Consider the following 72,089-nt stretch of genomic DNA (forward strand, 5'->3'; position numbering starts at 1 on the left):
AGAGGTATGGTATTATCTCAAGACTGAGTATGAAGGAGATGAAAGAATTCGAGGGATGCAAGTGTTAAATTTAGTACGTGAGTTTAAGCTGCAACCAAGCTGCAATTTCTATTGCTAATAATACAGTTTTTCATGCAAAAACAAAGCATTTCAATATTTAGTTGTTTTTCTTAAGAGGCGTGTAGAAACATGGAGATGTGAAACTTCTTTACTACAAGAGTGATGAGCAGGTTGCCCCCTTTCCCACTTCCAGACTTCTCAGATCCAGATAAAACAACACAATTATTAATGGGGTGGGGTTGATGGAGCATTGAGTCAATACCTTGCTTATTGTTGGCATCCTTGCTTTGCTTGTTATGAAATACTTTATGAGCAACACTGTGAATGAGGACAGCAACACTACCATGGGGTTGAGGGGTGGGAAGCATTGAGTCAATTGCTCTGATTGTCCTGACAAACTTTAGGGTCAACACTGGGGGTGGGGACTGCAACACTACCATGGGGTTGAGGCGTGGGGATCATTGAGTCAATACCTTTTTGTTGTTCCTTACTGGTCTGATTCTGATGTGGTACTGGTTTATAAACCTGATTTTGTTGGTTGTTTTGGTGATTCCTCTGATTGTCTTGAGGATAGCCTATAAAGTTCTTTTTCTTTTGTGTCTGCCATTGGTCTTCTTGCATTTTTTGTTGATCCTGGTGAGTTCTTGATGGCTGTTCTTTGGTACCTGAAAACTAGCAGAAATATTATTTTTAACAGGTTGAGAATTAATTGGTAGAGTAGTTACCTGAGTGTCATTTCATTGTGTTGTTTTGGTTTTGTTCTTGTTTGCTGCTTCAGCCTCCTTTCTTCTTCTATATTCATCATCTCTCCTCTTGACTTTACATGTATGAACTTTACGGCCTTGATGTTTGCAGTAATCACTATCTTGACTTGTTGGAGCCTGTGGAAAAATAGATGTGCATGCAAATATGGTGGAAACAAATCTAATATGCCTAGAGTGATATACTTGGTGCATAAAGACATCAACAACCTCCTCCTACTCATCAACTTTCCTTACATCAGATGGCCATCCAAGTGGCCTGAGTTGATACAGTTTGCAGGAAATTACTTCCACGATATCAAAATTACAAAGGTAAGTTGATTTAAACCAGGAAAGATAAGAGCTGGTGGTATTGTAAGACTTGCCCAAAGTGATTTAATCTATGCTTATGCTACTCCACTAGGCCATGGTACCAGCAACCACGCATGGATTGAAGTTGTTCAATGGGGTATATCTTGGTGTCTAAATAATGGTTTTAACCAGGTGATTTTGGAAGTAGACTCCGAGTTAGTGGTTCACTAGATAAAACAACAAGCTGCTCTTCCTTGGAATTTGCAGCATGTGATCAATTCCAATCATTTTCCTGTAATCACACCTTTAGAGAGGATAACTTTATTGCTGATGTTTTATTTAAAACTATACATAACAGTGAAGTCCCTCAACATTACTTCCATGTCCACCAGCTACCAAAAGAAGCTAGAGGATACTACGTGCTGGACAAGAGTGAGATGCCAAATTTTAGAAGAAGAAAGATGAAGAAGATCAGAGAACCACCTTGACCCATGACCCACCTCAAGGGTCACTAAAAATAAACTCTAAGTCATAAACCCTAAACCTTCGGGCCTAACCCTTAACTCTAATCTCTAAACCTTAAACCTTAGGGCATAAACCGTAAACCCTAAACCTTTGGGCCCAGGGGGGAACTATGTGTTAAATTTGGGTCACCGGAACCCGTGGTCATCTGACTAAATTCGATATATTACTTGTATAATTATTAAAGATTATATTAAATAAAAACTTGTGGAACCCGTTCTCAAAGTCGCTGGATGGTTCACTGGTTTGACAGTCAGATTTTAACACCAAGGTCCTGAGTTCGATCCCAGCCAGACACAATTCGCTTCAATTTTTTTATTATCTAAAACTACACCCTTTTTTTTAATTAAAAAAAGCGAAATTCTAAAGTCGTTTTCAAAATATGAAGTCAATATAATTGTAAATTGATGATATTTTTTGTGGTAATGTAATATTTTATGTTTTGCTTGCTTAGTTATTGTTATTATAAATTTTTTGGTCTTATCTTTAAAGCAATGGTGCACCCGTTTTCCTGAAATCCTGGATTCGCCTCTGTTTGGGCCTAACCCTAAACTCTAATTCCTAAACCCTAAACCTTAGGACCTAAACGCTTAACCTCTTAGGGCNCCCATGACCCACCTCAAGGGACACTAAAATAAACTCTAAGTCATAAACCCTAAACCTTCGGGCCTAACCCTAAACTCTAATCTCTAAACCTTAAACCTTAGGGCATAAACCGTAAACCCTAAACCTTTGGGCCCAGGGGGGAACTATGTGTTAAATTTGGGTCACCGGAACCCGTGGTCATCTGACTAAATTCGATATATTACTTGTATAATTATTAAAGATTATATTAAATAAAAACTTGTGGAACCCGTTCTCAAAGTCGTTGGATGGTTCACTGGTTTAACAATCAGATTTTAACACATTGGTCCTGAGTTCGATCCCAGCCAGACACAATTCGCTTCAATTTTTTTATTATCTAAAACTACACGGTTTTTTTAATTAAAAAAAGCGAAATTCTAAAGTCGTTTTCAAAATATGAAGTCAATATAATTGTAAATTTATGATATTTTTTGTGGTAATGTAATATTTTATGTTTTGCTCGCTTAGTTATTGTTATTATAAATTTTTTGGTCTTATCTTTAAAGCAATGGTGTACCCGTTTTCCTAAAATCCTGGATTCGCCTCTGTTTGGGCCTAACCCTAAACTCTAATTCCTAAACCCTAAACCTTAGGACCTAAACGCTTAACCTCTTAGGGCCTAAACCCTAAACCTTAAACCTTAGGGCCTACATCCTAAACCTTAAACCTTGGGGCATAAACCCTAAAACACAAACCATAAATCCAAAACCCTAAGTCTCAGAGATTTACCCTAAGCCTTAAGCCCTAAACCTAAACATTAGGACCTAAAACTTAAACCTTGTGGCCTAAATCCTAAACCAGAAACCATAAACTCTAAATCTTAGGGCCTAAACTCTAAAACCTAAATTGTAAACCATAAACCATAAATCTTAGGATCTAAATCCTAAATCATAAACCTTAGGGCCTAAACCATAAATCCTAAAACCTAAACCTTAGGACCTAATATCTAAACCCTAAATCCTAAACCTTAGGGCCTAAACCCTAAACCCTACACCCAACCCTAAATTCTAAACTCTAAACCTTATACATTAGGGCCTAAAATTTAAATCCTAAACTCTAGTCTTAGGGCCTAAACCCAAAACCATAAACCATAAACCCAAAACCCTAAGCCTTTGGGCCTAAACGCTAAACCCTAAACCTTAGGACATAAACCCTTAAATCATTAACAATAAACTTTGAGCTTTAGTGCCAAAACCCTAAACCTTAGGGTCTAAACCCTAAACCATAAACCGTAAATTATGAACTCTAAGCCTTAGTGCGTAAACTCTAAAACTGAGGGCCTAAACTGTAAACCCTAACCCCTTAATCATAAACCATAAACCATAAACCCCAAACCTTTAACACTAAACTTTAGGGCCTAAACTATAAATCATAAACTCTAAACCCTAAACCCTAAACCTTAGGGCCTAAACTCTAAACCCTAGGGCCTAAACCCTAAGCCCTACACCTTAGGGACTAAACCCTAAACTTTAGGGCCTTAACATTAAACCTTAATGCGAAAACCCTAAAACCTAAACCATAAATATACCTTAGTGTTTAAGCCCTAAACATAATAGAACAATTGGGACATGACCCGAAACCACTTTGTGTAGGGTAGACTGCTTTAGATTACTAAATTGGCAATAACATTCAGTGGAAACCAATATCATTTATATTCCAAAGGAATTAATATGGTTGTCTCGTTTAAACCAAGTGTAAGTTCAACATCAAGCTGCAAATCAACTAGTCCCATGCCCTCCGTTCAATCTGAAAATTCCCCCATAGCTAAAGTTCTCCTAATGCAGTCCTACATATATTAAATTCACCACAGATAGGCCATGGCCCCTCCATCAGACTTCTGACGTCAACTAATTCCTCTCATACCAGTCTCCATTCTAATTTTCTGTTAGAAGCATACACACAAGTGATATGGCATTCAAAATCATTTAATTGGGCCTAAAATCTAAACCCTATACCTTAGAAACTAAACCTGAAACCATAACCTTAGCGCCTAAATCTCAAATCATAAACCTTACAACATCAACCCTAAACCCTAAACCCTAAACCTACATACCTAACCCTAAACCCTAAACCTAAGGGAGTAAACCCTAAACCCTACTCAAACTTCGCCACATCCAACACCAATCAAACACTCACAAGCAATCGACGATTTACCCTTAAGAAAGTTGTCAATCTATCCATCATCGAGCATCATCAATCCATATCTCAAATATTTAAACAAAAACAAAGAAGCCACAAACTACAAATCAAAAACTAAGATAGATCACCCTAAACCTTAGGGCCTAAACCCTAAACTCGAAACCCTATACCCTAAACTCTAAAACTTAGGTCCTAAACCCTAAACCTAGTGCCTAAACCCTAAATTATAAACCTAATGGCCTAAACCCTAAACCCTAAACCTTAGGACCTAGACCCTAAAGCCTAAAATATATACTCTAAACTCTAAACCTTAGACTCTAACCACTAAACCATAAGCCTTAACCCTAAATCATAAAATCTAAACCTTAGGTCCTAAATCTCAAATCCTAAACCTTACAACATCAACCCTAAACCCTAAACCTACGTGCCTAACCCTAAACCCTAAATTCTAAACCTTAAACCTTAGGGCCTAAACCCTAAACCCTACTCAAACTTCGCCACATCCAACACCAATCAAACACTCACACCAATCAAACACTCACAAGCAATCGACGATTTACCCTTAAGAAAGTCGTCAATCTATCCATCATCGGGCATCATCAATCCATATCTCAAATATTTAAACAAAAACAAAGAAGCCACAAACTACAAATCAAAAACTAAGATAGACCACCCTAAACCTTAGGGCCTAAACTCAAAACCCTATACCCTAAACTCTAAAACTTAGGTCCTAAACCCTAAACCTAGTGCCTAAACCCTAAACTATAAACCTAATGGCCTAAACCCTAAACCCTAAACCTTAGGACCTAGACCCTAAAGCCTAAAATATAAACTCTAAACTCTAAACCTTAGACCCTAACCACTAAACCATAAACCATAAGCCTTAAAACCTAAACCCTAAAGCATAAAATCTAAACCTTAGGTCCTAAATCCTAAAACCTAAACCATAAAAACGAAACCCTATCCCATAAACCATAAACCATAAACAATAAACAATAAATTGTAAACCTTAGGGCATAAGCCTTTTTTACCTTAGAGCCTAAACTCTAAACCCTAAATCATAAATCATAAACCATAAACCATAAATCCTCAACCCTAAACCTTATGGCCTAAACCATAAATCCTAAACCCTAAACCTTAGGGCCTAAACCATAAACTCTAAACCTTAAACCTTAGGGTCTAAATCCTAAACCGTACACCCTAGGGACTAAATCCTAAACCCTAAACCTTATGGTCTAAAATCTAAACCATAAATTCTAAGTCCTAAACCTAAATCACTAAATCATAGTGCCTAAACCCTAACCTTAGGGCCTCAAATCTAAACATTAGGGACTAAACCCTACACCTAATTAGGGCTTTAACCTTAAACCCTAAACTCTAAACCTTAGAGCCTAAATCCTTAAGCGTATACCATAAATCCTAACCCCTAAACCCTAAATCCAAAACCTTAGGGTTTAAACCCTGAACCCTAAACTTTTGGGACTAAACCCTAAACCCTAGGGCCTAAACCATAAATCATAAATACTTTTGGGGCAACACTGGAAATGGGGCCAGCAACACTACCATGGGGTTGAGGGGTGGGGAGCATTGAGTCAATACCTTGCTTATTGTTAGCATCCTTGATTTGACTGTCCTGATAAACATTAGGGGCAACACTGGGGTGGGGACTGCAACACTACTATCGGGTTGAGGGGTGGGGAGCATTGAGTCAATACCTTTTTGTTGTTCCTGACTGGTCTGATTCTGATGTGGTACTGGTTTATAAACCTGACTTTGTTGGTTTTTTTGGTGATTCCTCTGATTGTTTTAAGGATAGCCTCTAAATTTCTTTTTCTTTTATGTCTGTCATTGGTATTCTTGCATATTTTGTTGATCCTGATGAGTTCTTGCTAGCTATTCTTTGGTACCTGAAACACTAACATAAATATTATTCTTAACAGACTGAGATTTAATTAGTAGAGTAGTTACCTGAGTGTCATTTGCTTGGGTTGCTTTTGTTTTGTTATTGTTTGCTGCTTCCACCTCCTGTCTTCTTCTATATTCATCATCTTTTCTCTTGACATTACATGTATGAACCTCTTATGGCCTTGGTGTTTGCATTAATCACTATCTTTACCTGTTGGAACCTGTGGAAAAATAGATATGCATGCAAATATGGAGGAAACAAATCTAATATAACTAAAGTGATATACTTGGTGCTTAAAGACATCAACAACAAACTCATCAACTTTTCTTCCATGATATCAAAACTACAAAGGTAAGTTGGTTTAAGCTACCTACAAATGTGGTTAAAATCAACTCTGATGGTAGTGCATTAGACAACCCAGGAAAGATGGGGGCTGGTGGTATTGTCAGAGATGCCCAAGGTGATTTAATCTATGCTTATGCTACTCCACTAGGCCATGGTACCAACAACCAAGCAGAGATTGAAGCTGCTCGATGGGATCTATATCTTGGTGTCTAAATAATGGTTTTAACCAGGTGATTTTGGAAGTAGACTCTGAGTTAGTGGTTCACTAGATATAACAGCAAGCTGCTCCACCTTAGAATTTGCAGAATGCTGTAGCTAACCTTAAGAGAACATGTGATTAGTTCCAATCCTTTTCCTGTAATCACACCTTTAGAGAGGCTAACTTTGTGGCAGATGTTTTATCCAAAACTGGCCATAACAGTGAAGTCCCTCAACATTACTTCCATGTCCACCAGCTACCAAAAGAAACTAGAGGATACTACATGCTAGACAGGAGTGAGATGCCAAATTTTAGAAGAAGAAAGATGATGAAGATTAGAAAACCACCTTGATCCAACAGCTTTCCTTATGATACAAAAGGGAACATACACTTTCAAGAAGAGCTTTAAAGGAAAAAAATACACACAAGGACATCATAAAATCAACTAAACTCAAATTTTCTAGAATCCCTTGAAACCCGGCCTAAGATCATTTTAAGTACTCCCTTTTTTTTCAATTTGTTTGTCTTAACTTCCTTTTTAGGCTTTTTAAAAAAGAATGGCTCTTTTCTAATTTGAAAAGTCCTTAATTTCATTATCCCGCATGGCATGTTTGTGACCAGAAAATCAAAGAACATTTCGGTACAGTATACAGCTTTAGTTTTAAGACGACAAAATTCAAAAGTACTCTTTACTTTCTTAAACTTTATGTCAAGTCAAACAAAGATAAACAAATTGAAACTGAGGGCGTAACAATCTTTGATCATTTTTAGTATCAACTATGCATGCAGGATTACGATATTCCATTACCAGCAAGAAGACACATTCCAACATGCAGTTGCATCAACTAAAAACAGTAAATTCAGTATAAGCAATTCATAAAATTGCACTACTTGGGAATATACTACAGGCATCTCTCTCTCTCGCAGTCACACACACACACTATCAGATAAAGAAAGGAGCTTTACTTTTGTAATGTTGTTAGAACTAGATTTAGACTCCTCAATGAGCACAATGTGAATGAGGAAGAAAGTGTATATTTGGAAAACATTTCGATATGATGCAACTCGATCAGCAAGCGAACACTCATCCTCTTCACTGTCATTCTTCTCTTCATCAGCATTTCCATCCTTCTGCTGAGACATCCTCCAGAGAGAATCCACAGTAGGGAGCAGCACACTGAGATTGGACCTAAGTGACTCCACAAGATTGAGCTTACAGCCAGGAGTAAGGCAAGGAAACTCCTTCATTAACGAATACACAAGATCGAACACATCCTGCTCCTCCACGCAGAATAGCTCTTTGTCAGATAAGTCAAAGGAGACACATGTTTATAATTGCAAACAAAAAACAGCAAATTTAGAGAAATGAGTTGGAAAAATAAAAAAAGAATGACAACCCAGATGGAAAATTCGAAAAGAAAAGAAAAAAAAAGAGAAACCAGATGGAAAAATGGCAAGGAATGTGAACCAAGTAGGAATATCGAAAAAAAGAAAGAGAAAAAATTTCAAAAGAGATTGAAAATTTGGTCTTGGGAGTTTCGGTAAGGTGAAAACCCAAGATGGGAAATACATACGATGAATTCTTCCAATTCAGAAGGACGAAGAGCACTAACTAAAGTGAGATTTTGAACTGAGGGGTGACTGCAATCTGAGTCTTCCTCTTCAAGAGGGCCTCAACATTTTTGGAAATATGAAAGATTGAGCCATTTAAGAGTAAGGTTTGAAGATTTCTATAGCGTAAAATGGTGGGAATTTCCTGATCTGATTTTGAATAAGCATAAAGCAATAAAGGAGGGAGGCGGGTGGGGGTGGGGAGTAGAGTTTGAAATGGGAAATGTGGGTGTATGAGAGCGGGAAGATGCAGAGGAAAGGCACAAAATTAAATATTTAATTACCAAAACCTAGGCAGAGAATGCACCGATCTTAGCCAATGGGAGGCAAGCAAAGTCCTTGTAGCAACTTCTAACCTAGTAATCAGCCTGATCTTGGCATAGAAAACAATGTGTAGACTATTGCTAGGCTTGTTATTTCTTTTAAAGGGACTTGGATAGAGAACCAGAACAATAACAACTACTATGTCTCAATATCAAACAAGTTGGATTCAAGAACAAAAATAACTTTGTAGAAAGACCAAAATCAAATGTGGAACAAAAGAAGTTCATAAAATATGGAGATTTGAATCCCATATGATCCAAGGAATTGCCTCAGAGTGTACTGGAACTCAATCAAGAACTGAATCTTACATTTTTCAGGAAAATGATCCACAGTAAGCTTAGAGGACCATTGACCATAAAAAAAGTTAGCATACAATGCAGTTGAAAGGAAAGTCAACTGCCCCGATGTAATTGAAAATGCAAGGAAATGTTTAATTCTAAGAGGCTGGTCTAGGACCTTCGCCAGAACCTGGTTATTCTTCTAGTGGAATTGGAAGTATCAAGATTTTGATCACTTTTGCTGCTGTTCTTAGCTCTGGATGTAGTGGAATTTGAAGTATCGAGATTTTGATCACTTTTACTGCTGTTGTTAGCTCAGGATCTAGTGGAACCTGCAAATGTACAATTGTTAGTGTTTGTAGAGGATAAAGGATATAGGATGTTGTAAGGAACCTCTGGTGCGATTTATATAGGATTGAACTTCATTTTCATCAATTATTGAATCAGTCACCTCAGTGGAAACATGAGAATTTGCTTCCGACTCAGCACATGGTGGTTCCAAAGGTGAACATTCTGTTTGCACTTCCATTGATGGATCAGTGACTTCAGAATCTGTTACATGACTAAGAAAATTCAAGATAACCAAATCAGGAACTAAGCCCACTCCTTTCCATTATAGATCATATGAAACAGAGCAGATGCAACAATCCTGTTTCATGTTGGCTTCACCCATTTTGTCTATACAGTTTGCACATTGACTTTGAAAGTTTTATCAGTCAGTTTCACCACTAGCCTCTTTATATATCTCCAGCTCTCTCAGCAAAATAACTTTAGAGCTGTTTTTATCAATATCTACTCATAAATGTACAATTCTGAAAAAACCCATCATTTAAATTTTATATAGATTTTTGAAAGAAAAAGTTGTAGTGAAGGATCAACTATTTATATAAGTTACTACCACGTAATAACTTGTTAACAGCTACTACCTCCTCTACATTGTTTTAAAATTATTTGGATGAATAAAAGCACAAATGACTTGTATAAATTAAAGAGACAAGCATGAAGGTCTAGTTCCCTCCGCCAAAAATAGTTTCAAAATGAAAACTTTGTAAATGAAACATGAAATAGTAGTAACTACATAAACAGGCAATAGACTTGGAGAAAACAACCTTTAGTAATTTCAGATTCACCGATTCCTCTTCTTCTTTTTCAGTCACTGGGATGCTCTCCAAGCTCTCCACCTTCTGTTGATGGCTTTGAGCATTTTTGGCAGTAAGTTCTTATTCCTTCCTCTCAATGTCGAATTTATTCAACTTTTCTTCAAACCCCTCAATGCATGATTTGAGTTCAGGTTTAGCAAACTTCTTCCCCTAAATGAAGACATTCAAATAGGCAGATAAAAGTTCACTTGGTTTCTTCAAGCGCGTTCGCGAAAGGTACTTTCCCTGCCAGAAATTGCATTTCAGCTCTTGACCTCTTTTTGCCTCAAGTTCACTTGGTTTCTTCAAATATCTCCTAAATCAACTCTCCATTTCATTTTCCTACAAATATGAAATAAACCCACATTAAAAGCACCAATTCTAAACTAAAGCAAGCCAAAATAACTACGAAAAGAGCCGAAAATGAGTGGGAATCCACCACTCATCAACACCCCCGACTTAGAAACTTTATTTGTCCTTGAGTAAAGAAAATCAAAAACACAAAGGCTCTTATTTCAAAACACATCACAAATCAATTTCCCTTTCTCAATGAAGCACAAAGGTAATGGCTTCAGTTGGTACTACCAAATAGTCCACATGCAAAATTTTCACAAAAGAAATCCTCTCATTCTCATGAAACATTTTCAAAAACCAAGAATCATTTATGTGACAACAACTCAAACTCAAGAAATGACTCAACTCATTAACTCTTTCACATGCTCACTTGACTCAATTAGGAATTTTCAAAATAACCACTTTTTCAACTTACATGCCCTCACAAAAAGAAGTGTCCCAAAACCCCACACACATATAAACAAGACAGGGGACAAAGATGCAATACTCACACTCACAAAGAATCATCTCATGCACACAAATGTCACACCATAGGCATGCCCATATTTTCAATCAACATTGACTCAACTCCATTTGCTTAGAAATCTCAAAGGACTTTGTTAAGCTTGTAATGTAGGCATAGGGAAGGTTAGGATATCATTTAGGTATAAGTGACTACACCCTCCTTGAACACTACACAACAACTCATCGTTTCCAACTTTCTCCACTTCTCTTCACCATGCACATTCCACACTACTTTTTCATTTTTCTTTTCTTATTTCCACTCTAGATGCCCCACATGCAACCATTTTCAACTTTTCGAGAATTCAAGCCTCATTTATTCATTTTATTTCTTTCTTTTTCAAAGTTTTTCTTTCTTTAAGACTTCCCATCCATCCTTCAATTTCTCTCTTCTTTTTTCTTCTTTTTTTTTTATATCAAGCCCTCATGTGGTAAGTATTCCTTCAATGAATTTCCCATAACACCCCCAACTTAGGCTTTTAGCCTCAACTTTTAAAACCTCAAGTTCAAGGAGGGAAGGGTTCAAAAGAGGGTTACTTTTTCAAAAAGGATAAGGCTTGTAATGTGGTTGCCAATAAAAAGGATTAGGCTCAAAGGGGACAACTAAGGTTATTTTGTACAAAGGTGGGATTTTTAGGCCAAGTGGACTCAAGAACATCAAAGAAAACCTAAGATCATTTCTCCAACCAAACTCAATCAAGACCAACATTTAAGACCAACCGGGCAAGTTCTAGGTAACAAAAGCAAACACAAGGCATTATTCAACAACTCACCACACATGGCCTGCAAATCAATCAAGATGGTTCAAAATCTTACTTCCTTTTAAAAATACAAGTAGTATTGAACATTTTAATCGCTAACGAATCAAAAGTCACAAAAAGAGTGGTAAGAGTTATCACAAAATTATTCGTAACATGATCAACCTTTTAAAAATTGAGAGGTATGCTCAACGCTATTCACATGCAAGACTATGCTCTTAGTACCAACCAAGTCAAAACCTTCCCAAAAAGACGATGATTTTGCCCTTAAAAAAGTAGTCAACAATCATGCATCTATTCGGGAACAACTACTCAGAATTCGCCACAATCAACACCAATCAAACACTCACAAGCAATCGACAATTTACCATTAAGAAAGTCATCACTCTCTATCCATCATCGGGAATCGTCAATCCAAATCTTATTATCAAAAGAAAAACAAAGAAGCTACAAACTACAAATCAAAAACTAAAATAGACCAATTCAACACAATATCCACAGAAACATCCACAATATCAAATCCCGACAAGGGCACACCAATCCATAACAAAGAAAGAAAAGTATGCCCGACAAGGGCACAATCATTGTATGCAAAAACAATCAACAAAATGACTACAAGGGAGGCAACCCCCAACTGAAAATAAGATGGTGTCCTCACAATCAAAATATCAAAAGAGAATACGAGGGACTCCCTGAATTGCATCACTCTCTCGAGCCGGTAGGAAATGTGAGGTCCTCCTCATCCGAAGCACTGCTACCACATAAGCTCCTCAGCTTTCCCTTTATAAATGCTACAGAGGAGCAAACCATCAGAAAATGGGAGGAAAAGAAGTCAGTATATATGTTGTGATTAGATATGCATATTACACTACTAAGAAAATGTCAAAACTCAACCCGAAAAATCGACCTTCGGAAAAATCCAATAAAACCCATCAGATCTTACACATATGAAAATAAACCACCCAATAACTTTGTGATTCTAGAAATTTTAACCTTGATCTGTAAATTCAACATTTTATACTAGACTTTACCATTAGATGCTAATGCATTTCTTGTGCAACACTTTCTAGGTTAGAAGAATTCCTACTCAGGGATTTTCTCCCGGTCCAAAAAAGAGAACAAAAAGACACGTTCTTTTGTTCCTTTTTCCTAGAAAATAAGATTCTGAGTTCTAGTTAAATATAGGCACTATAGGGACCACAAAATTAATTACTGAGGCTTCCTATTGTGGAAATAATTTCAAATAATTAATTTGAATTATTCTTGCCATAATAAATTAGAAATCATTTCACTAGAAATTCACAATTGCACTCCTCTATTTATATTTCGAAATTTCCTATTGAACACTTATGTAATTCCCCATGTTAAGATTACATATACTAATTACTCCCTCCGTCCCTTTTTAGTTGTCCACTTTAGAAATGGCACACAGATTAAGGCAACAATGATTAGCACAGTGAAGTTACAATTTTACCCTTATGACAACTTTTCACTTCAAAATTACAACCACTTATTTGAATTAAAGTGAAATAAATTGGAGGGAAACAACATACACTTTTACAATTTTCAAGAAGTGTAAATAAGGGTATAATAGGAAAAAATTTGTTGTCCTTTCTTGATTTGTCAAAATGGACAACTAAATAGGGACAACCAAAAAAGGAAATATGGACAAGTAAATAGGGACGGAGGGAGTAATAAATTAAATTACTGAAAAATTTCATTCAATGATTAATTTCCTTTTGAGCACTACTTAACTTATCTTATGTGTCGGATTCATAAATTTACTTGCAAGGTTTGACACGATGAAAACTTATAAGCTTCTCAAAAAGGCATATCATTAATCTCTATATCGAGACATGAATTTCATCAACTAACTTATTATTTCACCAATATATATATATATATATATATATATTATCATCCAATCTACCATACATATTGACCAATCTCAGAATCTCACATTTTTATAAATCAAAACGATAATTAATATTTACAGATCATAATAGTTATATCAGGATTAAGAATATAAAATACATTTAACAAGTTAGAGAATATATTTTTGTTAGTTAATCTAAAACAACTACTCTACTCGGTCCCGTTCAATGCATACAAAAAGCACCAGTACAAGAAGTTGGAACCATACCGTTCTCATAATCAAGATAAATTACATATAATCTCGTACCAATGACATGTCTAATTTCCATCTTAGATTGTGAAGAAAAAACTTTATTTTTATAAGAACCGATGATTTAATCATTTGTGTATAAGCTAAAACTCTATACACTAAATCATCTCTATATAAGTAAATAGACACAATAAACGAATATATGATCTATTAAAACTGAATAAATAATTATTCTATAGTAAAGATTATATCTAAACATATGGTTAATAGTATATATCTCAACAATCTCTCACTTAGACTTTTAACCATCGTAATTGTTATTATGTACTATATCTAAATGCATTGTTAATAGTATATATCCTAAAAATGTGTTTTTAAATTGTTGCCGAGCACAAAGTCCCTCCAACCTGGTGATTCCATGCCTCCTTGAACAATTGCCAAACAACGTTGCACACCAAGTTCTCCCATTAGAAACTCGTAGATTTCCTTGTAATTGAGAATTTTCTTGAAAAAATTAACCTGCAAATTGTTACTCTTTTATTGAATTTTATCCTTTAACAAAAAGAAGAAAAGTCAATGAATGCAACATTTCTTGATTTGATGTTTCTGGAGAAATCAGCAGGCTAGGCTGCATACTAGCAACAAAGTCTGGTTACTAATTTTAAATGATATGAAATGATAGTCAGTCAAGTCACAATTAATTACACCTAATTCCAATCTCCAATTTTTACACTTCCTCATTTTTTTTTTTGAAACTTCAAATTGTATTTACAAAAACAATTGTTTTTTCTAAAATTACGTCCCATATATATTTGCAACTTTTAACATTTTTAAAGCCTCATTTTAAAAATTTGTCATGAAACTAAATTGACCTCTCTGAATCAAAACTCCATAAATTTATAAATCTCTTAAGATTATATTTTTCTCTCATTCCGACTTGAGCCAATGATAAAAATTACCGATTTCAATGATATAATATATGGTCCATTAATATTATAAATTAATAATTCTTTAAAATTACAAATGTATATAGGGGTGTTCACGATTTGGATAAAAACCGATCCAAACCGAACCAAATCGATAAAATAAAACCGATTTTATTTGGGTTTGATTTAGTTTAGTTTTAGATTTTTGAAAACCGATAGAATTTGGTTTGGTAATGATTTTATTCGAAAAAACCGAAGAAATAACCGAACCGAACTGATGAATTATATACATATATTTTATTAATATACATACTTAATATATTATTATAAACAATTATGAAGATCATTTACATATTTTCATTAAAAAAAATTATAATTTACTTGTTGAAAGCAAAAATGCCCAAGATGAAACATTTATCTTATTGATTTCATGTATACGAGTGTCTATGATAATTTTCTGTGGGACTGAAAATGTTATTGTCTCTTCCTTCTAGGCCAATATAGTGAATTTTAAAGCTTTATTGATAGTAAATTTAGTGATCGAAAGTTCAGTAATTTAAGTCATTCTAACTATTTTTCGTTTTGAATGGATTGTTGTCACTTTTTTCACATTTTGAATGAATTGTTTCTTTTATTTTTGTGTATGGTTAATAACCGAATAATCGAACCAAACCAAACCGAAAATCGATAACCACCAAACCGATAAATGTATATTATAGTATTTGGTTTGGCTTTGTTTGGTTTTAATAATTTTAAAACCGATTAAGTTGGTTTGGTTTTGGTTTTGACCAATAGCCGATCCAAACCGACCCGTCAACACCCATAATTATGTATCTATGACTATTTAATGAATGGAGAAGGGTCTAAAATGCCCCTCAAGTTGAATTGGTATAAAATTATCATTCATCCACCTATTGATCCTAAAATACTCATGATGTTAATCCTTTGACTCATATTTGTCCTTATTTTTAATAGCTCCGTTAAAGTAAAATTATTAAATATTTATTTATTATATTGCTTAATGTGATTGGTCCAAATTTAAATCCTTCTCAAATAAATAATAAAAATGATATTTAAAAAAAAAATCTATAAAATCACTTATGATTCATATTTTGACCCGATACACTGAAAAATACTATTGAAAAAATAATTAATTTCATGATATCTTCCTATTGGTCTATTTTAAATCGAACCCAATTTATTATAATGTAACCCAACTCATAAATGGGGATCCAACTAAAATCCATACTTACCCCGACTGATTGTCCATCTAAAAAAATTATTATTTTCATTAATATAAAATTTTCTCTCAATTATCCAAATGTCTTGTTCATTTTCTCTTTTATTTCTTTTTGTAATCTCTTATTCTTAATTATGATATCCGGGACTCAAACTTGAAATGAACTCATATATTTATATTCTTTTAATTAGTATTATTGTCATGATGGGATCAGGGTGGGGATAAGAAAAATAATTATTTTTAATTTTAGGTACACACAAAAGAAAAATATAATATTTGTACATATTTGCTTAATTAGGTCATCTTTTATTGAACTAATTATTTATATATGAATGCATCGTTATTTTCCTCCTTTTTTCTCTCTTGTGAGTCATAAATTAAAAAAAAATGGTGGACAAGATCCAAATAGAAAAAAGAAAATGGAAGAGATAGGAAGTGAAGGGTTGGAGAGGGAGGAGTGTAGAGAGTAGATGTCTAACCTTTTAAATTTACTATGAAATTCAAAATCAAGTCAATCATGTGAGCTTATATATTAAGTAATTTTAAATTATTTTAACGAAAAAGGGCCTAAAATTAAATGCCCTTAAACTATGAAATTTGGTACAATATTACCCTCCACTCGTTAATGATTGATCAAATTTGATAGATTCGCTCTCGGAAACAAGAAGTTCTGGTCCGGGAGGGATGATCTGTTAGACATAGGGGCATTTTTTATCTGAAAGGTGGACGTTAGAGGTATTTTCAGGTCGATAGGTGGATGAAGTGTAATTTTGTACCAATTCAAATGCTTGAGGGGCATTTTAGGCCCTTCTCCATTTAATGAAATGTGATTTTAATGTTTTTTTGTTAAAATTTTAATCTAGTTGAAGCTTATCTCTAACTTTTCTTATAACATCCAAAAGTTTTGATATTGTCTTCTCAAACTGCACATGTTCGCAACAAAATTTTGTAGCGCTGAAAAGTGAAAATTAACTACAAGCAAAATAAATAAAAGAAAAATGTGATTTTTATTGATGAATCTGTGAGTACAATTTTGTTGTTCTCTTGATTATTCTCTCCTAAAATTCTCCGTGATTTGAGGGACTTAAGTAGCATATTTCTCGAATGTAGGATGATGTAGACCTCCTTGAGATGTATTTGATCTTCAGGAACGTTGGGAAGCACTTCGTCGTTTCAAGTCGATCTCCAGGAAGAACTCTGTTGGCCACTCTTTCGAATAACTATGTAGTTGATGTTGTAACTTTCTCCAATCCTTGCAGAATACTTATTGAAGAGTTTTCTTAGAATTCTCCTGGAGAATGTCATGTCTATCCCCTATTTATAATTGTAGGAGGTGGACAAGGTTGTTTATAATTGGCCAAAGGATATCATTTTTGACACTTGACAGATTGTGATTGGTTTTTGAATTTGACTAGGACTTCCACCTCATTTGGACACGTGGCATCACCTTGTTGGTCTTGGATGCCTAGTCATCGTGACACATGTCATGAGTTAGGGATTCAAGGTGAAATGGACCTTGGATTTGAATTTAATAAAATGAACTTATTTATATGTAAAGTCCAAATTAATCATTTAACCCAAATGAATATAAATTTAATTCAAATTTCGTATGAATTTAATCCAATTAAATTTAGGATAAATTACCTATATACACACCTTTTTTTCCATAATTCTCATTATTCCCTACCAGTTCTAGAATTTTCCAAAACCCCTTATTTTACTCCCAAACCCCCAATCGCTGGATACATAAATCCTAACTCCCTAAACCAACATTTACCCCTTCCTTATTTCACTGCAAAACCTCTCCTTATTTTTAGTCATAGAATCTTGGTAGTTATTTTCTCATTCACGTTTGAAATTCAAAATCAATCTCTTTTTTTATAGGTTAAGGATATTTTTAGAAAAAAAAGTTTAAAAAAGATATTTATGAGTCTTTTACCTATTTTTTAAAAAGTAATCCAAAATTTATAATAAAATAAGTGAACTTCAAATTTTCAAACACTAAAACGTAAATTAGAAAGAAAAAGAAGTTCTTCGTAATAATTAATATAATATTTATAGAAGTTCTTGCCTTTTCTTTTGTGGTTTCTTTTTATGTAGTATTTTTCCTTCTTTTTATTTTTTTGGTTTAGTAGTTGTTTTGTTTTTCTATTATTTCCAAATCACGGTTGAGTTTGGTATTTGTATTTGGTTTCTTTATTTTTGGTTAATAAAACTTACCTCGTGTGTTTGATTAAATATATATATATATAATATTTATAATTTTTCATAATTTGAGTTGGTTATGGACTCTAACAACTAATCATTCATTGAAATTGATTAGGATTCTTGTATTATTATTTAATCTTCTCATTGTCTCATAATAATATTAGTTTCAATTTCACAAAAAATTCATACAGTCTAATATTTTTCTCGTTTTATGGTGTTTTTCATAAACACTTTCCTTAATGGATTGAGTTTGTTCATGTATCTAATTGATAACTTAATTCTTATTTATTGTGATACATTTATAGATACACTTTATTTCAGCTTACATACATCCTTCTTTCACAACCTTATTGTATCAGATACATTATTATCAACTACAAAATGGTACATTATGTAAGTTATACATATCTTTCAAGGCAAACAATACAATACTTATCAATTTAAACGAGATACATAAATAATAATGTATCATGCATTAATTTTTTAGATGTGAAACGTAAATTTGAATTTATATTAAATGTATCAATTACATAGCAACTACCACACGGTAATGTATCGATCTCAAATCTAACATCTTATGGACAATAATTATTTATCTAACGCATCTAGTATAAATACAATACTTATCAATTTAAACAATATACATAAATAGTAAAATGCTAAGTAACAAAGATATTCATGATGTATCTTCTCAAATTTTTCGGCAATTTTGAATCAAAATTGAAAGGATCTTCAATAAATTAGGAGAAGAATTTTGAATCGCAAAATTTTCAACAATTTTGAATCAAAATTGAAAGGATCTTCGCTGAACTGGGAGAAGAAAGAATCTTGAATCTCAAATTTTTTGATAATCTTGAATCAAAATTGAAAGGATCTTCGATGAACTTGAAGATTCAAAAGGATATTGTTTGTCCAACAACAATTTCATCACTTTTATATCCTTCATAACTTACCTCGCTTACCCAAAATTTTGACAAAAGTTTTTGAATCAAATCTGAAAGGTTTCTTCGTTGAACGAGGGGAGCAATTTGAAATTTTGAATTTCTTCGTTCTATTAGGATTTGCCTCTGTATGATTGAGAGTAAGAAGAAACATAAGCGTAATTTATGGGATTTAATTAATTTTTAGATTTTATTCCCTTTTTAGCGCAACAAAAATATTTTTCTTGTATATTAGAGTTAATGTATCCGGATGGTGAATTAATGTATCCGAATGGTGACTTATGTATCCGGAAGGTACAAATTTTAAGGGATTATTGTAATTATAAAAAAAGTAGGTATATAATATAGTTTACTCTTTACACTATGTGATTTATGTAAGTTATTTGTGTCTACAAATGCCCCCTCCTTCAAGGCTTGTTGAAGTAGGAGGCTTGCCGACATTTGATGGCTGGACTTGAAGTATTATGAATCCGATAATATTACTCTTAAGATATTTGCTTGACTCTATTTCTTGTGATGAAACAAGTTGTATGCTAAGGTCATGTGCAACTCCATTTCAATTTGTTCATACCCATGGATGATATGGAGGACTCTCAAGGAAGAGATAAGCAAACCAATGTGGCAAAGTTTTATGAATATTAAGTTTGAATAAACTATCACCATAGACTTGTATGCAAATTTGGACACCGATACTCACAAGTGCCACACAAGTCCCCAGAGTTGGACTTTAAAAAAAAAAAGAACATAGCTTGATTTGCACATTTTTTGCAAACCTTCAACTTAGAAACAAGTGGTAATTTAACAATCACACCAAAATTTGTTTCATTTTCTTGATTTTGTAAGAATCATTCTTCAAATCTTAAGCAATATTGCTCTCCTTTTGAGTGTTAGGATCTTCCATTTAGATGAGCAAGAACTGATTTAATTTGTTTCTTCATATTTTACCACAACTTTTCTTGTACAAAGAATGAGAATTGTTCATAGGAACCTCTATACAAACCTTTTTCATGTACAAAGGATTCATCAAAGAGTCATTTGAATAATCCTTTTGAATTTATAGTAAAATATTTTTGAAGTAGAACTCCAAATTTGGTGTGTTCTTTCTATATTTCGCGCAGTCCCACCAAAATGTCATTCTCTTAGTGTAGGAGTGTCCAGATGACGATCGACTGAATTCTGAAGAAAATAGATTTGTATTATTATAACATATCCAAAAATCAACATTAAACACTTTTAGGATTGACCGAAATCGATTTTTGAAGTTGGTGTCCAAATCTGGCAGTTCTTCTCGCAATTATGTGCAATCTCGCCAAATCGTCCTTTTCTTGGTGTAGGAGTATTCAAATGATGAGTGGCTTGATTACGGCGAAACTAGACTTTTAGTACTACAACACATCCAAATCAACATAAAAAAACTGTTTTATTGACAAGAATCAATTTTTGAAGTCGGTCCCCAAATCTGGAAGTTCTTCTCACAGTTATGGCCAATCTTGCCAAAACATCATTTTCTTGGAGTAGGGGCATTGTCTTGGTTGTGAAGAAACTAGACTCGCAGTACTATGACATATCCAAAAACCAATATCAAACTCTTTCTGAATTGACAAGAATTGTTTTTTGAAGTTGGTCTCCGAATTTGATGACTTTTCTCAGAGAATTCTATTTTTTTTGCATATGCTTCGTTTTTTTTTTTTGAGCAGTTGACAAAGAAGTGACTTGATCTTTATTCATCAAAATTGGATCAGAAGATTCAAGTACGCAAGCCTTAAGCAGTAGAGATTGTTGTTGAAGAGTGATCTAGGTCGCAAGTTAATGCGTCATACTATTAGCGTTGATATATGTCCAACTAGATTGTTGTGCGACTGTTAATGCTTGTCCTGCAAAACTGAAGCTTCGTGCCATTTGCACTGATCTACATATATAGAACCAGGAAGCTTTGTACAGTTAGCACCACGGGCTTCGTTATCCTTCTTTTTGTAGGTTTAGATCTTGACATCAGTAAGGAATCTACCAGATGTCCATATGATCGACGCTGAACCATTTGATGTGTCACTTCCTTACTTCTTGGAAATAAAGGAGCTTGGAGCGGTCAGACCCCCTCCTTGGCAACACTAGAGGTAGGCCTTTCAAACTTCAGCGAGCAAGTAGTTGGTGGCCATCATTGCTGCCTTGTGAAAAAGAAGTTTCGAATGTAAACATCATTCTTGGAGAGTCCTTGAGTCTTGGTGATAAAAAGGCTAAGAGTGACCACATTCCATCTGGCTTGGAGAGATTGACATTACGAGAAGCCCTTTCCGACTTCGGTGAGTAAGTACTTGGAACCGATCTGTTCCCAGATGTATGAGCAATGGAATTGCAATCTGCTTGGTCCTAAAGAAACGGAACTCAACTTTCTGCAATATATCAAGATTTTAGACCAAAACTCCCTCCAAATTGATCAAAATTAATTTCTGAAGTTGATTCTAGATCTGATATGTCTGTTTCGCAGCTTTACGTGTCTATCGTAGAAAATTCATAAGTCGGATTAGGAGTACCGAAATCATGAGATTCTTGTTTCATTGGAATTAAGACTCAAAGAACTACAAAATGTGTAAAACTCATGGCCAAAGACTTTGTGGATTAGTACATATATCAATTCAAAGTCAGCTCACGATTCTGTCTTGCACAGCACTTCAGCTTCACACGTCTCTCGTAGAAAATTGATAAGTCGGAGTAGGAGTACTGAAATCATGAGATTCTTATTCCATTGGAAAGACGATTCAAAGAAATATAACATGTGTAAAAATCACGGCCAAAGACTTTATGGATTTGTACAGATATTGTTTCAAAGTCGGCCCATAATTCTGTCTTGCTAAGCTCTTCAGATTTGTGCGTCTGTAGTAGAAAGTTCATAACTCAAAGTAGGAGTACCGAAATCATGAGTTTGTTGTACCGCTGGAAAGAGGACTCAAGTAACTACAACATTTATAAAAATCACAGCCAAAGACTTTATGAATTATCAAATATATGCCTTTGAGGACTGCTCAGATCAACTTCAAAATATGATGATCTTTTTTTTTCAGCTTTGAGCGACCGTGGTAGAAAATTCGTAACTTAGCGTAGAAGTCTCTGACTCACTTGCCGATTTTTCCATTGCGAAGTGGACTCCAAGAACTATATTATATGTGAAAATCATGGTCAAAGCCTTTACGGATTTTCACAAATACACCTTTAAAGTCAACTAAGACTTTGCCTTGCTTAACTCTTCTTCTTTGCTCACCTGTGACACATTTGAACTCATGTGCTAGCTATGTAATTTTAAAGAGCTACTATGATGATCATGCAATGCCACAAACCTTTTTTTTTACTCATGTGACTGAGCTTTGAGTGATTACTCCTAGAGCCTACGTACCTTGGTGAAGAGGATCAAGTCATATCGTAGTTCAAGATGATGAGTTCTAGTTATTATTTTTTTGGGTCGTACACAGTTTATACTCTTGCGGGTCAAGAGTAACATGTAGAATCTGCTCGTACCTTAAGGAGTGTTTCAACTTGCAGTCTAGGATCATGCGTCGAAGAGTGTTTCAGATTCAGGAATAACTAAGTAAACTAGAGGCTATACTCCTTCACACTCATAGCTTCCTGTTTCAGATTCAAGAACTCGATCTCTCACCTTAGCTTCTCTTAGCTCTCGGGGAAAGAAGCGCCCCAAGAAAGTATTCTCAAAAACAGCCCAACTCAAAAGTAGTGGCCCCTCTGCCCTGTTCTTCTTCCACTGATCATACCATATCCTAGCAACACCTTTGAGCGGATATGAGACTAACTCCACATGCTCTAAATCAACAACAAGTTGCATGACCTCAAACACTTTCTGAAGCTCTTCCACAAAGTTCTCTAGATCCTTGGTGTTCTTTGACCCTATGAACTCTGAGGGTTTCATCCTCAAAAACACACGGATTCCGGATGTATCAGCCACATCCTGATGACCCACTCCTCATTGACTAGCCTGATTTCTCACAGCTTGAGTCTACATTTGAATAACATTCCTGAACTCAACATTGGTGACATCTCCTGAGGGGGTTGCACTTCTGGTGCATTGGGAGCATCTTGACCTTGAGAATTAGCATTCCACCTAACATGACATCCTCGAACAGCTCTTCGTGGAGGCATAAAGATATGCGTAAGCACGAGTTAGAAGAAACTTTTATAGAGTTGAGCTCTATGGCACGAACAAGACTAAGAAAAAAGTGAAAAGTTCCTAAATGTCGTAGCTTTCTCATTATAGATGTGACACGCCTCACACTGATAAGAAGGACTCCACTAGACATGGCTTCATAGACACCCTAAGACTCTTGAACTCTATGCTATGATATCAAGTTTGGCATACCCCCTACACCCTAGATGTGGCAGGCACTCGAGAACCATTGTCGGTTTCCAGGCAAACCATTGACCTAGTTAACTACTTAGCGGAAGACTTACTCAAGCAACATACGGCTTAAAGTAAAACTCAATCATGTAAACTCAAAGTCAATACTAAACTCAAACGTTTGAAAATACTCAATGTAAGAAACATAATAGTTGTAAAACAATTTAACAAGGACTCTGAGGACATCTCAAGTCTAATTATCTATGAAGCCTCTAATAGTAAGATATGTGTCGGGACAAGACCCACAACATCTCATAGCTACTAAACTGAAAGTAAATATGAAGTCCTCCGGAATGCAAAGAGGCTCACCAACAGCTATCTGAAGTGAAAAGTGATCTCAATGAAGTGTCTGTTGATGATCCTGAATACCTGTATATTCATCATAGAAAGATGCAGGTCGAATGACATCAGTACATGGATGTACGAATATGTAAGATAGCCGAAGCAAAATAACTGAAGAAGGGACTGCAACAGATAAAATATATGCAAGCTGAATGTAAAGCAATAAGAGTGAAATCATTTATAACTTTACAAATACTTACACATATTTGAACTCAACATAATAGGAGATAAATGAAAATATAGTTTAACTCTAATTGGGAGATTATTTAACTGACAACCATTACTATCAGCTACATTATGATACAGTTTCTCAGCCACGCTGCTAGAACTATTCTATACCGTATCAGGGTATAGAACCTCTCCACTAAGTGGATCTACTAAGCAATAAGGGTTCATCTACAAAGTGTGATCCTTTACCCATGTTGGCAGACATAGTTTATGAGGATTTTGAATTTTTTGAACCCATCCTCATATCGGTGCTCAATATCAATACTACTCACAATAATATGCTCATGCACAAATGTATAAAGCATCCTATTTCTCTGTTTTGAGGTAATTACTCAAAATAACCTCTTAAAAGAAGTAACTGCTCTGAAATATCCCTGTACTCTTTTTAGAAATCAAAGTTTCTCTTTTCTCAATGTAAAAATGGTACATTTAGGAATAGTTAGTTCCCTTAAAGAATGGTTCAGGACTTAGCTTAGAAATTTTTGGGGTGTTACAGCCTCGTTGTCATCTTTAGCTGAGGGTGGCAATGAGGACACACCCTTTGTCGAAAAATTATACAACATATAGGTTAATTGCTACTTAAAATGGTTATCTATTGCAGTTTGCACACCTTTACGACAACTTGATAAGCTGGTGCAAATGCAATGATTGGTGGCGTCAAAAAAAGTTTAGACAAGCAGGTTCAATTTCTAATGGCCGGGTGCACTGGTCGGTGGCGTCAAAAATTGAATTGTGACATGTTACCAGACCAACTTCTTCTCTGTTGTAATGATTATTACATTATTATTTTGTTTACATGAATTTGAATATTCATGTAAATTCTGAGGCTAGTGACAAATAGCTATACAAGGACGGATCCAGCACAAAACAAATAGCACATCAAGTCTCACAAAGGCAGCAAGAAAATACAAGCAAGATGGGTAACACAATGCTACAAACACATCATCAACAACACCATGGCAGTGGAAAATCAAGTCCTCGATATAGTGGGGAAGGAAGAGAGAAACCACAACAGATGCAAGGTCCTCAAGATAATGAAATAAATAGCAGGAGTAGTCTTCAAGATAATGAAATAAATAGCAGGAGTAGTCCTCAAGATCAAATACTGAATAATGAAGCAGCAGTGACAATATTTGAGAAAAACAAACCTGTAGCAGATGCGGAGCAAGTCGAGAAAGAGGCCCTAGAATTGGCAGAGTTCCATGAACCACTTCAAATGGATTTTACTAGTGTTGGGGTAGTAGGTGATGATTCTGATATGATTGCAAGGTACCCACTGTGTCCCAGAAACAATTGTTGATTAAGACTAATGATCAACACAAGGAGATTGTACCTGCAACAAAAGCACAATTAGAATTGGCCCAAAAGCAAACTTCTCCCGTGCAAGTACTACATGAAATTGTTTCTCATCACCTAACGGGTATCACAGGAGTTGCAGTACAGATAAATAATCAGGATAAAGATGGTAAAAGAGAAGATAAAGAGGAAAGAGAGGGACATCAAAATATCAATCAGTTGGTGAAGGATCCTGATTTATCTCAACACGCATTCTCAAAAGCTAAAAAGTGCAAGGCCAAAGTTAATAGTAAACCTACAAGGACACTTCCTAGGAGGAGTGGAAAATCAAGTATTAATGAATCTAAAAGCTTTATTTTGAAACATCAGATCTGTGAAATCCCAACATTCTTTTCACAGAGTGCAAATGCTACACCGACATAATGGTTTTTCCATTATTGCATTGATGGAACCTTTTCAATATATTAGGCATATACAAAGTTACAAGAGGATATTGGGCATGCATTATGCAAACTATAATCAAAATGGAAAAAATTGGGTTTTTGTAGAGGAGCAATTCATATAGAAGTACTGGCAGATTCAGACCAACAACTCACTATTCAGCTTTCTTTCCAAGGTAGTTACCACTACGGTATATGCTAAGTGTGAAGCTACTGAGAGATTACAGTTGTGGGATGATATTTACCTCTTGAGTCAGAACATGAGACTTCCCTGGCTTGTTGGTGGGGATTTCAATGTTATTATGAATGATGAGGAGAAGATTGGAGGACTTCCTGTATGTCCAACCAAATATAATGACTTTGCTTTTAGCATTAATTCCTGTGATCTTTTTTATATTAATTTCAAAGGTAGCCCTTTTACATGATGCTTATATTTTCAAAAGGCTGGACAGGATTGTTCTTAATCAAGCTTTTCTGGGCCTTTTGGGATGTGTAGAATTGGATCATCAGGCTAGAGTTGGACCTGATCATGCCCCTTTGCTATCTCATAATTAGGTTTTATAACTCTATTTTTAGATATTTTAATTATATTTAGGTGAATCCCCACACCCGTATCCATACATGGATCCATATCCCCGAATCTTAAAAATTTGATCATAAAGGATCCAAACCTGTATCAGACACCCGCACCCGAGTCCGAGCAACTTAGTGTGAATNCTAGAGTTGGATCTGATAATGCCCCTTTGCTATCTCATAATTAGGTTTTATAACTCTATTTAGATATTTTAATTATATTTAGGTGAATCCCTACACCCGTATCCATACATGGATCCATATCCCCGAATCTTAAAAATTTGATCATAAAGGATCCAAACCTGTATCAGACACCCGCACCCGAGTCCGAGCAACTTAGTGTGAATTAGTTGAGGCCACAACGAAGGTGGAATGACAATTTGCTAAATCATCTTTATCCGGAGGAGGTATGTAATCACATTATTTATAAAGTTGGATGTCGAGAGGATACAGATGAGTGGGACAAGCTATGGTGGATGGCACACAGCTCAGGAAAATTCAATGTTAATAGTGCTTGGGAGATTTTGAGAAATGCAAGTAACAGGAAGAATTCAAGTTCATTTGGGAAAAAGGAATTCCTTGTAAAGTCTCTTTTTTCATATGGAGGTTATGGAAAAAGAAGCTCCCAATTGGGGAATTTCTAATACAAATAGCCCTGGTAGATGATGTAAGGTGGTGTTGTTGTAAAACATTAGCCAAAGAATCCTACAAGCATCTTTTTATTACTTGTCCAGTAGCTACCACTTTGTGGAAAACTTTTGCAGCAGCAGCAGCAGGTTTGCGAGGCCCTTTCCCACATCCGAAAGACACCCATGTTTAAATGGTGGAATGCTACATGTTCTGTCAAACTCAGACGACTTTTTAAAGCTGTCCCTACTTTTATAATGTGGCAAATTTGGAAGAGGAGGAAAAAAATAAGGCATGGTGGTAAGATATCTGTGCAAGGTATGATGATGGAGATAAATAGGAACCTTCACTACTTGGCAATTACAAGGTATCCTTGGTTGAGGAACATCCCTGATAGTTGGCCTCTGATACTGAAATTCTTTGAAGCCTATACCCCATTAATTGAATGTAAAGTGGTGAAGTGGAAACTACCTAACAAAGGTGTCTATATGAGCAATTCAGATGGAGCTTCAAAAGGAAATCCGGGACCTAGTGCAAGTGCTTTCTGCATTAGAAATTATGCAGGAGAGTTTATATTTGCTGAAGCTAAAAGCTTGGAAAGTGCTACCAGTTTAGAGGCAGAAGTAGTGGCGTTGAGAAGTGGACTGGAATATTGTATTTTAAATAATTTGCTGCCTGTTATACTTGAAACTGATTCTTTCACAATCAAACAGATACTAGATGGAATATGGGAAGTCCCATTATCATGGCTTGTGAAATCAAGATGATAAGCAGATTAAGGGCTCATAGAGATGTGGAAATCGAGCAGACACTAAGGGAGGGAAACATGGTAGTGAATTTTTTTTGCTAATCAAGTTTTCTGTTTTGTAGGTACTCAAAGATTAACATACAATTCAATACAAGAAGTCCCAAATGAAGGAACAACTATAATAAACATGGATCGGAATCAAATTCCCAATATAAGGCTAACAAGACGTCAAAATGAGAATTTCGGAATGCTACAATAACGATATTATGCCTGAAACTGTAAGGGCTCACAACAATCACAAAGATTTTCAGTGGAAGAGAAACTTACTAGATCGTGTGTGAAAGTTGCAATTGGATCTGAATTTTTCTCTCCTCTTTGGCAGTGGTATTAGTTATCTGTGAGCTCAACCTGCCGGGAAAGGGACTTAGAAATGATTTCAATTTACAGCGTCATTCAGTTTTGTACAATAAAAGATTCAACCCAAAACACAATTTAAGATTCAAGATTTAACACAGAAGCACAATTCAAGATCAGACCCAGCTATACATTGAATCTGAAGTCATAAACAATCATTAATTATCATAAGAATGGCTACCCCAATCCAAGATTCCATAGGAGTTGAATTAAAATTGGAAAAAAAACATCTGGGTTAGGAAATGACACCCAAAAGAACAAGAAAATCGAGATTATGCATTAGAGGAAAAGGGGAAATTGGTGAAGATAAAAAGCATCAGCTTATCATAAGAATGACATAAAACAAAGAGAAAAGCAAAACTTTATATGTATAACCCCTCAATTCAAGAAGGAAAAGGGAAATTGTGAAACCTGAAGCTGCTCAACAGGGAAAGGGCCGTCTTGAACATCCTCGATTTCATCATTTTGGTCTTGCATACCTTCTGATTCTTGTGCTGCTGCTCCATTGCTAATCTTCTTGATGCTACTGAGAGTAACAGATGATTGAAAGAGACGGAAGAATGGAGGCAAAAGGAAATATTCAAAAGCGAGATGAGCTTCCTTATATATCTCCAACTCTCTAGCCAAAATGGCCCCCTAGCTCAAGTGGCAAAAGGTGGAGGATTTGTGGCTTAGGTCACAGGTTCAAGCCCCACACCATGCAAAGCGAAGCCCGGTATTTAAGTGGAGAAGGGTAGAGGGGCGGGCCCATTATCCACCGAGTTTAGAAGGCTGTGATTGGTTCAAAGCTCGGTTATCAAAAAAAAAAAATTCTCTAGCCAAAATGACTTTAGAGCTTTTTTATCAGTATCTACTCTTTAATGTAAAATTCTAAAAAAAACCCATCATTTAAATTTTATATGGATTTATGAAAAAAAGGTTGTAGTGAAGGATCAACTATTTATTTAAGCTACTACCACGTTATGTTTTGTTTACAACTACTACCTCCTCTACATTGTTTTTAAATTATTTGGATGAATAAAAGCACAAATAACCCGTATAAATTAAAGAGATAAGCATTAAGTTCTAGTTCCCTCCGCCAATAGACTTAGAGAAAACTACCTTTAGTAATTTCAGATTCGCCAAATTCCTCTTCTTCTTTTACAGTCACTGTAATGCTCTCCATGCTCTCCACTTTCTGTTGATGGCTTTGAGCATTTTTGGCAGTAAGTTCTTGTTCCTTTCCTCTCAATGTCGAATTTTTTCAACTTTTCTTCAAACTCCTCAATGCATGATTCGAGTTCAGGTTTAGCAAACTTCATCCCCTAAATGAAGACATTCAAATAGGCAGATAAAGTTCACTGGGTTTCTTCAAGCGCGTTCGCGAAGGGTACTTTCCCTGCTAGAAATTGCATTTTCAGCTCTTGACCTCTTTTTGCCTCAAGTTCACTTGGTTTCTTCAAATATCTCCTAAATCAACTCTCCATTTCATTTTCCTACAAATATGAAAAAAACCCACATTAAAAGCACCAATTCTAAACTAAAGCAAGCCAAAATAACTACGAAAAGAGCCTAAAATGAGTGGGAATCCACCACTCATCAATACCCCCGACTTAGAAACTTTGTTTGTCCTTGAGTAAAGAAAATCAAAAACACAAAGGCTCTTATTTCAAAACACACCACAAATCAATTTCCCTTTCTCAATGAAGCACAAAGGTAATGGCTTCAGTTGGTACTAACAAATAGTCCACATGCAAAATTTTCACAAAAGAAATCCTCTCATTCTCATGAAACATTTTCAAAAACCAAGAATCATTTATGTGACAACAACTCAAACTCAAGAAATGACTCAACTCATTAACTCTTTCACATGCTCACTTGACTCAATTAGGAATTTTCAAAATAACCACCTTTTCAACTTACATGCCCTCACAAGAAAGAAGTGTCCCAAAACCACACACATATAAACAAGACAAGGGACAAAGATGCAACACTCACACTCACGAAGAATCATCTCATGCACACAAATGTCACACCATACGCTTGCCCATATTTTCAATCAACATTGACTCAACTCCATTTGCTTAGAAATCTCAAAGGACTTTGTTAAGCTTGTAATGTAGGCTTAGGGAAGGTTAGGATATCATTTAGGTATAAGTGACTACACCCTCCTTGAACGCTACACAACAACTCATCATTTCCAACTTTCTCCACTTTTCAAACCCATGCACATTCCACACTACTTTTCATTTTTCTTTTCTTATTTCCACTCAAGATACCTCACATGCAACCATTTTCAACTTTTGCATAATTCAAGCCTCATTTATTCATTTTATTTCTTTCTTTTTCAAAGTTTTTTCTTTCTTTAAGACTTTCCATCCATCCTTCAATTTCTCTCTTCTTTTTTCTTCTTTTTTTTTTATATCAAGCCCTCATGTGGTAAGCATCCCTGCAATGAATTTCCCACAACACCCCCAACTTAGGCTTTTAGCCTCAACTTTCAGAACCTCAAGTTCAAGGTGGGAAGGGTTCAAAAGAGGGTTACTTTTTCAAAAAGGATAAGGCTTGTAATGTGGTTGCCAATAAAAAGGATTAGGCTCAAAGGGGACAACTAAGGATATATTTAGTACAAAGATGGGATTTTTAGGCCAAGTGGACTTCAAGAACATCAAAGAAAGCCTGAGATCATTTCTCCAACCAAACTCAATCAAGATCAACATTTCAAGACCAACCGGGCAAGTTCTAGGTGACAAAAGTAAACACAAGGCATTATTCAACAACTCACCACACATGGCCTGCAAATCAATCAAGATGGTTCAAAATCTTACTTCCTTTACAAAATACAAGTGGCATTGAACATTTTAACCGCTAACGAATCAAAAGTCACAAAAAGAGTTGTAAGAGTTGTCACAAAATCATTCATGACATGCTCAACCTTTTAAAAATGGAGAGGTATGCTCAACATTATTCACATGCATGACTATGCTTTTAGTACCAACCAAGTCAAAACCTTCCCAAAAAGACGACGATTTTGCCCTTAAGAAAGCCGTCAACCAATCCATCATCAGGCCACCTCATGCATCTATTCAGGAACAACTACTCAGAAATCAATGCCAATCAAACACTCACAAGCAATCGACGATTTACCCTTAAGAAAGTCATCACTCTCTATCCATCATCGGGCATCGTCAATCTAAATCTTCTTATCAAAAAAAAAACCAAGAAGCTACAAACTACAAATAAAAATCTAAAATTGACCAATCCAAGACAAAATCAACAGAAACATCCACAATATTAAATCCCGACAAGGGCACACCAATAACAAAGAAAGAAAAGTATGCCCGATAAAGGCATAATCACTGTATGCAGAAACAATCAACAAAATGACTATAAGGGAAGCACCCCCAACTGAAAATGAGATTGTGTTCTCACAGTCAAAATATCAAAAGAGAATACGAGGGACTCCCTGAACTGCATCACTATGAGCTCGAGCCGGGAGGAAATGTGAGTTCCTTCTCATCCGAAGCACTGCTACCACATAAGCTCCTAAGCTTTACCTTTATAGATCCTACAAAGGAGAAAACCATCAGAAAACGGGATGAAAAGAAGTCTCACTCTAATCAAAGATCTAGCATAAAACAAATAGCACATCAGGTGTGTAATCACATTGTTGAGAAAGTTGGATGTGGCGAGGATACAAATGAGTGGGACAAGCTATGGTGGATGGCACATAACTCAGGAAAATTCAATGTTAATAGTGCTTGGGAGATTTTGAGAAATGCAAGTAACAGGAAGAATTCAAGTTCATTTGGGAAAAAGGAATTCCTTTTAAAGTCTCTTTTTTCATATGGAGGTTATGGAAAAAGAAGCTCCCAATTGGGGAATTTCCAATACGAATAGCCCTGGTAGATGATGTAAGGTGTTGTGAAACATTAGCCAAAGAATCCTACGAGCATCTTTTTATTACTTGTCAAGTAGCTACCACTTTGTGGAAAACTTTTGCAGCAGCAGCAGGTTTGCGAGGCCCTTTCCCACATCCGAAAGATGCCATGTTTAAATGGTGGAATGCTACATGTTCTGTCAAACTCAGACGACTTTTTAAAGCTGTCCCTACTTTTATAATGTGGCAAATTTGGAAGAGGAGGAATATGATAAGGCATGGTGGTAAGATGTCTGTGCAAGGTATGATGATGGAGATAAATAGGAACCTTCACTACTTGGCAATTACAAGGTATCCTTGGTTGAGGAACATCCCTGATAGTTGGCCTCTGATAGTGAAATTCTTTGAAGCCTATACCCCATTAATTGAATGTAAAGTGGTGAAGTGGAAACTACCTAACGAAGGTGTCTATAAGTGCAATTCAGATGGAGCTTCAAAAGGAAATCTGGGACCTAGTGCAAGTGCTTTCTGCATTAGAAATGATGCAGGAGAGTTTATATTTGCTGAAGCTAAAAGCTTGGAAAGTGCTACCAGTTTAGAGGCAGAAGTAGTGGCGTTGAGAAGTGGACTGGAATTTTTGTATTTTAAACAATTTGCTGCCTGTTATCCTTGAAACTGATTCTTTCGCAGTCAAACAGACACTAGATGGAATATGGGAACTCCCATGTAACATATAGAGATGTTGAAATCGAGCATACACTAAGGGAGGGTAACATGCTGCCGGATTTTATTTGCTAATCAAGTTTTCTGTTTTGTAGGTACTCAAAGATTAACATATAATTCAATACAAGAAGTCCAAAATGAAGGAAAAGCTATAATAAACATGGATCGGAATCAAATTCCTAATATACGGCTAACAAGATGTCTAAATGAGAACTTCAGAATGCTACAATAACGATATTATGCCAGAAACTGTAAGAGCTCGCAACAATCACAAAGATTTCACTGGAAGAGAAACAGACTTACTAGATCGTGTGTGAAAGTTGCAATTGGATCTGAATTTTTCTCTCCTCTTTGGCAGTGGTATTAGTTCTCTGTGAGCTCAACCTGCCGAAAAAGGGAATTAATCTGAAATGATTTCAATTTACAGCGTCACGAAATTCAGTTTTGTACAATTAAAGATTCAACCAAGAACACAATTTAAGATTCAAGATTTAACACTGATGGTTTTTACACTGTTAAGTTTGAGTAAAATGTAAGTTTCTACTTGTCGGTGTGTTCTTTTGTGGCCTGTGGGTCTTGACAACCTCTTCTTGTCATGTTAGGAAGATCAAGGAACTGCAAACAGGATGTACCGCGTAGCAAGGGCATCTGAATTTTTGGTGATCACTGGGATTGGTATTAATGAACTGAAGATCATAAAAAAGGCACTAGTATACGGCCATTGCAGAAATGTCGGGTCATTGATGTTACTCTTGTGAGCTATACTTTTAAAGTCAATGCTATGAGTGCTGAGAAGCTGCCCTTCCTTCTCCCTGCTGTTTTCACTATAGGTCCATGTGTGGATGACCGTGAGAGACTTATCAAATATGCTAAACTTCTATCCCACCATGCACGTAATTCACACGATGTGAAGGACCTTGTTCAAGGTGTCATTGAGGGAGAGACTCGTGTCTTGGCTGCTTCCATGACCATGGAGGAAATCTTTAAAGGCACAAAAGATTTCAAGAAGGAGGTATTTGACAAGGTTCAGCTTGAGCTAACCAATTTGGCTTGCTGATTTACAATGCTAACATTAAGCAACTGGTCGATGTTCAAGGGCACGAATGCTTTTCTTACTTGGGGCAGAAAACTCAAATGGAAGCTGCAAACCAAGCAAAAATTGATGTTTCTGAGGCCAAAATGAAGGGTGAGATTGGAGCTAAGGAGTGAGAAGGTCTCACACGTCAAAATGCTGCCAAGATTGACGCTGAGACAAAGATCATATCCACCCAAAGGGATGGTGATGGAAAGAAAGAGGAAGTTAAAGTGAAGACTGATGTTAAGATATATGAAAATCAGAGAGAAGCTGAGGTGGCTGAGGCGAATTCTGTTCTGGCAACCAAGAAGGCTGGGTGGTCTCAGCAGGCAAAAATGGCTAAGATCAAAGCCCGGAAAGCTGTAGCAACACGGGAGGCTGTATTACAACAAGAAGTTGAGAGAAAGAATGCATTGACTAAGACAGAGAGCCTGACAGCACAACATCTCAGTAAGGCTACTGTTAACTATGAGATTAAGGCAAGTCCATCATGTCACAACACTCTCTTTTAGTACCTTGGGGCGGATTTTTTTTGCTAATCAAGTTTTCTGTTTTGTAGGTACTCAAAGATTAACATATAATTCAATACAAGAGTCCAAAATGAAGGAAAAGTTATATAAACATGGATCAGAATTAAATTCCCAATATACGGCTAACAAGATGTCAAAATGAGAACTTCAGAATGCTACAATAACGATATCATGCCAGAAACTGTAAGTGCTCGCAAAAATCACAAAGATTTTCACTGGAAGAGAAACAGACTTACTATATCGTGTGTGAAAGTTGCAATTGGATCTGAATTTTTCTCTCCTCTTTTCTCTGTGAGCTCAACTTGCCGAGAAAGGGAATTACTCTAAAATGATTTCAATTTACAGCATCACGAAATTCAGTTTTGTACAATTAAAGATTCAACCAAGAACACAATTTAAGATTCAAGATTTAACACAGAAACACAATTCAAGATCAGACCCAGCTACACATTGAATCTGAAGTCATAAGCAATCATTAACTATCATAAGAATGGCGATTCCAGACGAGTTGAATTAAGGTTGGAAAAAAGAACATCTGGCTTAGGAAACGACACCCAAAAGAACAAGAAAATCGAGATTTTGGATTAGAGGAAAAGGGAAAATGGGTGAGGTAAAAAGCATCTGCTGATCGTAAGAATGAAATAAAACAAAGAGCAAAGCAAAACTTTAAATGTATAACCCCTCAATTCAAGAACGAAAAGGGGAAATTGTGAAACCGGAATTGTTAATCTCCATTGCTAGTCTTCTTGAAAAGGAAAACGACACCCAAAACCTCCATTGCTAATCTTTTTGAAAAGGAAAACGACACCCAAAACCTCCATTGCTAATCTTTTTGAAAAGGAAAACGACACCCAAAACCTCCATTGCTAATCTTTTTGAAAAGGAAAACGACACCCAAAACCTCCATTGCTTATCTTTTTGAAAAGGAAAACGACACCCAAAACCTCCATTGCTAATCTTTTTGAAAAGGAAAACGACACCCAAAACCTCCATTGCTAATCTTTTTGAAAAGGAAAACGACACCCAAAACCTCCATTGCTAATCTTTTTGAAAAGGAAAACGACACCCAAAACCTCCATTGCTTATCTTTTTGAAAAGGAAAACGACACCCAAAACCTCCATTGCTTATCTTCTTGAAAATGAAAACCACACCCAAAACCTCCATTGCAAATCTTCTTGAAAAGGAAAACGACACCCAAAACCTCCATTGCTAATCTTCTTGATGCTACTGAGAGTAACAGATGATCCAAAGAGATGGAAGCACGGAGGCAAAAGGAAATATTTCAAAAGCATGCCTAATAAGCCGCTACACTTCTGCTCATCTTCGCTTCTTGTGACTTGTGAGAAAAAACAATTAAAACTTAAATCCTGCTAAATGGAACTAATAAATAAATAATATACTCAATATTTGTTTTTTGTTTTTTTTGACATATATTTTAACACATGCACCAAAATAAATAAGTAGTAATAATATAGCTATGATTAGGGTTGGGCGATCGGTCGGATCGGTTTATGATATTCGGTTCAATTTTCTAATTTTCGATTTGGTGAAAATGTAAATCAAAACTGAATTGAAATAAGTTCTATTTGGCTCGATTTTCACAATTTTGATTTGGTTTAATATATTTTTTTTCAATTTATGAGATTACATTAAATATGTTGTTATGAACAAATTCACCTCCTTGTAAAATTTCAAATAAGGTGTGATTTGAGGTCTGATAGAACGTACACAATAATTAGATGATTTTTAAAAATTTAGGACCTCATTACTTGTTATACATATTTAGATTTAGATGTTATACGCTCATGTTCAGTTAAAACATTTCCAAATAAGCATGCAAGGTCTCTGTCTCTAATGTGAGAGACGAGAGTGGTCGACAAGTGGTTTGTGCGAGTCATGACGACAGCGACAGCGATGGCGACGACCTATGGTGTGCATAAGTCATGATAACAACGATGGATAACAGAGATGAGCGGATTGTGGAGAATGGTTAGGACTTAGGGATTTCAATTTTAATTTTGGATTAATTTAAATTGGGTTAATTTTAATGGGTTGTGGGCAGTAGCCATTTGGGGAGTGGGATGTAGGCGTCCAGGGCTCAAGGCATGAGTTCATGTGTGTAAATTACATTTCGATCTTTTGGTTTAATCGAATTAAATTATTAAAAACTCGAAAATCAAACTGAAAAAACTAAAATTTCAATATTTTAAATTGAAACCGACCGATCAAACTGAAATCAAAATTTAAAAAAATTTAGTTCGATCGATTTTTTCTATTTGAACCGAAATATGTCAGGCCCTAGTGATGATGTACAATAACTTATTGTACATATATTAGTGATGAAATCTTGAATAGATACGAAATTATACTAGATGTCCCTCAAAGTGTGTCATCTTGGTTTTTTGTCTCTCGTAGAAAAAGTCTTTAAGACTAGTATTTTTTCTTCAGTATCTATTTTGAACTTGGCAACAAAACTTACTTTATCATTTTAACTAAACAGGCATTTAAATACCTCTTAACAACTTTCAAGTTAATTAAATTAACCCTAAGGGGTGACGTGACAGAGTGAGTTGACTCACTCTCCTAAATGCGCGTGAAGATATTAAAAAAAAATTATAAAATCATACACATGTCATTTTCTATAGGTCAATATATAATTAGTATTTTAACTATTATTTTATTGATGTATTAACTTTTTTAAAAATATGTGAATTTTTTTGATGGCCCAAAAAAATTTAAATTTTTTTTCTTTATTTTGTTGTCTTCCCCAATATAGCTTCTTCTCCATTGAAGCATCACCACTTCCTTCATCTTCAACTTTGTTCACTACTTCAATTTCACCAATCCTTTAGTAATCCATAAAATTCAACACCAATATCTTTTATTGACGTCAATTTCACAAAGATAACAATTTACATAAATTTTGAGTGACCCGTTTTTATTTTTTTTTAATTTCCACAAGACAAATTCGAGGTGGGGGAGAGGGGAGGGATTCGAAGAAGAAAATATGGTATTGTAGTAGTTCTTCTCTAAAGTTATTAATTTTTTTAAATTTTTTTTGAGTGATCCGTTTTAATTCTTTTTTAATTCTCACAAGGCAGATCCAAAGAAGGGAAAGGGAGGGGAGGGGATGGGAGGAATTCAAAGAAGATAATGTTATATTGTAATAGTTCTTCTCTAAAGCTATTTTTTTTTAAATGTGAAGAGGCAGAAAAAAGAGCAGTGAAGGGATAGAAATGATGAAGAACAAAGAAGTGAGGGGGAGGGGAAATAAAAATGGGTCTTTGATTTTATAAAATGTATTTTTAATTAATTAATTAGTGTAACTTAATTTTAAAAAGTGTTGAAGAAAAAAATGGTGAATAAACAAAAAGAAATAAATAAAAGTAATGGCGTGGTGGTGACATTGCTATGTTGTGGCGCTTACATGTCTATGATGTGGCAGGTGAGAGTGGTATTATATTCATTTCAGTTGTTAAGGGGTATCTAAATGCATGTGTAGTTAAAGTCTAAGGTAAATTTTGTTGTCAAGTTCAAAGGTGATTTGATGTATTTTCTTTTTTTTCCTTCATGTATAGAACAAATATAATTTTGTCTCTCTATACCTCAAATGTTTTTAAACAACCTCCATGTTCAATTCTTTCACCATTTTTTCTTCTATTTTTCATTTTTGAGTTTTTGTATTTTTCTTTTATTTATAATTTTCTTTCTTAACTTTTATTATTTTTTGCTAATGAATTGAAAGTTGAGTAGAAGATCTTCTTTCTTTAATGTAACAATCCTTTTAGTCATTTTGTAAATTTTACTTGTTTTTTATAGCTTAGCCCAGCCTACAACCTTTTTCATGGATAATTTATAACTTGCGGGAATGAGTGACGTGATTTTCGAAATAATAATTTATTTTTAATAAATAGAAGGGAAAAAGAGAATAAATTAAGAGTTCTTTTGTTTTTAATAAATAGAAGGGAAAAAAAGAAAGAGTTCTATCTGTCCGTCATTCTATTTGTCTTCCTGCCTGGCTGCCTTTTTGCCTGCCTATCTATCTATCTATCTATCTATCTATCTATCTATCTATCTATCTATATAGCTATCTATCTATCTATCTATCTAGCTTGCTAGGTAGCTAGCTAGCTATATGTCTGTTTGTTTGTCCATTTATCTATCTATCCATTCATTTATCTATTTTACTAGTTTCACGGCACGTGCGTTGCACGTGTGTATAGTATCTATAGTATACGATGTTGTAAAATAGATTAATATTACTAAATTAATTATTTTTAGTAAATAATTATAACTTAAAAAACATAGGACAAGTGCTTTAAAATGATTAATACAAATTGTTATAGAGTTACTTGTATTTTGAGATCAAAATGACCAGATATTTTTGAAACATTTCAAAATACATTCAAAGTTCAAATATGGGGAGAAAGTGACATTTATTTAGTAGTAGTATTATTTACATAACTCAATTTTGTAAACAAATCTAACCAACAAAACTTTTTAAAAAAAATATCAATACAAAAAATGTCACCAACTCTTTCCTCTTGAGGTTATGAACATAAATGATGGACACCATTTAAGTATAATTTTTTTCTCTTAAATATTCATATTTCAAATTAAGTATGTGCATGAAACTAATACGGATTATCATAAATATTTCAATATTTTATCTTTATACGTAATCTATCTTTTACCAATTAATATTTGAGTATGACTATCATAGAGAGGTAATTCTATAAAAAAAGGTAATTTATTGTTATAACGAATGATGGTTAAATTGAGGTTTGAGTGTATGTCAAATATTTAGCTTGACAATTTCTTTCTTTTAGATACACATATATATTTAAGTAGCATAATTTAATTTTAATCTATGAACAACATCACCTTTGGTGAAAAATATTTCATTTCTTTAAATTTCTACCCTATCTTTATAGAATTGTAGTCTTCTCCTTTTTCCTGCCGCATACATACCATATAGTTGTTGTCTATTAGTGAAAGTATCTAGTATCTTATAGAAGTCGTATCGTGATATAAAATATTAAACTTTTTCAATAGTAAAAATTAATAGATGAATAAAATTTAAAGTATTGTTTATAGAATCTTTAATTTGAATCAAGATTATTTGATGATCAATCACTATTTTTTTTAATCTATTTTTATATAGCTAACAAGGAGTGTATCATGTGACCTAAATTTTTCTCAAATTAAATGAACACAAAATAATAGGAAAAAGTATATGAAAAGATACATAGCCAATGAAGAAGGAAGACGGAAATATAGTTTCATGCTATATTCACAATAGAGTTCTATTTGATTAAAATCTCTTGTAACCAACACTTTAGTTTCTTCGTTCATTTTTACTTACATATCTATTAAAAATATATATATTATCATTTCTATATTATCATATTATAAGTAATAGTGAAAATCTATATTTGAAATAGTGGATTTAACATCAAAACTAATAATTCAATGAACTACGTTAATGCTTATTGTTTTAGCCAAATCAGAAAGAAACTACTTCATTTGAGGGTAAAAAATAAAAAACCAAAGAAGAAATATCTTACCCAAATCATGTGACTTTATTCATTTTTATTATTATTATTGTCTTTCCCACAACATTTCCTCACTGTTAACTCATGAAAATCGTAAGAAAAAATATGAGTGTTAATTTATGAATGATTTGCTACAATTTGTTCACCAACTCCATCTTATGTGGTGCCTCGAATTTCATTGAATTTTGAACTTAATCAACTGTTACAAATAACCCTGAGATTTTTTTTAAGAAGTAGAAGAGTAGAAAACTTAAAAAATCATAGTTTAAAAGTGAGAGGAAACCCTTTATTTATATAGCTAACAAATAGTAGTATTAATAGTTGCTAACTGTTCCTTATCAGAAAAGTTACAACCTTTCGTAAAAGTCACTGCTCATCGGAAAAATCACAACCTTTTACAAAAGTCACAACTTATCGGAAAAGACACAACCCTTCGAAAAAGTCACAACCCTTTGAAAAAAATCACAACCGTTCAGAAAAGTCACAACTCATCAAAAATGTCAAACATAAAATTTTCTGAAATTAAAATGAACACAAAATAATAGGAAAAATATATATGGAGCGATACATAGCCAATGAAGAAGGAAGACGAAAATATATGTTCATGCTATATTCACTTTAGAGTTCTATTTGATTAAAATCTCTTGTCACCAACACTTTATATTCTTCGTTCACTTTTACTTACATATGTATTGAAAATAATTATTATCATGTCTATATTATCATATTATAAGTAAAAGTGAAAATCTATTTTTGAAATAGTGGATTTAACATCAAAACTAATGATTCAATGGACTACGTTGATGTGTGTTTTAGCAAAATCAGAAAGAAACTGCTTCATTTGAGGGTAAAAAAAACAAATAAAAAATGAAAGAAGAAATATCTTACCCAAATCATGTGACTTTATTTATATTTGTTTATTATTATTGTCTTTCCCACAACATTTCGTCATTGTTAACTCATGGAAATTGTAAGAAAATATACGAGGTAAATTTATGAATGATTTGCTACAATTTGTTCACCAACTCTTTCTTATCTGGTACCTCGAATTTCGTTAAATTTTTAACTTAATCAACTGTTACAAATAACCCTTGGTTTTTTTAAGAAGAAGAAGAAGAGTAGAAAATTTTAAAAAATTGTAGTTTAAAGTGAGAGGAAACCCTCTATTTATTTCTAACAAATAGTATTATTAATAGGTTCTAATTGTTCCTTATAAGAAGAGATACAACCTTTCGTAAAAGTCACTGCTCATCGTAAAAATCACAACCTTTTGCAAAAGTCACAACTCATCGGAAAAGGCACAATCCTTCAGAAAAGTCATAACCCTTTGAAAAAATCACAACCTATCGGAAAAGTCACAACTCATAAAAAATGTCAAGCATAAAGTTTTCTCAAATTAAAATGAACAGAAAATCATAGGGAAATAATATATGGAACGTGTCATGCTCCGAGCCTACACTCTGGGCGGGACTGGCACTCGAAGACCATTGCTGGCCTAAGCGAACTCTTGGCCTGACTTACTTAACTCAGCGAAAGCCTTAAACTCAACCAAGATAAGTTCATATAATAAATTGGAATGTTATAAAGGAACATTCAACTTCAACTGGCCATTAAGGCAAACTCAAGTCTCAACATGGAATAATGACAATGAAAAGACTAAAGAACTAACATCTGATTGTCTATGAAGCCTCTAATAACAACTAAGATGGATGTTGAGATAAACCCCACAACATCCTAATGAACTAAACTAGGAAACAATGAAATGGATCCTTCGGAATGCAAGGAGGCTCACCAACAGACTCTGAACTGCTCACTGGATCAACGATGCGCTGGAATGTCGATCCTAGTTACCTGTGTCTGCATCATAACACGATGCAGTCCAACTGTCATCAGTACATTGAATGTACGAGTGTGCGAGTTGGAATGCTAAAACAACATAGACTTGAAAAGGAAATCTGAAAGAAACACTTACCTTAGCTCTTCTCAACTCATGAGTACTTAACTGAACTCATTTCAATATAAAGCAGTTTAAAACAAGTGCAATATAAAGAAAAATTGTTTAAACACATGATGTCAACTCTGTGTATATACAAGGATACAACATAACTCTGAAATGTATGTAAAAATACAATAACTACTCTGGGAGTTTCTCTAACCGACAACCATCACATAAGAGCTATAGTGATGATACATCGATCTACCTTACGCTGCCAGCGCATCCTATACCCGGCCAAAGGTATAGGACCTGAACTACTAAGTGGATCCACTAGTCTATTATGAAAAGGGTTCATCTAAAAAGTATGACCCTTTTCTACCCATGGTGGCTACATGGTTTATGGGGGCTGTGAGTTGTCTGAACTCTCCCCTATATCGGTGCTCAATACTACTCCCAAAATATATTAGCTCTTTATGTTTTAAAAACACACTTATTCTGTGATTTGAGATTAGTGGTCAAAAACTTAGCTCAAAGGCTATCTTGGAAATCTCAGTTTCCCTATTTGCTTTATTTAGAAAACTATTACTCTTTTCTAAAAGCTAGCCCGAAGGCTCTTTGGTAGTTTCCGCTCTTATTTAAAATGTGAAAACATTTTTAAATCTCTTTGGGAATACATAGTCCCCATATACTTCTTTGAAGAAAAGAACTTAAACTTTACTCTTTACTGAACTCATACTTAAGTCTTATAACAAAGTTAAAACATTTGTGAAAGAGTTTTGTAAACTTTAAGAACTTATCTTAACTTGACTACTGACTTCTCTTGACTTTGACCTTATCTACTCTTGACTTGACTCTTAATTGATCCTTGAATTGAATTATGGATTCAAGGATTAAGATTTATGACTGGAAAGATCTCATGATGTTTAGGAATGATTCTAGATAGTTAAACATGAGAAAAGACCAAAAATCAATATTTGAATGTGGATCCGCGACGTGGAGACATAGTTAAATTTTGGTTCCAAAAACGTCTTTTGAGGCAGAACACCTCGTGTCAGCGACGCGACGCGAAGCTGAAATTTCAATTCTGGGAACAGGTTGTGCGACGCGCTCCCATGTTCAGATTTCGTCCGACGAAATTTCTTCTTCGTTTTTCTTCTCCAATCCACCCAAACTCGATTCTTTTTCTTAAATCACTTTTAGATACAGATACCCAACAATGTACCTAAAAACCTAACTCAAAACGACCATATAATGCGACGTAACGAACTCAGAAACTTCCTAACTCAGTCAAAAATTCAAGAACAATAAATGAACTCAAGAATAGGTATCAAGATCATCAATATTCAAATGCTTTTAGGACTAATCCAAACTGAAATAAATATGCTTGGCACGTGGGAGAATGATCCCAATGTTATGAGAGCCTCACAGTAAATCCTTGGCAAAACACTAAGTTCCTTGATCGATCTTGATGAATTTACCCTTTTCTCCTTTTTCTTTTCTCTTCTCCTTTCTCCTTAGCCCTAGCGTGAAATCCCAAGTTCTAAAACTGACTAAGTTCTGAATTGACCCATATTAAACTCCTAAAATCAGATTAAAATAATAGGGTAGTGAAAAGACTAAAATACCCCTTATATTTTCGGATTGGACATTTCCTTAATCCAACAACCCAACTTCCAAAAAGGCATAACTTGCTCATACAAACTTGGAATCGTGCAAACTTGGCGGCGTTGGAAAGATCATTCCAAGAGCTTCCCAACCTTATCTGAAACTACACCTAACTCATCCTGAGCTAGTAGTTATGGCCGTCTGAAGTTGACCAAAAACTCAACTTTAACTTACTTACAATTTTCCAGATTTCCTTATACTTTCCAAAAATAACTATTTCCAGATTTTAAACTTTCTTTCTAGTTCTTTCTAGTTGCGAGATGTTACAAAACGATACATAGCCAATGAAGAAGGAAGAAGAAAATATATGTTCATGCTATATTCACTACAGAGTTCCATTTGATTAAAATCTCTTGTCATTAACAATTTACTTTCTTCGTTCATTTGTACTTACATATCTATTAAAAACTTATTATTATCATGTCTCTATTATCATATTATAGGTAATAGTGAAAATCTATTTTTGAAATAGTGGGTTTAACATCAAAACTAATGATTCAATGGACTACATTGATGCTCCCTGTTTTAGAAAAATCAGAAAGAAACTGCTTAATTTGAAGGTAAAAAAAAAAAAAAAAAAAAAACCAAAGAAGAAATATCTTCTTCAAATCATGTGACTTTATTCATATTTGTTTATTATTATTATCTTTACCACTACATTTCGTCACTGTTAACTCATGAAAATCGTAACAAAAAATGCGAGTGTGAATTTATGAATGATTTGCTATAATTTGTTCACCAACTCTTTCTTATGTGGTACCTCAAATTTCGTTGAATTTTGAACTTCATCAAATGTTACAAATAACCGTGAGATTATTTATGAAGAAGAAGAAGAAGAGTATAAAACTTTAAAAGAATTGTAGTTTAAAAGTGAGACGAAAACTTCTATTTATAGCAACAAATAGTAGTATTAATAGGTGTTAATTGTTCCTTATCAGAAAAGTTACAGCATTTTGTAAAAGTCACTGCTCATCGGAAAAATCACAATCTTTTGCAAAAGCCATAACTCATCGAAAAAGGCACAACCTTTCGGAAATGTCACAACCCTTTGAAAAAATCACAACCTTTCAGAAAAGTCAGAACTCATCGAAAATGTCAAAACCCGTCAAAAAGTCTCATCGGAAAAGGCACAACCCTTCAGAAAAGTCACAACTTTTTGAAAAAATCACAACCTTTCGGAAAAGTCAAAACTCATCGAAAATGTCAAAACCCGTCAAAACCCTTTGGAAAAGTAACATTTCTTTGAGAAAATCACAACCCTTTAATATGAAAGGGTATTTACATTTAATATAATACAAATAATTAAATTAATAAATAAAACAAATTGAGTAGTTTTAATTGGGGGTATTATAGTAATTCAACATTCATTTTAGGAGTTCATACTTTTATAGTAGTATAGATAAATATTATATTAAAAGCAGACACATTTTCACATTTAAGGGTTGTGAAATTTCCAAAGAGTTATAATTTTTCCGATGAGTTGTGACTTTCCAAAGAGTTATGAATTTTCGATGAGTTGTGACCCTTTTGAAGAGTTGCGACTTTTTTTTATAAGGCACAATAATCATTTTTCATACACTACCCTTTGTTGGCTATAAAAAGAGGGGTTTCCTCAAATTTTTGAACTACAATTTTTTAATATTTTTCATTGTTGTTCTTCTTCTTCTTAAAACACTCAATATAGTATATTTTCTATATTTTATATTATATTTATTTGTTTATATTATATTAAAAGAAGACACCATTTTACATTGAATGATTACGACTTTTCCAAAGACTTGTGACTTTTTCAATGAGTTCTGACCTTTTCGAAAGGTTGTAACTTTTATGATAAGAAACAATATGTGCATGCTCATACTACCCTTTGTTAACTATAAATAAAGGAGTTTCCTCACATTTTTAAACTATAATTTTTATATGTTTATATTCTTCTCTTAATAAAAACTCAAGTTTGATTTACAGACGTTGACAATTTCTAAGTTCATTGAAACTTGATCACTTCCTAACATGAATGCTAAAATTAATATAATACTCTGACTAAAAACATCCAATTTAGTATATATTCTATATTTTATATCAATATTTATTTATATTATATTAGATTGAAAGTAAGAACTCCAACGATACAATAATAACTAAGTAATGCACTTTGGAGGAGGGAGGATAAAGTATATTTAAGAGTTGTAACAAATAGATTTTAAGAGTTGCTAGCTAGCTTTCAGTAGTAATCATAAGAAAGTTTACATTCACTATTCATAGGAACTTATACTTTATCATTCATTTTATAATTATTTAACTTAATTTTTTTATTTAATAATATTCACATATTTTTCAAAATTGCGTACATGATTTGATATTCACGTGCTGTGCACTTGAGTCAAAACTAGTATATATATATATATATATAAAGTGATAGGTTTAGCAATGCAAGAAAATCCATACATGTAACAAAAAAAAATCAACAAAAATAATTGTTCAAGGAAGAAGTGGAATTCTGTATAAAGTTAAGATCAATAAGGGTGAGTAGAAATAAATGCTTAGTTGTTGACCAAGAAAGAAAGAAATGAGAGTCTTTGGGCATTGCTTAAGCTAAGTCAAACTTGAAAGTTGGGACGAATGTTATATGACTACCTAGTGATTTACAAGTGTATAGACCCGTGGGTTCGTTTTGGGAACTAGAGCTTCTTATTTAGTAAAAGACTCTTTCAGTAAATTCTAAATGGATATAATGGGACTAATTGTTTATTGGAGTAATTTAAATGATGAGTAATATTAAATAATTAATTTTTTTTGATAATAGTTAATGGGTCAAGTTTAATATTTATTTAATATCTTATACCACTTCGCCCATCTAATAACCCGTTAGGTTATTTTGAGAACTTTGGACTATTTTGACTCTTCCCGTAAAATTTTAGATGAAAATTTTGAACAATTCGGTAACTACGCTTATTTAATTGTCAGAATTTTTTTAATTATTAATTTAATTAGAAAGTAATGGGCCAAGTCTGAAATCTATCCTATACCCTTTACCACTTGGCCCATAAAATTAAATTAAGTTAGTGGGTTTTGCCACTTTAAATACCTAATTACTTTATTTGGAAAAGGAAAAGAATTGTGGCAGAAAACTTCCCTCTGCAGACGAACGTGAGAAGAAGAGAAAACAACATAAAACCGTACTTCGAACTTCAGGTAGCAAACAATTAGTGCACATTCTTAATTTTTCTATAGCTTGCTATGTATATGAAACATATGTCGTTCTATTTAAATTGGGTGGACAAGGAATTGTAATTGTTTTCTCTAACTACGCTGCCACGAGTGGAGGAATAAATTGAGGACTTGTGATAGTTGAATGTAAGGGTAATATTTAGGTAATGATAATTTAATAATTAGGATATAATGAGTAAGTGTGGGGCTAATCATTGACAGACAAGGATGTCTGCATAAATGGAACCTGTATATAGTTCCATTAGTTATTATTTTATCTTATTTCATGGGTAAGGTTACAAGTGAGTAGCTATTGGCTTAAATTTTTTAATTTTCATATAGTTATTACTCTTTGAAGTTTTAATATGTGGATATAGGTAACAAATTTTTGGTGGTATTGTATTATATGAATACATCATTAGAGTCATGATATTTGGGGCACAACTCTAGGCTTGAAATTTAACAAATATGCATTTGACATATCAATTGACACCAAAATTAGGAGCTTGATTATAGATTAGTGTAAGTTTGGGTCTAGGTTAGACATATATTAATATGGGTGTCTACGGACTAGTTTGTTTAAGAATATTTCATATTTGATAGATTCAAAATGTTCGGAAGCTTTGCGAAAGGGGAAGGAAAAATCTTGAGGATTCGTGGCATGTGTTCGACATCCAAGGTATGTTAAGACTTTCAGACTTTGTTGAAGGACATTTTTCTAATTAAAGATTAAAAATGAAATAGACCAATGGTGTGACGGGCATTGGTACGAGTGTTGGTGTTATAAAGGGAAAGCTTATTACTATAGAATGTAGATTGTAATCCGAGAATGCCAAAGCACATGGGCATTAGCTGATGTATTGTTGATTTCTTCAGTGTGATTGTGTTTTTCTTTTTACCCGTAAATTTGTTATAGCTGAGGTGATTACATATCATATTGATATTTGATTTATTGAGATGCATCATCATCCCTTTTCATTGATATTATATTGTACACATGCATTGACATGAGACTGAGTATAAGTTAGGCACGTGGAGATCGTCCGTGCGAAAATTGTTTGATTTTATGATAGTGCGTTGAGATCGCCCGCACAGATACGTGGAGATCGTCCATGTCAGTATATGGAACTCGCGAGTCTCCCATGGGTCATGGACTCTCGATGTATTTTCGAGGATATCATGTATATACAGTTGACCCTCTTCTTCTCTTTCTCCTTCTTTCTAGAGAGAGGATTTTTGAGAGGGAATTGGGTTTCTTTTAGGGATTTAGAAATAATGATTTGGAATGACTTAATTAAGGGTCTAAAGTCTTTATATAGGTTGGTCTAAATTAGGGTAAAACGACTCCACTTAATCCCTAATTAATTCCGAAAAGTTCCACTAACCCCTCACTTAACCGCCTAAGACCAACACACTGCTTCACCTATAAGACCACGCCCACGAGTCATGGGTGGACCCACAGGGCGTGCTGGTCAATCATGAGTTGTGGTCTGTGGGTATTCATCTGGGCCCTTGACCCATGAACCAACCATGTGGCGTGGACCTATCCACGAGGCGTGGGTCCTGCCCGTGGCTACTGCCTTAGGCAGATTTCATGGAGAGCTCACCCACTCTGCCCACCTACGGGCGTGGTTCCATCCACGAGGTGTGGATGGCCTCGTGAGTGAACCCAATTCCAAACAACATTAAATTCAGCAATTAACAATACCCATAAGCTAATTAATGCATTCGACTACATGATCACACCCCTTAGGTAATGATTTTTAGCCAAACATAGCAAAAAGTGAGAAATCGTTACCAAAAAGATTGTCCATCCAAATTGTTAAAAATCTGCAATAATCAATGCCAAAATCCTAAAACCTCAAATCCGAGATCCAAATGTTCTCCAAGGTGTTCAACAATGTAAAAGCTCTCAAAAATTGGGGAATACACACTAAAAAACTTAGAAATACATACTACTTGTAGACATTCATGTTGTCCTGATCGATCTTGGGTTTTACTTGAGGACAAACAAAAGTGTAAGTTGGGGGTGTTGATATGTCGGGAAGTTCGACTCATTTAGGGCTTATTATTCAATGAATTAGTGTCCTCAATGCCTATTTTGTGCTCATACGTGATGTTAATGTGTTTATATGTAACAATGAAGGCTTAAAAACAAGGCAAGGCCATTATGTTGTGAAAAGGATAGAAAAAAAGTTGGAAAACCTGAAGAAATGAGAAGTTGGAGCTCGCAAAACCCACTCGACGACTTTCCACGTGAGCCTCCTGCTCGCCAAAATTTCCAGCAAAGTAGCTCATGTACCAAGCCAACTTGGCGAGCAAAAGATGATTCGGCGAATGGATCGGTGATCACGACCCAGCTCGCCTAATCTTCTAGAACAATTTGATGCATGAGCCAAGACAATAAGGCGAGAAGAAGTGCAACTCGGCAGATCACCGAGTCGATCGATGATCCTGACTAACTTCACCGAGTGGATTCCATGTTGAGTTTTTGGGAACATATAACTTTGCCGACTAACTGGAGAATACACAATCTATTAAGAGTGTCATTTTTCTATTTTCAAAAAATGAATTTATACGTTCCCAAAGACTCAACATGGAATCCACTCGGCGAAGCTAGTCGGGATCACCGATCGACTCGGCGATCTGCCGAGTTGCACTTCTTCTCGCCTTATTGTCTTGGCTCTTGCATCTAATTGTTCTGGAAGATGAGGCGAGTTGGCTCGTGATCACCGATCCATTCGGCATATCACCGAATCTTCTTTTGCTCGCCAAGTTGGCTTTGTACATGGGCTACGTCGCTGGAAATTTTGGCGAGCTGGATGCTCACTTGGCAAGTCACTAAGTGGATTTTGCGAGCTCCGTCTTCTCTTTTCTTCAACTTTTCTAACATTTTCGCAACAAGACGAAACAAAGAGCAACCTATTGGTATGTTAAACCTAAAGACCTCACTTCTTTAATCCAACAAAAAGCACCGAACTCTTACGAAAACCTCAAGGGAATCGATATCCCAAGCAACCCTCGTTTCTAAACAAGGTTCAACAAAAGCTTACCAAGATTTCAAACACTCACACAAGGAGTTTAGGTTTACAACCATAATATTCAAAACTAGTCTCCCTAAAATGAACCCCTAAAGGCCTATTTATAGTTTTAGGCATTATTACATAGATGGGCCCAAAAGTGACCCGAAATGGGCCAATGGGTGAGCCAAGTCGAGCTCACCTAATGGCTTGGCGATGTGCCTAATAGGTTCGGTGAGGAACTCTGCTCCTTGCCTTGGCTCGGAAGCTACTGGAACTTTGGGCGGTCTGGGAACCATCGCCTAATCCACTTGGCGATGCGCCAATGGTCTTCAGCTCGCCTAGTGAGCAGTTTTCCCCTTTGTAGCTCCTTGGGCAGTTGGCGATCTTGGGAACCCTCGCCAAAGTGTTCTCCAGCTCGCCGAATGGAGCANGCGATGTGCCCAATAGGTTCGGCGAGGAACTCTGCTCCTTGCCTTGGCTCGGAAGCTACTGGAACTTTGGGCGGTCTGGGAACCATCGCCTAATCCACTTGGCGATGCGCCAATGGTCTTCAGCTCGCCTAGTGAGCAGTTTTCCCCTTTGTAGCTCCTTGGGCAGTTGGCGATCTTGGGAACCCTCGCCAAAGTGTTCTCCAGCTCGCCGAATGGAGCACATTCTTCACTTGCTCCTCCTTGCTTCGTTAGGCCTCCCACACTCCAAGTTTCATCCAAGCATGGTGTTGCCCAACTGGGAGCTCCTTCAAGGCACTGAACTCCCTCCTTGGCATCCATACATGCCAAACAGCCTCCATCCTTGTGAACACTCCATCAAAGCATTGAAGTTCGTGAATGGATAGCCTTGACGTAATCCGTTTTACATCAATCGTTATAGGCTACAATGTTTTCTCCAAAGCATATAAGGTCTATGAACCTCAAATGAAGAAAATTGTCGTAAGTAGAGATGTCCACTTCATTGAGGACCAACAGTGGAATTGGGAGAAGCCTAAAAACAATCCACTAGTTGACAGTTTATTAGATCCAAAAGATCTAGTAGATGATCCTCCTGTTAGAGGCATGCGGTTGATCTCTAATATCTATCAAAGATACAATATTGCAATTTGTGAGCCGGTAAGCTATGAGGAAGCAGAGGGGATGACAAATGGGTGGCAACAATGAAGGAGGAGATGGTGATGATCGGAAAAAATCAAATTTAGGTGCTTGTTGAGAAACCTCTAGACAGAAAGATCATTGGTGTAAAGTGGGTCTTCAGGACAAAGCTAAATGCTAATGGCTCCATCAACAAACACAAACCGAGGCTTGTAGTGAAAGGCTACGCTCAGATCTTTGGAGTAGACTACTCAGAACTTTCACACCAGTTGCTCGACTTGACACAATCAGATTGCTACTAGCCATTGCAGCGGAAAAAGGTTGGAAAATTTATCAACTTGATGTTAAGTCGGCCTTTCTCAATGGTCTTCTCCAGGAGGGGGTTTATGTTTAGTTGTCAAGGGGCAAGAAAATAAGGTTTGTTTGCTAAAGAATCTCTCTATGGTTTAAAGCAAGCCCTAAGAGCTTGGTATAGATTAACGATCATTTGCTAAGTTTAGGCTTCAAGAAGAGCCTATCTGAGTCTACACTTTATATTAAGTGTTCAGGTACATACATACTTATTATTTCTTTGTATGTTGACGATCTCTTTGTCACAGGAAGTAAGGTTTTCCTAATTGAGGACTTCAAGTTGGAAATTATGAAGGTCTTTGAAATGACAGACCTTGGACTGATGGTGTACTTTCTTGGATTGCAAAGTTATGAGTACTCCAATGAACCAAAAGGAAAAATTTTCCAAAGACGATGGAACAGAAAAGGTGCATGAGGCATATTGTAGAAGTCTTATTGGCTGCTTGATGTATTTGACCCTAATATTCTATATGCAGTGAGTTTTTTGTCTCGGTTCATGCATTGTGCAAGTGATTTACACTTTAGAGAGGCTAAAAGAATTGTCAGATACATCAAGGGAACTATCAACTATGGTGTTAAGTTTCACAAAAGTCAAAAGTTTAGATTGAACGGATTCTCCGATAGTGATTGGGGTGGTGCACCTGATATGAAGAGTACTTCAGGTTTCTGTTTCAATCTTGAGTCAGGAGCTTATTCTGGTATCCCAGAAACAAGCTATTACTACAATCAACAGCCGGGGAAGATTATTGCTGCAACAGCAGCAGCTGTGAATCAAGCACTATGGTTGAGAAAAATTATGTGTGATGTGAATATGGAGCAAAAAGAAGGGATTGAGGTTTTTATTGATAACCAAGCTACAATTTCTATTGCTAATAATACAGTTTTTCATGCAAAAACAAAGCATTTCAATATTTAGTTGTTTTTCTTCAGAGGCGTGTAGAAACATGGAGATGTGAAACTTCTTTACTACAAGAGTGATGAGCAGGTTGCCCCCTTTCCCACTTCCAAACTTCTCAGATCCAGATAAAACAGCACAATTATTAATGGGGTGGGGTTGATGGAGCATTGAGTCAATACCTTGCTTATTGTTGGCATCCTTGCTTTGCTTGTTATGAAATATTTTATGGGCAACACTGGGAATGAGGACAACAACACTACCATGGGGTTGAGGGGTGGAAAGCATTGAGTCAATACCTTTTTGTTGTTCCTTACTGGTCTGATTGTGATGTTTTACTGGTTTATAAACCTGATTTTGTTAGTTGTTTTGGTGATTCCTTTGATTGTTTTGAGGATAGCCTATAAAGTTCCTTTTGTTTTGTGTCTGCCATTGGTCTTCTTGCATTTTTTGTTGATCCTGGTGAGTTCTTGATGGCTGTTCTTTGGTACCTGAAAACTAGCAGAAATATTATTTTTAACAGGTTGAGAATTAATTGGTAGAGTAGTTACATGAGTGTCATTTCATTGTGTTGTTTTGGTTTTGTTCTTGTTTGCTGCTTCAGCCTCCTTTCTTAGAAATATTCATCATATCTCCTCTTGACTTTACATGTATGAACTTTATGGCCTTGGTGTTTGTAGTAATCACTATCTTGACTTGTTGGAGCCTGTGGAAAAATACATGTGCATGCAAATATGGTGGAAACAAATCTAATATGACTAGAGTGATATACTTGGTGCATAAAAGACATCAACAACCTCTAACTCATCAACTTTCCTTACATCAGATGGCCATCCAAGTGGCCTGAATTGATACAGTTTGCAGGAAATTACTTCCATGATATCAAAATTACAAAGGTAAGTTGGTTTAAGCCACCTACAAATGTGGTTAAAATCAACTCTGATGGTAGTGCATTACAGAACCCAGGAAAGATAAGGGTTGGTGGTATTGTTAGAGTTACCCAAGGTGATTTAATTTATGCTTATGCTACTCCACTAGGCCATGGTACCAGCAACCACGCATGGATTGAAGCTGCTCAATAGATTAAATAACTCATATTTTAGAAACAAAAAATTATATCTAAATAATAAAATTTGTAAGCTAATTTATTTTAATAAATTTATTAGTATAAATATAAAACATAAAATCAAGAAAATAAACAAAATGATTAAAAGGATTTGAGGGGGTATTTTTGTCTTTACCTAGATTAGTCCCATGGTATTAGAACTAATACTACCAAATGGAAGGTATTAGTTATACACCTTATAATACCATGTAGGGTGTATAACTAATCCATGGATTGATTATACATAGACCCAAAATTCCTACCAAACATAATACTAAATAATACGACACATAATACTTGAACTATTTCTCCTAATACTCCCTACCAAACGACCCCTTAATGTGTAAACTCTAAAACTTAGGGCCTAAACTGTAAACCCTAATCCCTTAACCATAAACCCCATACCTTTAACCCTAAACTTTAGGGCCTAAACCATAAATCATAAACTCTAAACCCTAATCCTTAGGGCCTAAACCCTAAACCCTACAACTTAGGGACTAAAGCCTAAACCCTACACTAAGGGATAAACCCTAAATCCTAAACCCTAAACTTTAGGGCCTTAACATTAAACCCTAAACCCTAAACCTTAATGCCAAAACCCTAAAACCTAAACCATAAATATACCTTAGTGTTTAAGCCCTAAACAGAATAGAGCAATTGGGACATGACCCAAAACCACTCTGTGTAGAGTGCTTTAGATTACTAAATTGGCTATAACATTCGGCGGAAACCAATATCATGTTTATGTTAAAGGAATTAGTATGGTTGTCTCGTTTAAACTAAGTGTAAGTTCCACATCAAGCTGCAAATCAACTAGTTCCATGCCCTCTATACAATCTGAAAATTTCCCCCATAGCTGAAGTTCTCCTAATGCAGTCCTACATATATTAAATTCACCACAGAATTGCCATGGCCCCTCCATCAGACTTCTAACGTCAACTAATTCCTCTCATAGCAGTCTCCATTCTAATTTTCTGTTAGAAGCATACACACAAGTGATATGGCATTCAAAATCATTTAATTGGGCCTAAAATCTAAACCCTATACCTTAGAAACTAAACCTGAAACCTTAACCTTAGGGCCTAAATCAAATCCTAAACCTTACAACATCAACCTTAAACCCTAAGCCTACATGCCTAACCCTAAACCCTAATTTCTAAACCCTAAACCCTAAACACTAAAATTAAACTCTTAACTCTAAACCTTAGACCGTAACCAGTAAACCATAATCCTTAAACCCTAAACCCTAAAGCATAAAATCTAAGCCTTAGGTCCTAAATCCTAAAACCTAAACCAAAAACACAAAACCCTAACCCATAAACAATAAACCATAAACAATAAATTGTAAACCTTAGGGCAAAACTCTAAACCCTAAATCATAAATCATAAACCATAAACCATAAATCATAAATCCTCAACCCTAAAGCTTATGGCCTAAACCATAAATCCTAAACTCTAAACCCTAAACCTTAGGGTCTAAACGCTAGACCGTACACCCTATGGACTAAACCCTAAACTCTCAACCCTAAACCTTATGGTCTAAACTCTAAACCATAAATTCTAAGTCCTAAACCTAAATCACTAAATCATAGTGTCTAAACCCTAACCTTAGGGCCTCAAATATAAACACTAAACTTGAAACCTTAAACATTTGGGCCTAAACCCTAAACCTTAGGGCTTTAACCTTAAACCCTAAACTCTAAACCTTGGAGCCTAAATCCTTAAGCGTAAACCATAAATCCTAACCCCTAAACCCTAAATCCTAAACCTTAAGGTTTAAACACTGAACCCTAAACCATAAATCCTAAGCCATAAACCCTATACTCTAGACCCTAAATATTAGGGCCTAAACCCTTAACCCTAAACCCTATGGCATAAACCCCAACTACTAAACCATAAACCTTAAACTTTATGCCTTAAACCCTAACCCTAAACCCTAAACCCTAAATCCTAAGACTTAAACTCTTGGTCTGAGTTGCTGGCTGAAAATGACCCCTTGAATTAGCTTCTTTATACACATGATTCCCTTTTTCTTGTTGAACTAGAGCATTAACCTAACCCCTGCATGAGTTCATCTTATCCTCATCATCACTGTGAACCAATTCAGACCCCTCCATAGACTCATAATCTAGAGAATCTTCAGCATCAGGGTCTATATCTTCAATCAAAATTGGACTCAGATTCTGAGTGTCAATCTGAGTAGTCATGTTGATCTTGTTGTTGATGTTACCTTGTATCATAGGAGCTTGATGAGCTGTGGTAGAAGGAGCTCTAAGGTCAATCCTAGAGTCATCCATATTAGAACAACCACCCCCTTCTGGTTCCCCTTTCTGAAAGTTAGTGATTTTCTCCTGCATACCCCCTTTCACACCTCAAGACTTCTCAGATCCTGATAAAATAACACAATTATTAATGGGGTGGGGTTGATGGAGAATTGAGTTAATACCTTGCTTATTGTTGGCATCCTTGCTTTGCTTGTTATGAAATACTTTTGGGGCAACACTGGGAATGGGGACAACAACACTACCATGGGGTTGAGGGGTGGGGAGCATTGAGTCAATACCTTGCTTATTGTTGGCATCCTTGATTTGATTGTCCTGATAAACATCAGGGGCAACACTGGGGTGGGGACTGCAACACTACTATCGGGTTGAGGGGTGGGGAGCATTGAGTCAATACCTTTTTGTTGTTCCTGACTGGTCTGATTCTGATGTGGTACTGGTTTATAAACCTGACTTTGTTGGTTTTTTGGTGATTCCTCTGATTGTTTTAAGGATAGCCTCTAAATTTCTTTTTCTTTTATGTCTGCCATTGGTCTTCTTGCATTTTTTGTTAATCCTGATGAGTTCTTGCTAGCTATTCTTTGGTACCTGAAACACTAATAGAAATATTATTCTTAACAGACTGAGATTTCATTAGTAGAGTAGTTACCTTGTCATTTGCTTGTGTTGTTTTTGTTTTGTTCTTGTTTGCTGCTTCCACCTCCTCTCCTCTTCTATATTCATCATATCTCCTCTTGACATTATATGTATGAACCTTATGGCTTATGGCCTTGGTGTTTGCAGTAATCACTATCTTTACTTATTGGAACCTGTGGAAAAATAGATATGCATGCAAATATGGAGGAAACAAATCTAATATAACTAGAGTGATATACTTGGTGCTTAAACACATCAACAACCTCCTACTCATCAACTTTCCTTACATAAAATGGTCATCCAAGTGGCCTGAGTTGATACAGTTTGGAGGAAATTTCTTCCATGATATCAAAATTACAAAGGTAAGTTGGTTTAAGCCACCTACAAATGTGGTTAAAATCAACTCTGATGGTAGTGCATTAGCAAATCCAGGAAAGATGGGGGCTGGTGGTATTGTTAGAGATGCCCAAGGTGATTTAATCTATGCTTATGCTACTCCACTAGGCCATGGTACCAACAACCAAACAGAGATTGAAGCTACTCAATGAGATCTATCTTGCTGTCTAAATAATGGTTTTAAGCAGGTGATTTTGGAAGTAGACTCTGAGTTAGTGGTTCACTAGATAAAACAGCAAGCTGCTCCACCTTAGAATTTGCAGTATGCTGTAGCTAACCTTAAGAGAACATGTGATCAGTTCCAATCCTTTTCCTGTAATCACACCTTTAGAGAGGCTAACTTTGTGGCTGATGGTTTATCCAAAACTAGCCATAACAGTGAAGTCCATCAACATTACTTCCATGTCCACCAGCTACCAAAAGAAGCTAGAGGATACTACATGCTGGACAGGAGTGAGATGCCAAATTTTAGAAGAAGAAAGATGATGAAAATCAGAAAACCACCTTGATCTGACAGTTTTCCTTATGATACAAAAAGGAACATATACTTTCAAGAAGAGCTTTAAAGGAAAAAAATACACACAAGGACATCACAAAATCAACTAAACTCAAATTCTCTAGAATCCCTTGAAACCCGGTCTAAGATCATTTTTAGCTCTCCCTTTGTATCAATTTGTTTGTCTTACCTTCCTTTTTAGGCTTTTTAAAAAAGAATGCCTCTTTTCTAATTTGGAAACTCCTTAATTTCATTATCCTGCATGGCATGTTTCTGACCAGAAAATCAAAGAACATTTCGGTACTATATACAATTTTAGTTTTAAGACTACAAAATTCAAAATTACTCTTTACTTTCTTAAACTTTGTGTCAAATCAAACAAAGATAAACAAATTGAAACTGAGGGAGTAACAACCTTTGATCATTTTTAGTATCAACTATACATGCAGGATTACGATATTCCATTACCAGCAACAAGACACATTCAAACATGCAGTTGCATTGACTAAAAACAGTAAATTCAGTATAAGCAATTCATAAAATTGCACTACTTGGGAATATACTACATGCATCTCTCTCTCTCTCACTCACACACACACTATCAGATAAAGAAAGGAGCTTACTTTTGTAATGTTGTTGGAACTAGATTTAGACTCCTCAATGAGCACAATGTGAATGAGGAAGAAAGTGTATATTTGGAAAGCATTGCGATATGATGCAACTCGATCAGCAAGCGAACATTCATCCTCTTCACTGTCATTCTTCTCTTCATCAGCATTTCCATCCTTCTGCTGAGACACCCTCCAGAGAGAATCCACAGTAGGGAGCAGAACACTGAGATTGGACCTAAGTGACTCCACAAGATTGTGCTTACAGCCAGGAATAAGGCAAGGAAACTCCTTCATTAACAAATACACAAGATCGAACACATCCTGCTCCTCCACGCAGAATAGCTCTTTGTCAGATAAGTCAAAGGACACACATGTTTAATTGCAAACAAAAAACAACAAATTTAGAGAAATGAGTTGGAAAAATCAAAAAAAGAATGACAACCCAGATGGAAAAATGTCAAGGAATGTGAACCAAGTAGGAAAATCGAAAAAAAGAATGAGAACCCACATGGAGAATTTCAAAAGAGATTGCAAATTTGGTCTTGGGAGTTTCAATAAGGTGAAAAGCCAAGATGGGAAATACATATGGTGAATTATTCCAATTCAGAAGGCCGAAGAGCACTAGCTAAAGTGAGATTTTGAACTGAGGGGCGACTGCAACCTGAGTCTTCCTCTTCAAGAGGGCTTAAACATTTTTGGAAATATGAAAGATTGAGCCATTTAAGAGTAGGTTTGAAGATTTCTATAGCATAAAATGGTGGGAATTTCCTGATCTGATTTTGAATAAGCATAAAGAGATAAAGAAGGGAGGCGGGGTGGGGGTGGGGGTGGGGAGTAGAGTTTGAAATGGGAAATGTGGGTGTATGAGAGCGGGAAGATGAAGAGGAAAGTCACAAAATTAAATATTTAATTACCAAAACCTAGGCAGAGAATGCACCAAGCTTAACCAATGGGAGGTAAGTAAAGGCCTTGTAGCAACTTTTAACCTAGTAATCAGCATGATCTTGGCATAGAAAACAATGTGTAGACTATTGCTAGGGTTATTTCTTTTAAAGGGACTTGGATAGAGAACCGGAACAATAACAACTACTATGTCTCAATATATCAAACAAGTTGGATTCACAAAAAAAAATAACTTTGTAGAAAGACCAAAATCAAATGTGGAACAAAAGAAGTTCTTAAAATATGGAGAATTGAATCCCATATGATCCAAGGAATTGCCTCAGAGTGTACTGGAACTCAATCAAGAACTGAATCTTACATTTTTCAGGAAAATGATCCACAGTAAGCTTAGAGGACCATAGACCATAAAAAAAGTTAGCATACAATGCAGTTGAAAGGAAAGTCAACTGCCCCGATGTAATTGAAAATGCAAGAAAACGTTTAATTCTAAGAGGGTGGTCTAGGACCTTCTCCAGAACCTGGTTATTCTTCTAGTGGAATTGGAAGTATCAAGATTTTGATCTCTTTTTCTGCTGTTCTTAGCTCTGGATGTAGTGGAATTTGAAGTATAAAGATTTTGATCACTTTTACTGCTGTTGTTAGCTCAGGATCTAGTGGAACCTGCAAATGTACAATTGTTAGTGTTTGTTCACCCGTTAGAGAAACAAGTTGCAAAGGATATAGGATGTTGTACCTCTGGTGCGATTTATATAGGATTGAACTTCATTTTCATCAATTACTGAATCAGTCACCTCACTGGAAGCATGAGAATTTGCTTCCGACTCAGCACATGGTGGTTCCAAAGGTGAACATTCTGTTTGCACTTCCATTGATGGATCAGTGACTTCAGAATTTGTTACATGACTAAGCAAATGAAGTTGCAGAAAATTCAAGATAACCAAATCAGGAACTAAGCCCACTCCTTTCCATTATAGATCATATGAAATAGAGCAGATACAACAATTCTGCATCATGTTGGCTTCACTCATTTTGTCTATACAGTTTGCACATTGACTTTGAAAGTTTTATTAATCAGTTTCACCACTAGCCTCTATATATAACTCCATCTCTCTTAGAAAAATGACTTTAGAGCTGTTTTTATCAATATCTACTCACAAGTGTACAATTCTGAAAAAACCCATCATTTAAATTTTATATGGATTTTTGAAAGAAAAGTAGTAGTGAAGGATCAACTATTTATATAAGTTACTACCACGTAATAACTTGTTAACAACTACTACTACCTCTACATTGTTTTTAAATTATTTGGATGAATAAAATCACAAATGACTTGTATAAATTAAAGAGACAAGCATGAAGCTCTAGTTCCCTCCGCCAAAAATATTTTCAAAATGAAAACTTTGTAAATGAAACATGAAATAGTAATAACTACATAAACAGGCAATAGACTTGGAGAAAACTACCTTTAGTAATTTCAGATTCACCGATTTCCTTTTCTTCTTTTTCAGTCACATTAGCTTTCTCCAAGCTCTCCACTTTCTGTTGATGGCTTTGAGCATTTTTGGCAGTAAGTTCTTGTTCCTTCCTCTCAATAACGAATTTATTCAAATTTTCTTCAAACTCCTCAATGCATGATTCGAGTTCAGCTTTAGCAAAGTTCTTCCCCTAAATGAAGACATTCAAATAGGCAGATAAAGTTCACTTGGTTTCTTCAAGCGCGTTCGCGAAGGGTACTTTTCCTGCCAGAAATTGCATTTTCAGCTCTTGACCTCTTTTTGCCTCAAGTTCACTTGGTTTCTTCAAATATCTCCTAAATCAACTCTCCATTTCAATTTCCTACAAATATGAAAAAAAACCATATTAAANAAACTTCTTCCCTAAATGAAGACATTCAAATAGGCAGATAAAGTTCACTTGGTTTCTTCAAGCGCGTTCGCGAAGGGTACTTTTCCTGCCAGAAATTGCATTTTCAGCTCTTGACCTCTTTTTGCCTCAAGTTCACTTGGTTTCTTCAAATATCTCCTAAATCAACTCTCCATTTCAATTTCCTACAAATATGAAAAAAACCCATATTAAAAGCACCAATTCTAAACTAAAGCAAGCCAAAATAACTACGAAAAGAGCCTCAAATGAGTGGGAATCCACCACTCATCAACAACCTCGACTTAGAAACTTTGTTTGTCCTTAAGTAAAGAAAATCAAAAACACAAAGGCTCTTATTTCAAAACACACCACAAATCAATTTCCCTTTCTCAATGAAGCACAAAGGTATTGGCTTCGATTGGTACTAACAAATAGTCCACATGCAAAATTTTCACAAAAGAAATCCCTCTCATTCTCATGAAAAATTTTCAAAAACCAAGAATCATTTAAGTGACAACAACTCAAACTCAAGAAATGACTCAACTCATTANAAATCAAAAACACAAAGGCTCTTATTTCAAAACACACCACAAATAATTTCCCTTTCTCAATGAAGCACAAAGGTATTGGCTTCGATTGAAAGAAGTGTCCCAAAACCACACTCACATATGAACAAGACAAGGGACAAAGATGCAAAACTCACACTCACGAAGAATCATCTCATGCACTCAAATGTCACACCATAGGCTTGCCCATATTTTCAATCAACATTGACCCAACTCTATTTGCTTAGAAATCTCAAAGGACTTTGTAAAGCTTGTAATGTAGACTTAGGAAAGGTTAGGATATCATTTAGGTATAAGTGACTACACCCTCCTTGAACACTACACAACAACTCATCATTTCCAACTTTCTCCACTTTTCAAACACATGCACATTCCACACTACTTTTCATTTTTCTTTTCTTATTTCCACTCTAGATGCCCCACGTGCAACCACTTTCAACTTTTAGAGAATTCAAGCCTCATTTATTCATTTTATTTCTATCTTTTTCAATGTTTTTTCTTTCTTTAATACTTCCCATCCATCCTTCAATTTCTCTCTTCTTTTTTTCTTTTTTTTTTATATCAAGTCCTCATGTGGTAAGCATCCCTTCAATGAATTTCCCATAACACCCCAACTTAGATTTAGCCTCAACTTTCAAAACCTCAAGTTCAAGGAGGGAAGGATTCAAAAGAGGGTTACTTTTTCAAAAAGGATAAGGCTTGTAATGTGGTTGTCAATAAAAAGGATTAGGCGCAAAGGGGACTATAAAGGATATATTTAGTACAAAGGTGGGATTTTTAGGCCAAGTGGACTTCAGGAACATCAAAGAAAGCCTAAGATCATTTCTCCAACCAAACTCAATCAAGACCAACATTTCAAGACCAACTGGGCAAGTTCTAGGCGACAAAAGCAAACACAAGGCATTATTCAACAACTCACCACACATGCCTGCAAATCAATCAAGATGGTTTAAAATCTTACTTCCTTTTCAAAATACAAGTAGCATTTAACATTTTAACCGCTAACGAATCAAAAGTCACAAAAAGAGTTATAAGAGTTGTCACAAAATCATTCATGACATGCTCAACCTTTTAAAAATGGAGAGGTATGCTCAACACTATTCACATGAATGACTATGCTCTTAGTACCAACCAAGTCAAAACCTTCCCGAAAAGACGACTATTTTGCCCTTAAGGAAGCTGTCAACCAATCCATCATCAGGCAACCTCATGCATCTATTCGGGAACAGCTACTCAGAAATTGCAACAATCAATGCCAATCAAACACTCACAAGCAATCGACAATTTACACTTAAGAAAGTCATCACTCTCTATCCATTATCGGGCATCGTCAATCCAAAGCTTATTATCAAAACAAAAACAAAGATGCTACAAACTACAAATCAAAAACTAAAATAGACCAATCCAACACAATATCAACAGAAACATCCTCAATATCAAATCCCGACAAGGGCACACCAATCCATAACAAAGAAAGAAAAGTATGCCCGACAAGGGCACAATCACTGTATGCAAAAATAATCAACAAAATGACTACAAGGGAGGCACCCTCAATTGAAAATGAGATTGTGTTCTCACAGTCAAATTATTAAAAGAGAATACGAGAGACTCCCTGAACTGCATCACTCTCAGCTCGAGCCGGTAGGAAATGTGAGGTCCTCCTCATCCGAAGCACTGCTACCACATAAGCTCCTAAGCTTTCCCTTTATAAATGTTACAGAGGAGCAAACCATCAGAAAACGGGAGGAAAAGAAGTCACACTCTGCTCAAGGATCCACCATAAAACAAATCGCACATCAGGTCTCACAAAGGCAGCAAGAAAATGCAAGCAAAATGGGTAACACAATGCTACAAACACATCATCAACAACACCATGGTAGTGGCAAATCAAGTCCTCGATATAGTAGGGAAGGAAGAGAGAAAACACAACAGATGCAAGGTCCTCAAGATAATGAAATCAATAGCAGGAGTAGTCCTCAAGATCAAATACTGAATAATCAAGCTGCAGCAGTGACAATATTTGCGAATAACAAACCTGTAGCAGATGCGGAGCAAGTCGAGAAAGTGGCCCTAGCATTGGCAGAGTTCCATGAATCACTTCAAGTGGATTTTACTAGTGTTGGGGTAGTAGGTGATGATTCTGATATGATTGCAAGGTACCCACTGTGTCCCAGAAACAATTGTTGATTAAGACTAATGATCAACACAAGGGGATTGTACCAGCAACAAAAGCACAATTAGAATTGGCCCAAAAGCAAGCTTCTCCTGTGCAAGTACTACATGAAATTGTTTCTCATCATTTAACAGGTATCACATAAGTTACAGAAGTTACAGTAATAATCAAGAAAAAGATGTAAAAAGAGAAGATAGAGAGGAAAGAGAGGGACATCAAAATATCAATCAGTTGGTGAAGGATCTTGATTTATCTCCACATGCATTCTCAAAAGGTAAAAATTGCAAGGCCAAAGTTGATAGTAAACGTACAAGGACACTCCCTAGGAGGAGTGGAAAATCAAGTATTTAATGAATCTAAAAGCTTTATTTTGAAACATTAGATCTGTGAAATCCCAACATTCTTTTCACAGAGTGCAAATGCTACACCGACATAATGGTTTTTCCATTATTGCATTGATGGAACCTTTTCAATATACTAGGCATATACAAAGTTATAAGAAGAGATTGGGCATGCATTTTGCAAACTATAATCAAAATGGAAAAAAATGGGTTTTTGTACAGGAGTAATTCATGTAGAAGTACTGGCAGATTCAGAGGAACAACTCACTATTCAGCTTTCTTTCCCAAGTAATTACCACTACGGTATATGCTAAGTGTGAAGCTACTGAGAGATTTCCAGTTGTGGATTGATATTTACGTCTTGAGTCAGAACATGAGCCTTCCCTGGCTTGTTGGTGTGGATTTCAATGCGATTATGAATGACGAGGAGAAGATTGGAGGACTTCCTGTATATCCAACTGAATATAAGGAATTTTCTTATAGCATTAATTCGTGTGATCTTTTTTATATTAATTTCAAAAGTATCCCTTTTACATGGTGAAATGGGAGAATAGATGATGCTTGTATTTTCAAAAGGCTGGACAGGATTGTTCTTAATCAAACTTTTCTGGGCCTTATGGGATGTGTAGAATTGGATCATCTGGCTAGAGTTGAATCTGATCATGCTCCTTTGCTAATATCTCATAATTAGATTTTATAACTCTATTTTTAGATATTTTAATTATATTTAGGTGAATCCCCACACCTGTATCCATACATGGATCCATATCCCCGAATCTTAAATATTAGATCATGAAGGATTCGACCTCTAGATCCGCACCCGTATCAAATACCCGCACCCGAGTACGAGCAACTTAGTGTGACATAGTTGAGGTCACAACGAAGGTGGAATGACAATTTGTTAAATCATCTTTTTTCGGAGGAGGTGTGTAATCACATTATTGAGAAAGTTGGATGTGGAGAGGATACAAATGAGTGGGACAAGCTATGGTGGATGGCACATAGCTCAGGAAAATTCAATGTTAATAGTGCTTGGGAGATTTGGAGAAATACAAGTAACAGGAAGAATTCAAGTTCATTTGGGAAAAAGGAATTCCTTTTAAAGTCTCTTTTTTCATATGGAGGTTATGGAAAAAGAAGCTCCCAATTGTGGAATTTCTAATAAGAATAGCTCTGGTAGATGATGTAAGGTGTTGTTGTTGTGAAACATTAGCCAAAGAATCTTACGACCATCTTTTTATTACTTGTCCAGTAGCTACCTCTTTGTGGAAAACCTTTGCAGCAGCAATAGGTTTGCGAGGCCCTTTCCCACATCAGAAAGAAACCATGTTTAAATGGTGGAATGCTACATGTTGTGTCAAACTCGGACCACTTTCTAATGCTGTCCCTACTTTTATAATGTGGCAAATTTGGAAGAGGAGGAATATGATAAGGCATGGTGGTAAGATGTCTGTGCAAGGTATGATGATGGAGATAAATAGGAACCTTCACTACTTGGCAATTAGAGGAACATCCCTGATAGTTGGCCTCTGATAGTTAAATTCTTTGAAGCCTATACCGCATTAATTGAATGTAAAGTGGTGAAGTGGAAACTACCAAACGAAGGTGTCTAAAGTGCAATTCAGATGAAGCTTCAGAAGGCAATCCGAGACCTAGTGCAAGTGCTTTCTGCATTAGAAATGATGCAGGAGAGTTTATATTTGCTGAAGTTAAAAGCTTGGAAAGTGCTACCAGTTTAGAGGCAGAAGTAGTGGCGTTGAGAAGTGGACTGGAATTTTGTATTTTAAACAATTTGCTGCCTGTTATCCTTGAAATTGATTCTTTCACAATCAAACAGATACTAGATGGAATATGGGAAGTCCCATTTAACATGGCTTGTGAAATCAAGATGATAAGCAGATTAAGGGATCATAGAGATGTGGAAATGAGCATACACTAAGGGAGGGCAACATGGTAGTGGATGTTTTTTGCTAATCAAGTTTTCTGTTTTGTAGGTACTCAAAGATTAACATATAATTCAATACAAGAAGTCCCAAATGAAGGAACAACTATAATAAACATGGACGGGAATCAAATTCCCAATATAAGGCTAACAAGATGTCAAAATGAGAACTTCAGAATGCTACAATAACGATATTATGCCAGAAACTGTAAGGGCTCAAAACAATCACAAAGATTTTCACTGGAAGAGAAACAGACTTACTAGATCGTGCGTGAAAGTTGCAATTGGATCTAAATTTTTCTCTCCTCTTTCGCAGTGGTATTAATTCTCTGTGAGCTCAACCTGCCAAGAAAGGGAATTACTTAGAAATGTATTCAATTTACCGTGTCACGAAATTCAGTTTTGTTCAATTAAAGATTCAACCTTTAACACAATTTAAGATTCAAGATTTAACATAGAAGCACAATTCAAGATCAGACCCAGCTACACATTGAATCTGAAGTCATAAGCAATCATTAATTATCATAAGAATGGCTACCCCAATCCAAGATTCCAGACGAGTTGAATTAAAGTTGGAAAAAAAACATCTGGGTTAGGAAACGGCACCCAAAAGAACAAGAAAATGGAAATTATGGATTACTGGAAAAGGGAAAATGGGTGAAGGTAAAAAGCATCAGCTTATCATAAGAATGACATGAAACAAAGAGCAAAGTAAAACTTTATCTGTATAACCCCTCAATAGGGAAAGGGCCGTCTTGAACATCCTCGATTTCATCATTTTGGTCTTGACTACCTTCTCATTCTGGTGCTGCTGCTCCATTGCTAATCTTCTTGATGCTACTGGAGAGTAACAGATAATTGAAAGAGATGGAAGAATGGAGGCAAAAGGAAATATTCAAAAGCGCGATGAGCCTCTTTATATATCTCCAACTCTCTTGCCCAATTGACTTTACAACTTTTTTATTAGTATCTACTCTTAAATATAATATTCTAAAAGAAACCCATCATTTAAATTTTATATGGATTTTTGAAAGAAAATTGTAGTGAAGGATCAACTATTTATATAAGTTACTACCACGTTATGTTTTGTTAACAGCTACTACCTCCTCTACATTGTTTTTAAATTATTTGGATGAATAAAAGAACAAATGACCCGTATAAATTAAAGAGATAAGCATTAAGTTCTAGTTCCCTCCGCCTAAATTTTTTTCAAAATGAGAACCTTGTAAATGAAACATGAAATGGTAATAACTGAATGAACATACAATAGACTTGGAGAAAACTACCTTTAGTAATTTCAGATTCACCAATTTCCTCTACTTCTTTTACAGTCACTGTGATGCTCTCCGAGCTCTCCACTTTCTGTTGATGGCTTTGAGCATTTTTGGCAGTAAGTTCTTGTTCCTTCCTCTCAATGTCGAATTTATTCAACTTTTCTTCAAACTCCTCAATGCATGATTTGAGTTCAGGTTTAGCAAACTTCTTCCCCTAAATGAAGACATTCAAATAGGCAGATAAAGTTCACTTGGTCTCTTCAAGCGCGTTCGCGAATGGTACTTTCCTGCCAGAAATTTTGACCACTTTTTGCCACAAGTTCACTTCGTTTCTTCAAATATCTCCTAAATCAACTCTCCATTTCATTTTCCTACAAATATGATAAAAACCCACATTAAAAGCACCAATTCTAAACTAAAGCAAGCCAAAATAACTACGAAAAGATCCTCAAATGAGTGGGAATCCACCACTCATCAACACTCCCGACTTAGAAACTTTGTTTGTTCTCAAGTAAAGAAAATCAAAAACATAAAGGCTTTTATTACAAAACACACCACAAATCAATTTCCTTTTCTCAATGAAGCACAAAGGTAATAGCTTCGGTTGGTACTAACAAATAGTCAACATGCAAAATTTTCACAAAAGAAATCCTCTCATTCTCATGAAACATTTTCAAAAACCAAGAATCATTCAAGTGACAACAACTCAAACTCAAGAAATGACTCAACTCATTAACACTTTCACATGTTCACTTGACTCAATTAGGAATTTTCAAAATCACCACTTTTTCAACTTACATGCCCTCACAAGAAAGAAGTGTCCCAAAACCACACACACATATAAACAAGGCAAGGGACAAAGATGCAAAACTCACACTCACGAAGAATCATCTCATGCACACAAATGTCACACCATAGGCTTGCCCATATTTTCAATCAACATTGACCCAACTTTATTTGCTTAGAAATTTCAAAGGACTTTGTTAAGCTTGTAATGTAGGCTTAGAGAATGTTAGGATATCATTTAGGTATAAGTGACTACACCCTCCTTGAACACTACACAACAACTCATCATTTCCAACTTTCTCCACTTTTCAAACCCATGCACATTCATCACTTCTTTTCATTTTTCTTTTCTTACTTCCACTCTAGATGTCCCACATGCAACCATTTTCAACTTTTGGAGAATTCAAGCCTCATTTATTCAATTTATTTCTTTCTTTTTCAAAGTTTTTTCTTTCTTCAAGACTTTCCATCCATCCTTCAATTTCTCTCTTCTTTTTTTAACTTTTTTTTTTATATTCAATGAATTTCCCATAACACCCCAACTTAGGCTTTTAGTCTCAACTTTCAGAACCTCAAGTTCAAGGAGGGAAAGGTTCAAAAGAGTGTTACTTTTTCAAAAAGGATAAGGCTTGTAACGTGATTGCCAAAAAAAGGATCGGGCTCAAAGGGGACAACTAAGGATATATTTAGGAGAAAGGTGGGATTTTTAGGCCAAGTGGACTTCAAGAACATCAAAGAAAGCCTAAGATCATTTCTCCAACCAAACTCAATCAAGACCAACCAGGCAAGTTCTAGGTGACAAAAGCAAACACAAGGCATTATTCAACAACTCACCACACATGGCCTGCAAATCAATCAAGATGATTCAAATCTTCCTTTTCAAAATACAAGTGGCATTGAACATTTTAACTGCTAACGAATAAAAATTCACAAAAAGAGTTGCAAGAGTTGGCAAAAAATCATTCATGACATGCTCAACCTTTTAAAAATGGAGAGGTATGCTCAACACTATTCACATGCATGACTATGCTCTTAGTACCAACCAAGTCAAAACCTTCCCGAAAAGACAACGATTTTGCCCCGAAGAAAGTCGTCAACAATCCATCATCAGGCAACCTCATGCATCTATTCAGGAACAACTACTCAGACTTCGCCACAATCAATGCCAATCAAACACTCACAAGCAATCGACGATTTACCCTTAAGAAAGTCATCACTCTCTGTCCATCATCGGGCATCGTCAATCCAAATCTTATTATCAAAACAAAAACCAAGAAGCTACAAACTACAAATCAAAAACTAAAATAGACCAATCCCACACAATATCAACAGAAACATCCACAATATCAAATCCCGAGAAGGGCACACCAATCCATAACAAAGAAAGAAAAGTATGCTCGATAAGGGCACAATCACTGTATGCAGAAACAATCAACAAAATGACCACAAGGGAGGCACCCCCAACTAAAAATGAGATTGTGTTCTCACAGTCAAAATATCAAAAGAGAATATGAGGGACTCCCTAAACTGCAATACTATGAGCTCGAGCCGGTAGGAAATGTGAGGTCCTTTTCATCCGAAGAGAAAACCATCAGAAAACGGGATGAAAAGAAGTCACACTCTGATCAAAGATCCAGCACAAAACAAATAGCACATTAGGTGTGTAATCACATTATTGAGAAAGTTGGATGTGGAGAGGATACAAATTGAGTGGGACAAGCTATGATGGATGGCACACAGCTTAGGAAAATTCAATGTTAATAGTTCTTGGGAGATTTTGAGAAATGCAAGTAACAGGAAGAATTCAAGTTCATTTGGGAAAAATGAATTCCTTTTAAAGTCTCTTTTTTCATATGGAGGTTATGGAGAAAGAAGCTCCCAATTGGGGAATTTCAAATACAAATAGCCCTGGTAGATGATGTAAGGTGGTGTTATTGTGAAACATTAGCCAAAGAATCCTACGAGCATCATTTTATTACTTGTCCAGTAGCTACGACTTTGTGAAAAACATTTGTAGCAGCAACAGGTTTGCGAGTCCCTTTCCCACATCCGAAAGACACCATGTTTAAATGGTGGAATGCTACATGTTCTGTCAAACTCAGACCATTTTTTAATGCTGTCCCTACTTTTATAATGTGGGAAATTTGGAAAGGAGGAATATGATAAGGCATGGTGGTAAGATGTTTGTGCAAGGTATGATGATGGAGATAAATTGGAACCTTCACTACTTGGCAATTACAAGGTATCCTTGGTTGTGGAACATCCCTGATAGTTTGCCTCTGATAGTGAAATTCTTTGAAGCCTATACCCCATTAATTGAATGTAAAGTGGTGAAGTGGAAACTACCTAACGAAGGTGTCTATAAGTGCAATTCAGATGGAGCTTCAAAAGGAAATCCGGGACCTAGTGCAAGTGCTTTCTGTATTAGAAATGATGCAGGAGAGTTTATATTTGCTGAAGCTAAAAGCTTGGAAAGTGCTACCTGTTTAGAGGTAGAAGTAGTGGCGTTGAGAAGTGGACTGGAATTTTTGTATTTAAAACAATTTGCTGCCTGTTATCCTTGAAACAGATTCTTTCGCAGTCAAACAGACACTAGATGGAATATGGGAAGTCCCACATAACATGGCTTGTGAAATCAAGATGATCAACAAATTAAGGGCTCATAGAGATGTGGAAATCGAGTATACACTAAGGGAGGGCAACATGCTAGCGGATTTTTTTTGCTAATCAAGTTTTCTGTTTTGTAGGTACTCAAAGATTAACATATAATTCAATACAAGAAGTCCAAAATGAAGGAAAAGCTCTAATAAACATGGATCGGAATGAAATTCCCAATATACGGCTAACAGGATGTCAAAATGAGAACTTCAGAATGCTATAATAACGATATTATGCTAGGAACTGTAAGGGCTCGCAACAATCACAAAGATTTTCACTGGAAGAGAAACAGACTTCCTAGATCGTGTGTGAAAGTTGCAATTGGATCTGAATTTTTCTGTCCACTTTGGCAGTGGTTTTAGTTCTCTGTGAGCTCAACCTGCCGAAAAAGGGAATTACTCTGAAATGATTTCAATGTACAGCGTCACGAAATTCAGTTTTGTACAATTAAAGATTCAACCAAGAACACAATATAAGATTCAAGATTTAACACAGAAGCACAATTCAAGATCAGACCCAGCTACACATTGAATCTGAAGTCATAAGCAATCATTAACTATGGCGATTCCAGACGAATTGAATTAAGGTTGGGAAAAAAAATGTCTGGTTTAGGAACGACACCCAAAAGAACAAGAAAATCGAGATTTTGGATTAGACGAAAGGGGAAAATGGGTGAAGGTTAAGAGCATCAGGTTATCATAAGAATGAAATAAAACAAAGAGCAAAGCAAAACTTTATATGTATAACCCCTCAATTCAAGATCGAAAAGGGGAAATTGTGAACCTGAATTGTTAATCTCCATTACTAATCTTCTTGAAAAGGAAAACGACATCCAAAACCTCCATTGCTTATCTTCTTGATGCTACTGAGAGTAACAGATGATCCAAAGAGATGGAAGAATGGAGGCAAAAGGAAATATTTCAAACGCACGCGTGATGAGCCGTTACACTTCTGCTCATCTTCGCTTCTCGTGACTTGTGAGTTTGACAAAACAAATAAAAACTAAATCCTGCTAAATGGAACTAATAAATAAATAATATACTCAATATTTGTTTATTTTTTTCTACATATATTTCAACACATGCACCAAAATAAATAAATAGAAATAATATAGTGATGATTAGGGTTGGACATTCGGTCGGGTCGATTTATGATATTCGGTTCGATTTTTTGGTTTTCGATTTGGTGAAAACGTAAATCAAAACCAAATTGAAATAAGTTCGATTTGGCTCAATTTTCGCAATTTTGGCTTTGTTTTTTTTTTTCGGTTTATGAGATTACATTAGATATGTTGTTATGAACAAATAAACCTTCTTGTAAAATTTCAAATAAGGTGTGATTTGATCTCTGATAGAACATACACAATAATTAGATGATTTTTAAAAATTTAGGACCTCATTACTTGTTATACATCTTTAGATTTAGATGTTATACGCTCACGTTCAGTTAAAATATTTCCAAATAAGCATACAAGGTCTCTGTCTCTGAATGTGAGAGACGAGAGTGGTCGACAAGTGGTGTGTGTGAGTCATGACGACAACGACAGCGATGGCGACGACCTATGGTGTGCATAAGTCATGATAACGACGATGGATAACGAAGATGAGCGGATTGTGGAGAGGTTAATGGTTAGGACTTAAAGAATTCAATTTTTATTTTGGATTAATTTTAAATTGAGTTAATTTTAATGGGTTGTGGGCAATAGCCATTTGGGGAGTGGGATGTAGGCGTCCAGGGATCAATGCATGAGTTCATGTACGTAAATTACTTTTTGATTTTATGATTTAACCAAATTAAATTGTTAAAGACTCAAAAATCGAACAAAAAAAAACT

General features: G+C 35.4%; 1 pseudogene; it reads left to right on the forward strand.

Moving 5' to 3' along the window:
* The first annotated feature begins 33,530 nt into the window (after nucleotides 1–33,530).
* On the forward strand, nucleotides 33,531–34,491 carry LOC125855343 (flotillin-like protein 6; annotated as a pseudogene).
* The last annotated feature ends 37,598 nt before the right edge of the window (nucleotides 34,492–72,089 follow it).

This window comes from Solanum stenotomum, chromosome 1 (assembly GCF_019186545.1).
Source record: "Solanum stenotomum isolate F172 chromosome 1, ASM1918654v1, whole genome shotgun sequence".
Classification (NCBI taxonomy): domain Eukaryota; kingdom Viridiplantae; phylum Streptophyta; class Magnoliopsida; order Solanales; family Solanaceae; genus Solanum; species Solanum stenotomum.